Source organism: Rhipicephalus microplus, chromosome 5 (genome assembly GCF_043290135.1).
Source record: "Rhipicephalus microplus isolate Deutch F79 chromosome 5, USDA_Rmic, whole genome shotgun sequence".
NCBI lineage: Eukaryota > Metazoa > Arthropoda > Arachnida > Ixodida > Ixodidae > Rhipicephalus > Rhipicephalus microplus.
Genome location: NC_134704.1, coordinates 148418759 through 148490847, shown reverse-complemented (window position 1 = coordinate 148490847; position 72089 = coordinate 148418759). Strand labels below are relative to the sequence as shown.

Here is a 72089-nt window from a genome sequence, read left to right as displayed (position 1 = left end):
GTAGAGTCGCACTAGGTAAATTAGTACGGCTATCTATATAGTAAAGTCAATATATATAGTTAAGTAGATCTTCCTGAGCAGTCACAACCACGTTGTGACTGCTCACGGAGACCAAAGTTAGACAATGAACAGTCGGCCCAGCCAGAGGTTGCCTGTCTCTCTTTCTTCATTACAATGGAACAGTTGACGAGAACGACGTCTCACGTCCCGGTTTCCCCGTTCATGGCACTCGCCAACGTGAAGTCGTGGTAAGCTCTGTTCGAGAATGACGTCCAGGCCTCCTCGGCACCTGCTCACCTGCCGCCACTGTTCGGGGATGACGTCGATGTCTCCTCGGTGGCTCCACACAGTTTCACTCGTACCTGTTCACGAAAATGTACGCTGTTCACGCGTGTTTAGCCATGAATTCTGCCGCCATAAGCTCTGGGATGACCACGTACTCCGCGAACTACACCCATGGTTCCCCGGTCACCTCAATTAATACCGACGCGGAACTCCCACGAGTCCTCACGGCACTGTCTTGTTGTCTTGACCACCGTTCATCGTGGAACTCAGGGCTCTCGCCTGCCATTTCACCATCGTCTGCTGTTGACAGTGTCGGCATTAGCGGCTTTCAGGACGACCTCTTTGAGTGGATTTCTGCTGTAAACTACCTCACCATCTTCCATGCCTGACCGAAAAAGTCAGAAATGGCTGGTAGCCATTGACAGCCTTCCAGACACTACCAAGTCTTGGCATGGCTACGAAGGGGTCACACAACGATCCTAGACCCAGTGGTGTGCGAGACTGCATGACGAGCATTTTGTGCCCACTTTTCGATGATTGCGACGTCTTTCCTGCTGGCGAAGACTCTAACACTCATGAAAGCTATGAGGACCACAATTTCGATGGTGCACGTGACCGCAAGTATGCCCTCCATTGGCGATCGAGCTCACATGGGGCGGGGCACCCCCTTGATGGCCCATATATGTGCGTATGTGTGTGTGTGTGTGAAATTAAGAGGGTGCCCGTAAGAGGAAGCGATTTCTTTATGTCTAATGTTCCGGTCGTGGCATGACCTTCGTCAGCAAATTCTATTACAGATGTAAACTCATCCAGACTGCTCCACTCAACACACTTACCCGCATATCCTGGCCCTTTAGTACTACATGCCCAAAGTAGCAATGTTGGATCAACCCCTAATAAGAAGGTATCAGCACGCGCTGGACGGATTGGTTTAGAGATCACTTGAAGAGGCCTCCGTTTTGTAGCGGGCGTGAGATAGGCTCACAATGCCGAATATAGTGATGGTGGCTATTACATCTGCTTACAATGACAAATTAGCATAAAACTTACACATTATCTCATTCAGAGGTTATACTTTTGTCACTCTAGGTAACATAACGAAAGATACTCTTTGCTGAAAACGCCATGGTCACCAAGTATCCATGAAAGTGTCACATGAAAAGTCTTGCATTCAAGTGTCACATTAAAAAAAAGGAAGTCTCATTGTACTCCTAACTTGCACACAAACAAACCAAACAAGTAAAAACAGTATTTGTTTTTACCTAGTCGGGCAGTATAAACATTTGACATACGAGCACCAAAGCTGCAATTTTTCTCTCTACATAGGTTGAAAACAACAATACTGTGTAGTGAAGTGTTCACATTTCCGCGAATTCCACGCATGTATGTGTTATAGAGGGGGCGCTTCGTTAGTACAAAACAATTGGAAACTCCAGTTGTCCATACCTTACTCTGAATAAATGTGTGTGCTATCATCGAAATAAAGCCCCTTCGCCGTATGTTTCCACCTGTTGATCGAGCTAATTCCACACAATGAAGCGCATTTTCTGGAGTGCGGGATAGGCTCTTTTATGAGGCCTCCAGTGATCTGTTCTGAGTGTGGCATCACCTTCATAGCAACTGGAAGGTCACTATAAATACAAGTCATGAGACCAGCCGCCGTTCTGTTTTCAAGCAGGATGTGCGAAAACCGAGGAGGCGCTGTACCATGTATGAGACACCTTTCGCCATTGAGCACTCGAACATAGCGTCCCTTCTTTCTTCATTGGGACAGTCGTTCTAGCCTTCATATTGTTACGGGGATGAATTGAAGGAAGACGAAGGGCCGAAGCAGCTGACAGGCGCCTGTTCTTCAATCAGCCGTCGTGACTCTTGTTCATGGTCAAATTATATGGGTCAGCAAACATGGAAGGAAAATACTCTAAAACCTATCGCCTTGGACATCAACGCCCACCGACTATTGAAGCGCGACCAGGTGATGAGGGGACAGACGAACAAAACTAAAATCTCAATAGATTTTTGAAATGGTCGTAATTTCATATATGTGAAACTTAATGGTCGTAATTTCATATATGTGAAAGTTAACTTTAGGTTTACTGTACAGTTTATCTGACACTTGGCTGAATGGTCGATTGCCTCAATTTTTGTCCGAGTGCCATAAATAGAGAGTGGGGGCGTATCCAGGCAATCTGCTATCAGATCACATGTTTAGTTCGGTGCGTTGCCGGGTCAAAGAGGCGTATCGCTGAATTTTCCATGGTGGTTTCGTGCGTGCCTTCCGTATTTTTAATTTATTTGCTTATGTGCTGCTCCCTGACATGACATTTCAGAGCTAAACTAGGCCACAGAATGTGTAGAAAGCCGCTCCTGTGACTGCAGACTGCCTTCACTGGCGCACGGCCGATGTACCCTCATCTTTGGTGACGGTGAATGCGACACGCTAAGCAACAAGAAATTGTGCTCGACGGTTTCCAAAATGACATCTTTAAGGCTGCGGTCTCGATTTAGTGGTTTACCACAATCGGGCAATATGAGTTTTTGAACTATTATGCTATTGCCCTCATGAAAAGTTGTGTCACAATTTCATCTGCGAAGTTTTTGATGTATATTGCAAGTGCACCATTTGGCTAATAACATAACTTCGCTTTCTCAATCCGTCTTGTTGATCCTTATTTTCTTTCGTGTGCATAATTAACGAGTCATAAGGCGCAATAAAATGACATATTTATAACGGCACGTAAAAGGTCAGCAATCAGCAAAATGTTCCATTCCCGCTATGTAGGGTGAATACGGGGCAAGTGTGCGACGTCGCTACCGCTTCCAGTAGTGAAGTCATATTTTATCTATTATTTTTGGTTAGGTGTCAATTGTCCCCTTGATTCATAGATGGCGACGGTGGCAACGAGCCAGCAACTACTGAATACATGGGCTTCTGAAGAAGTTACGTTACCAGTTTACATATACTTGGTATTGCCTGTGTTTTCCACAGTGAATACATCTTCTACATAATCCACCAAGCTCGTAACATACCGGTGAGATGTGCTGGATAAAGCACCAGGCAACGGAGCTCCGCAGTAAACGTCACCTTTCTTTCCCAGCCATGATTAAGGTTGAGCCCTCCGCGTCAACGTCAGCGTCTCCGTCGAACACGATGTAACCACCATACGTTTTAGCACTACCTAAGGATCCTGGTACGTTCTGCGGGACCACTGGCGTAGACGTTGCATATTGGTTGGCCATGTTTGATCGCGTGAGTGGGCCGAACAGATGAGATCCCACGCTTTACTTGGTTTATGTGTTCTTTCACTTGATAGGCACAGCCAAGGCGTGGTACGAAAACAACGAAGAACTGACTAGCTGGGACCAATGCACAGAAAGGTACGAGGTGTATTTGGCGAACCCGCCGGCCATATGATCGCCGCAAAAAAGGAATTGGCCTGTCATGCCCAAACTCCATGGAATCATACCTCAAATACATGCGAGACGGGCTGGCCCTCTGCCGTAAGGCCGACAGTGACATGACGTAAAAGTGACAAGATCGGGCATGCGCTGAAAGGAATCGCCGAAGACGCATTCAACCTCCTGATGTGCAAGGGTTATTCCACCATGGTGGCGATCATCAAGAAGGATAAAAAAGTGGGCCAGTTGGTAATTCATTATTGTTCAGCAAACTGGGAGCACGGGAGGAACCCACACATTAAGCAGACAGGAGGCACACTGCATGAGCGCTCGTGCTGTGTGCCTCCTCTCTGCTTCATGTTTGTGTTCTTCCCGTGCTCCCAGTTCGCTGAACAATTATCACCAAAGGGCATTGTCAGTTTCAGCATGTGAGAAGTCCCCGCAACTTCCAGACATTGTAGCAACGTCGTCTTGCGAAGACCAGTCCGCTGCACCACTACGTCCATCTCAACCGGAAGACCTGACGCACCATGTTCGTCACGAACTGGAAGCAGTCGCGCCCTCAGCGATCTCTTCGCGCAGTACCGGTGCCACCCCTGTTACCGTTCCTGTAGTTCAAGACATTGTTTGCCATGAGCTTGAAAATATAAGAGTGCATTCGGTGTGCACTGTCACCACTCTCAGAGCCAGCGAACACCCTTTTGTGATGTCCTCCTCCAACCGACGGTTTTCTCCATGTTTTCGCAACCCGGCTGAGTGGAGAACTGTAGATGACCGCCCTAATTGTTTGAACTGCCACCGAATTGAACATATTCATCATTACTGCCTCCACACATGGCCCTCGACACCTAGCGCTACCACCAGTATGACTCGTTTCGACGGTACTGCCCGCACCTTTTCTCATGCACCTTAGTCGAACCCCCTTTAAAATTCTCAGAACATTGGTACAGCCACTTGTTTTCACCCCATGGGCACCAATCTCGTCCGCCGTAACCACGTCGCCCATCGTACTCTTCGCCGCAGCCATGACGCCTATCTTCCTCCGTGTCTTCCGGCCACACCATCTAGGAAAACAAAGAAATGCAGCACCCGAAGGTGGTGCTATTTTGACAACTACCACAGCAGGTCCTCTCTCCGTTGCGACCAGGCGAAGTGTAATAGACGTTGAAGCAGACGGCTTGCATGTGCAAGTACTTGTGGACACTGGTGGAAACTTATCTGTCATGAGTGCAAGACTACGCACGTGTTTAAAGAAAATTCTCACACCGGAGACAGCACAAATGTTCCGTGTGGCCGATGGCTGCACATCTATTGCTCTTGGTATGGGTGCTGCAAACTTAAGTATAGTCGACCACACTACTTGTGTCCTTTTCACCGTGATTGGCCAGCTTATGAGGTTACATTATTCTAAGGCTGGACTGCTTGTCCAATATGTCTGCTCTCATCGATTGTGCTACCGGCGTCATTCAGCTAGAGCTGCCTCAGACAGTCACTGCACTCCACACTGCCCCACCGCCACGCCTGTGCTCTCTTCAGGATGGGCGTCTATCACCTCAGGCAGCCGCCTACGTCATTTTGACCGCACAGCTACAGGTTCCCGATGATCAATATGCCCCCTTCTCACCGCCGACGTGTTTTTGACCAACAACGTTGCTGTTACCCATACGCTTGTGAGTGTCACTGACAACTGTACCTCACTCCCACTCTAAACTTCAGCTTGTGCCCTCAAGTGCTTCATCGTGGCATGCTCCTGGCCAAGATACCTAACGCTGACGAATTCGAGATTGCTACTCTCACCACCGACGCTGATTTACTTCAGTCTCCCGTAGCTAACAGCAACTGTTCTCTGCCGAATCACTAAGTGTCCCGAAGATGATTGCACCCGACCTCAACCTCGAGCAAGCCAACGACATCTTTCGGCTTTTCACGTCATATACCGACTTTTTTTTATTTTGATGACACACCTTTAGGGTAAATATCCGCCGTTCAGCCACGTATAAACACTTGTGCTGCCAGTCCTATTCAATGACGCCCCTATAATTTCTCGCACTCAGCGAAGTGTTATCCAAATGGAAGGTGACAATATGCTCGGCAAACGTGTCATCAATTCATTAAATAGTCTTTGGGCCTCCCCTGTCACTCACTCTTGTGAAGAAAATGACCGTAGCGGCCGCTTCTGCGTTGAATATCACCACCTCAACAAGATTACGCAAAACGCAAATATGAACAATATGAATAAATGCTTCTTCTTCTTCTTCTTCTTCTTAGTGATAATCTGGAACGACTTCCCGTTGTGCTAACCTTTCACGCGGACACGATGGCCGTCATCTTCTGAACCCGTAAAACCCGCGCACTTTGTCCAATATACACGATTGCGGCGCCATCGTTGCTATTTTCTTTCGTGCTGGATTTCTTTCCTAAATATTTTGTAAGTCTGGTACGCGTCTCCATTTCGCCTATCTTCTGTGATGAAACGTTCCCTGAACTGCATGAACCAATTGATTCCCCTGTTCTTTTTCAGCCTGCAGAGGAGCTCTGTAAAACTTTAGCGGAATTTCGGTGCGTCTTCAGAAAAAGTGTTTATTTATTTAGAGCATGTGGTATTGTACTATTAGCTAATGTAGAAGCAAAGTTCTATTGTACACGTAACTCATACACAAAGACGAGAAAAAAAATAAGTGTGTTTAGAAAAAGTGTTTCGCGATTTGCAGTACTTGGTACTCTACAATGAGACAATGGAAATCCGTCGCAGTGACTGAAGAGCAATCTGTTTCGAAAAATTTTATTTACACTATGTACAAAGAAGAAGTTTTAAACATTCGCGTAATCTATGTGTTCTGAAAAAGTGGTTAACAATTTTGAGTACTGGGTACTCTACTACGGAAGAGCATAAACAATCCCGTGGGCCTCACAATTGATGACGCAGCTCTACAAAAATCACAGCATATTTATAGAGTGAATGATGATGTGCAGAGCGAAGCGTCCATCAGTCCGTCCGAGCTTTCGTCTATTCCTTCGTACGTCCGTCCATCTAGTTAACAACTCTTGAATACAATCTCGCATCTTTTCATCATAAATTCATCATATAGAAGTACCTCCCTTCAGCAGAGATTCCAAGGACTAAATGAGAGGTGGCTACGTACTATTATGGCTACTACTACTACTACTACTTTTACTACATACATCCTATAAGTTAAAGAACTTCACCTGTAAAATTTCGGCAGGACACACTTTTCACCTTCGCCACACGACACGGTAGACACAGTAGGGTATTTTGTATACCCAGTTGATCACAGCAACCAGAGCACGTAATCACAATGTTTTTAGAATAAATTGTGAACTCTTTAGATCACTCTACGCACTCTACTATCGTAGAGCCATAAGCTGTCCTGGTTTTGCAAAACTCATCACAAGCGTGTGTTTATAAAAAGTGGTTGACGATCTAGAGCACTAGCTGAATTACTCTATATATGGGAGAGCGCTAACTCCCACTACCTGAAATGGGCGTGTTTAGAAAAATTTGTTATGATTTAGAGTACATGTACTCTATTATGGGAGATCAAAAAGCTGTCCCGAGGGCTTGTGAATTTGTGCATCCCACTACCTGAAATGCTGTTTAGAAAAAATTTATTTACAGCATGTACAGAACACAAAGGCTTCATACCATTTCAGTAACAGGGCACATACACTTTTGCACATCTATATTTCACGACTAACATCACTACGTTACAGTGAAGACATTTGCTCTAATATACATGACAATGTTGGCATATATGTACACAAGAACTCAATGCGATATCATGATACAATGGTATAACGATACAATAGATGCAATGAAACACGACATGTAACCAATGAAATCATATAAAACAACTCAACGGGCGCTGCTTAGCACCAAGTCGGTCGAAAAATGAGTTGTATCCTTTCATGTTCCACCTTGACGAAAGGGCACGACCAGTGCCGCAGAAACTCTTGCTCCCCGAGGAAGAAAAGCTCCTCAGAGAGGAACGCGGGATCTCTCGTCTCATTCTCCCTAGTATCGGCCACAAAGCACGCCGGCGGCAATTGGCAGCTACGGCCTCACATCGGTTTCTCCAAAGGCTGAACAGCCCCGCAACTATTAACAGAGCGGAGAAGCGGCTACGCGGAAATTGGCCGTTGGACACGAAAGTTCGCACACCCTGTCCCAGAAAACCAGCATTAACCGCACGCCAGAAAGGCGGGAAACCACACATTCAAACGTCGCATGTCGATTGGTCTCTACCATGACGCAGTTAGGGCAAGTGGAAGTGCGAACCACCTGCCATCGCTGCAACCAATCTCGCGTGGGGAGCAAGCCCCAGCCCAACCTGCAGACAAAGTCTCTGAGATGCCCTGGCAACACTGCGGCAGTTATTGGTTTCCAAGCGCGGTTCATTACAGATTGACGATGCTGGGGCACCAAGGGCCGTAGAAGGGCGGCCATTGTGTCCACCACTTTAGAATCGGCCACCTCTATCTCTGGGCACGTAGCTTCCAAACGTCGGTGAAATGCCAGAAGGGCTCGATACAAAGATGGTAATTCAGTTGATTGGGGATCTTGGTTTATTTGGCTATCCGGCAAGGAGACACGTAGTGATGGCCCCAGATGGTAGCGAGCCAGTGTCTGAGCGGGCATGCCATCATTGCTTAGTATTCGCAATAGAGTGCGGAGGCACAATGTAGAAGCCGGGACGAAAACGTCGAGGAATGCAAAACCGCCTTGATCTCGCGGTTGAGCTAACGCTGAACGCGATAACAATTCTGTGCTACCAGACCAAAAAAATGAACTGATGCAGCTTTGCACTTTCCTGCAGACGTGGAGCGGTGGTTTAACAGAATTGCAAAGGTACCAAAATTTTCCTAGGTACCATGACAACATACCACGCTCATAGCATACTCGTGGCCGTTTGGCTAGCTTCACATCTACTATATATGGTATCACGTTTTGTGAATAGATGACGAAGGTAAACGACACATCCAAACATGATAATCATGAAACGGAAGTCATGTACTGCATCATTTACCTCCACCTCGCAACGTTGGCCTGATTTTAAAGTGGTATATCAACATTTTTCCTTCGTGCTTCGCATATCATCGATTTCCACTGCACGTGGGATCTGCTAATTTTTTGTTGCCGTTCATGCAAACTGAATAATATCATAACGCACAGATTGCTACATCATAATTCTGCCGCAGCTAATTGTGGTAAGAAACGTTGCTCGCCGCTCCAGTCGCAGAGCGAAATTCGTGGGCCAATCGCGGTCTATGTGAAACGAAACCACGATCTGCGGTAGTTGAGAACAAAACCATGGTAGCGAATGGAACGATTTTTTTGCCCTGCAATCGCGGCCTGTGAAAGAGTCTTAAAACAAAAACTACAGAATATCCACGGGCTGAATGATGATGAGTGGGGCGAAGCATCCGTCCATCCATTCGTGTATCCGTTCGTTCGTCCAACGGTGGGTTGATGTGTGCGCCCATTCGTCTGTCTGTCTGTCTGCACGTTCGTCCGTCTAGTGAACACAACTAGTACTAACATCTTGCATCTTTTCATCATATTGCCACAGTTCGACATTGGCAGAAACTGCGTACAACAATTTGCGTTCGTAAACGCCGCCACAAAAGTGTCAAGAAAGCCGCACCGTGGAACTCCGATCTGCACGCGCTACGATGCTACGCCACGGGACCGGCACGAGACTCGAGGTGTGAAGAAGAAGAGACCAACAAAGTTGGAGACAGCGAGCAAGGGACATTTTGGCTGGACCATTTAGTTTTGAGTTTACGGGCATAGGTTCGCCATAAATAAATAGGTTTATAGTACCAGGTGCTATATATACTGGTAACATTCAGGTGGAGGCGCTGGGCATGATTCGAAGCCCACAGCCGTCTAGGGAGAGAACCCCAGATCCCTGAAGATTGGAGGCAACAAACTGAATGCTTGTCCACCAACGCTCGAGCCACCAACTACGTGGTGGTCCCCTGATTTTGGTCCCCTGATTGATCCATCAACAGCTGTCGAGGCCTCAAGCACAAGCGTCCCTGCGATGGCCACCCAGTCGATGCCATCTCCATCTCACCTCATCGTGGATTCACCACGTACACCAGAAGTCTTCCACGGTGACGCCTTTGAAGATGCCGAAGACTGGCTCGAAGGCTTTCGAGCGAGTTTCAGTATGGATTCAGTATAGCACTATGTCAGATCATGCCGAGAATACCAAAGGCGCAAAATACCTCCCTAAAGCCATCAGGTCTTTTCAAACCGATAGAGACACCGAAAGTCTCATTTGAGCAGGTCGGAATGGGTTTTCTTGGACCATTTCCCATGTCATCGTTCGTAATGCACTGGATAGTTGTAGCGACTGACTACATGACCCGGTATGCCGAGACGACATCTCTCACGAAAGAAATTTCAAATGAAGTGGCTCAGTTTTTTGTGACCCAGATAGGGCTCTGACATGCCGCACCTAAAGTTCCCATGGCGCACCTAAAGTTACAAAGGAACAGCGTTGACTGCCAGGCTTGTAGTCTGTCATGAAACTTCTGTCATGTACAGTCTGTCATGAAACGCTGTAGAGTTCTTCTGTGTTCGGTGTGCAGTCAAAGCACACCGACCACAGAACTCCAGCGTAACATCCTCAAACTAACGGTTTAATTAAAGGCTGAACAGGACGCTTGCTAACATGGTCGCGATGTATGTGGACGTCAAGCATTGGACTTAGGGCACCACATTACTATATGCTACATTTTCATACAATACCGCAGTACAAGAGACAACCCACTTCACGCCATTTCAACTTCTTTAGGGTCGGACAGTAATAACGATATTAGACGCGATGTTGCCTGTCAGCAGCTTGAATGAAGTGGACCCTGACATCATTGAATATGTAGAGAGGGCAGAAGAGGCGTGACAACTAGCATGACACCACATTGTTCAACAGCAGGACGTCGGCGCACACCATTACAATCAAAGACGAAGGGACGTTCAGTACTCGCCTAGAAACAAAGTGTGGGTCTGGACGCCTGTACGCACACGAGGCCTATCAGAAAAGCTTATGCGGCGATATTTTGGCACTTACAGGGTTTTGGCACTTACAGGGTTCTCCGTCAGCTGGGTCCATTAAACTATGAAATGGACCCTGAAGGTAAAATATGCACAGCACAACGCAGAAATCTCCCAGAAGTTACATGTATAGTACCAAAGAAACCGTACTATGAAAGGAACTGAACGACCGAACTTACTCACGTCCTCTAACACCAAGGCAAGTCCTATTGTTTAGAAACTCTCAGCCAGCTGTACGCATCGGGACGATGCGTCATAGGAGGGGGACTAATGCCGCAGTTCGACATTCGCAGAAGACACGTGCAACAATTTGCGTTCGTAAAAGCTGGCACACAAGTGGCAAGAAAGCTGTGCCATAGAACGCCGTCCTGCACGCGCCACGATGCTACGCCACAGGACCGGCACGAGACTCAAGGGGTGAAGAAGAAGAGACCAACGAAGCTGAATACAGCGAGCAGGGGACATTTTGGCTGGCCATTTAGTTATGAGTTAACGGGCACAGGTTAACCTTAAATTGTTTTCCTAGTACCAGGTACTATATATACAGATAACAATATATTGCTTATATACAATTACCGCCATGTAGCGGACATTCCAAGAACTAAATTGGAGGTGGCTACCTACCACATACATCGAGGATGCACGACCTACTGCTTGAAGGGTTCATGATATAGTCACCCAGCAAGTGACGGTTTTCAGCGAAAAACGAAGGCGTAGGGTTAAATATGCTTGCACTCGTGCAAAAACTGAGGTGTAAGAGTTCTTTTCAGTGCAAAATAAGCCGTTGAAATAATCGGCTGCAAACTCCACCCACCACCATTGACTGCCATTTTGTCATGACGTGTGCGATGTCACAAGCCGAAGGAGCAGTGTCGTCGTCTGCTACCAAACAGAAGCTTCCGCACGCGGTAAGTATTCCGAGAGTTGCTTGCCGGGTAGCCTGCACGTGTCAGTGGGTGTCAAGTGCTGCGGTGTGTTACCGGTACCATCACCATATGCGGAAACGACGTCGTGTGTGTTGCGCATTTTGACTTCGAAGTCATCACCACCAGCTGAAGTGACAAAGAAAGTGACGAAGACGGCGTGAACCAACACGCCAATGACCTCGCCATTGTGGCAGACGTTGAAGATGGCTTCCCACAACGGTATACCTTTATTTCAAGCCTGTGAGGTTGAAAAGCGAACTTGGGATACGGGAGTTCGTCGACGATTCATTTGCGAGTAGGTGTTGTTTAGTGCGTGGAATTGGCAAAGCGCACAGATTTTTGTTGGCCAATGAATGAATGAATAAAAATATTTATTGCAGAAAATGTAGATCAAAAAAGGACTGGGGGGGGGGGGTATTCTGGGACTCCGTTGGATCGCGCTGCAGTTCGCACCCGCTCCACGAGTCTCCGCTAGTTCTCCAGAGCTGAGCCCGACAAAGCCTCCTGCCACCCCTCCCACGTTGTCGGCGTAATTTGCGTGATGCTTCAATGAGACTAGGAAGCCCAAACCCGTGTGAAACAGGTCAGCGCGGCTGCCACAAAATGTACACAATACACTAAAATGTTCTTGGTCTATTTTTGCTATTATGACCTGGCTGCTGTACGACATGGTCTCGAGCCTGCGCAGACAGGTCTCCTCAGTTTTAGCAAGTTCCTTAGCGGGATGAGGCAAAGTTTGTCTTCGTAGGCGATATAGCTGCATTATATCTGTGTTTGTTAGAGCCAGTATTGGTAGTTGAATGCCGTGGTCTGATGGGTTGGTAGACAATGCCCGGGGAAGAAATGCTAGGGCCAAGTTGTGTGCTAGCTCATTTCCGGCTACTCCCTCGACGCCTGGCACCCAGATGAGATGCTTTTTCGTGGCTCGCGTTTATTTTTTTTTTTTATTTTTGTTGGCTTGAATACGCTCATGGATGACTTGCGGCGCTGAACATAATAACTAGGTGGTCGTAGTAACGCTACGTGTTGGGACCGTTGTTTTTTCATCGGTTGTTTTGTGCGGCACATCTAAACATAAGCCGAAGTGAACGGCATGCCAGTTCAGCGCCAGGTTTACTCGTGATATACCTTTTGGCCGAACCTTTGTTTGAACTTTGTTGATTACATTCGAACTCTGTCGATTGCATTCAGCTCTAGTAAAAAAAACGCAAGTGTCACACTCAACCATGGCACTGTCTGCGAGGAGATGCAATAAATATTTATCTGTAGTAGCAAACAGCATACGCGCATTGCACATTCACAGGACACGTTTTGATCAACGAAATCGCTTTCTGCAAGTACCAGCGCTACATGGGTGACGCAGTGGCATTGTTTCAACCCCTGGAAGGTATTTAGTTCCAATGGCAAGTTCAACAAAGCAGAAAAAGCTCGATTGCACACCCAGCTGACCATAGAACATAATCGTACTATGGAATGCAGACCATGCAGCAGCTGCTCAACAAGCGGTTCATGACGTCACGGCTAGTGAGTGCGCCAGTGTTGCCCAGCTCTCAAGCCGCTCACTCGTTGATAAAAATGTTCGACTAAATATGAACTGCGCGACCGAATTCACTAAAATTTCGCCAACTTGCCTGTGAACGCACAAGAATCAACCCACACAACACAGATTATGTTTGAAACTAGGGTGTCATGACCTTTTTAAGGAGCTTCAACATTCCAAGAACTAAACGAATGGCGAATACCTACTACATACATCGAGGAAACACAACCCACGGCTTAGGAACCTACGCCCCTAAAGGTCTATCCCCCACCGGTGGTTACAGACGGGTATGTGCCACCGGTGGTTACGAGAGAGAGAGAGAGAGATAAGTTTATTTACAGAAAGGCAGAGAGGCCGGCCTGAGCGATAGCTTGCTCTAGCCTGCTACTCTACACTGGGGAAAGGGAAAGGAGAAAAGAAAGATTAATGGATGACGATGGTAAGATAGAGAGGTGAGTATGTAGTGTTCTTTCTAGCTGAGACACATTTTATAGCCGCGCATATGGTCCAGTTGTTTCCAAAAAGGTTATAATTGCGCTTGTGACCGCAGTTGCACTCTTTATGCAATAACGGGACGCACGGTTGACGCTATAAGGAGCTTCACCCCTAAAAGAAAGACGTGGCATAGTAAGTCGAATGGCTTCATGCTTTCGTTGAACACAGTTATGAAGTAGCCAAATTGCCTTCAATATTTAGGGGAGAATTAGGGGAGAAGATCCTTAAGATTGAGGCTTGTCCGTTATCACGTCATAGCTATAGCCGCTATAGTACTCGAACACCCACTAGATGGCTCTGCGGTGCTCGCTTTACGCTCCATCATCATGCGTGGGGGTGGTGCAAGCATTCATCGTCTGAACCGTCTCCACTCCTGACGAAAGTTATGGCGCGAGGACAGAGCGACGACAAAGAGACAAAAAGGGCACGAAGGACAAGAGCGCTCGTGTCCTTCTTGTCTGTTTGTCGTCGTTCTGTTCTCGCGCTATAATTATCGTAATGTCATACCAACTAACCCAAGCGGCCACACTTCCACCCCTGAGGTGGTGTGGGCAAGGCATGGTGCAGCCAAGCATTGAAACTACAAGGTAGCACTTGAAGGGAGCATCAGCGCCACCACCTCATGGTGGTGGCGCTGATGCTCCCTTCAAGTGCTACCTTGTAGTTTCGGCCACAGCAGCAAGATTTGCGACCGCTTTTGGATCGATAACAATTAGACCACCATCTCCAGCATCAAAACGAGAAATCCTGCGCCAGCACTACACTGTAAACCAAATTACACCCATATAGGTGTAATATTGCTACCTGTAGGCTGCCACAAACCATAGTGCGAATGCGCGTGTGCGCCCGACGAGGAAGATGAGGCTCGCTGGCTGCTCGAGCTCGGAGCCAGACTGGCCAGTGCTGCAACCGCTCTTGCAAATATATTTTTCGAATATATTCGCAATACTTTGTCTCGTTACTCACGTAACATATTTGGTGGAGGTGGAACGATCCCCGTCCTCACCACGCAGCTCCGCAGTGGCCGCATCCTCCAGCTTTCCGCCATGGCTTCCAGTGACAACGCGTCCGCTTCATCATCTGCGGCTTCTCCGACAACCTTTGTCGCCGTCCAAACACCACGTGATCCCGGGACATTTTCTGCGCAACCTGGCCTCGACGTCGACAAATGGCTTCGCCTTTATGAACGGGTCAGTCAAACTCACCGTTGGGACCCTACCATGATGCTCGCTAATGTTCTCTTCTACTTGGACGGAACCCCGCGTGTCTGGTACGAGACAAATGAGTCCGAACTCACCAGCTGGGACACGTTCAAGGAGAAGCTACGTGACATCTTTGGGGACCCGACCGGTCGCCACGCAGCTGCACGACAGGAGCTGGCTACCCGTGTCCAGTCGCCAACTGAATCGTATGTGTCATACATCCAAGAAGTTCTCGCTCTTTGCCGAAAAGTGGACGAGGCGATGTCTGAGGCTGAAAAGGTTGGACACGTTTTGAAGGGGATCGCGGACGACGCCTTCAATTTGCTGGTGTACACTAACGTCTCGACCATCGACCGTGTAATTCAAGAATGCCGCCGTTTCGAAACAGCAAAAAGCCGTCGGGTGCGCCCTCCTTTTTCTCGGTTGCCAAACACGGCGGCTACGTCCACCTGCTCCGATTCTACCGTCACACCGCCCTTTGAGCAGAGTGTAACGCGTATCGTTCGACGGGAACTTGAAGCAGCAAGTCCAGCGCCGCTTCAGCCCACTTCTTTCGAACATACGATACCGACAACCCCCGCGATCTCCGTTATTCAGGCGGTCGTACGACAAGAATTCGCCAACCGCGGGTTCCCTGATGCTTGCCCCATCTCTTGCCCCTCCTCCAGACCAATTCCCACTAATGCACCTCGACGTGACCCATTTGTTGCTCCACGATCTCGCAACCCGGCGGAATGGCGAACTCCTGACGACAAACCGATCTGCTTCCGGTGCCACCGCGTTGGACATGTCTCCCGCTACTGCCGTGCCTCCTGGACGCCGCCACATAGGAGCCAGTTTTTCGCACCTTATAGCCCATATGAAGATCTTCGCCGGTATTCGTCCAGCCGTACCGCCCCTGCTTTCGACACGTCTAACAGCCGCCTTCCTGCTCGTTCTCCGTCCCCTCAACGCCGTCGTTCCCCGTCGCCCCAGCCACGCCGCCATCACTCGCCGCCTAACTTTTCATCGTATCCGACGGAAAACTAGACAGTGCAGCCCCTGGAGGTAGTGCTGCATCATCCCTGTCTGAACCAAACCCTCCATTGACGCTTCATACGAACAAAAATCTTGTCGATGTACACGTGGACGGTATTTCTCTGTCGGCACTAGTCGATACTGGCGCTCATGTGTCCATAATCAGCGTTCATCTTTGTCGCCGCTTAAGAAAAGTACTCACGCCCCCTGCTACCGAAGCTGTACGTGTGGCCGATGGCGGCACTGTTCCTGTCATTGGCATGTGTACGGCTCGCATACGCATCGCCGACCGTTACATCCCTGTTCTATTCACGGTGCTCCAGAACTGTCCTCATGACCTCATCTTAGGGATGGACTTCCTGTCGACCCATTCTGCTCTCATCGACTGTTCCGCTGGTACTCTTTGCTTAGACCTTCCTCTTCAGCCGGATATTCACCCTGAACCTCAACACGGCCTTTCTGCCACAGACTTCCTCCGCTTACCGCCTAAAGCCCTCACATTCACCGAATTTGCCACGACCTCACCCGTATTGGATGGGAATTACATCGTCACGCCGATTCCTGATGTCCTACTGGCACGTGACGTCACCGTCCCTCACTGCATCGTAACTGTAGCCTCCAACCGGACCCGTCTACCCGTCATAAATTTCGGCTTCACAAAGCAAGTCCTCCCTGAAGGCATCCTAATTGCCACGTTGCGGTCCTTAGCCGATGATCACGTCACCACTTTCGCAGCCGACGCATGCCCCAATTTTCCTTGTCGCCCACTCGATGCCACATGCCTCGACATGTCAATACGTCCCATGATCGACCCTGACCTTCCCCCAGCGCAATCAGCCGCTCTCGCACGCCTTCTAGCTTCCTACCGTGACATCTTCGACCTTGACGACCGCCCACTCGGCCAAACTTCTCTTGTAAAGCACCGCATCAACACCGGTGATGCTGCTCCCATTCACCGTCGACCGTATCGCGTGTCCGCGTCGGAGCGCCAGATTATTCAAGCTGAAGTGAATAAGATGTTAACTAAAGGCATTATTGAGCCCTCATCAAGCCCATGGGCGTCACCCGTCGTCCTGGTTAAAAAGAAGGACAACACATGGCGTTTTTGCATCGATTACCGGCATCTAAATCGAATCACCAAAAAGGACGTGTATCCTTTACCACGTATTGATGACGCCCTCGATTGTCTCCACGGCGCACGCTACTTTTCATCCATCGACCTTCGTTCTGGTTATTGGCAGATTGCCGTAGACGAGAAAGACCAAGAAAAGACCGCCTTCATCACTCCAGATGGCCTATACCAATTCAAGGTTATGCCCTTCGGTCTATGCAATGCCCCCGCCACGTTCGAACGTATGATGGACTCTCTGCTACACGGGTTCAAATGGTCAACATGCCTGTGTTACCTAGACGACGTCCTCGTATTTGCACCTACGTTTGAGACCCACCTTGAGCGTCTGTCGGCCATTCTCGACGTCTTCCGCAAAGCTGGCCTCCAGTTGAACTCCTCGAAGTGTCACTTCGGCCGCCGACAGATTACCGTGCTGGGCCACCTTGTCGATGCTTCTGGTGTGAGACCGGACCCTGAGAAAATTCGTGCCGTCACGAGTTTCCCAGTACCCCAATCCGCCAAAGATGTCCGGAGCTTTGTGGGACTTTGCTCCTACTTTAGGCGGTTCGTGAAAGATTTTGCGGCAATCGCCCAACCACTTACCGATCTTTTGAAGAAAGGCGTTCCATTTTCGTGGGGGTCCACTCAAGCTGCCGCCTTCTCTCACCTCATAACACTTTTGACGACGCCCCCTATCCTCGCCCACTTTGACCCATCTGCCCGAACTGAGGTCCGAACTGATGCCAGTGGTCACGGTATCGGAGCCGTTCTCGCCCAATGCCAACAGGGACACGACCGCGTTATCGCGTATGCTAGCCGCCTCCTTACACCTGCAGAGCGTAACTATTCGATCACGGAGCGAGAATGCCTTGCTCTTGTCTGGGCGGTCTCAAAATTCCGTCCATATTTATATGGCACTCACTTTTCCGTCGTCACCGACCACCACGCGCTCTGCTGGCTTTCATCCTTAAGAGATCCTACAGGTCGACTTGGTCGCTGGGCTCTGCGACTGCAAGAATACACCTTTTCTGTGATATACAAGTCTGGACGCCTGCACCAGGACGCCGATTGCCTTTCTCGCTATCCAGTTGACCCATCGGCCACCATACCTGACAACGACGCCTGCGTGTGCTCCGTTTCTCAACTGAACCACATAGCCGACGAGCAACGCCGTGATGCAGCCCTACGAGCTATCATTGAGCGCCTCGACTCCTCCCCATCGAACCGATCCTATCGCTCGTTCGTACTCCAGAATGGCACATTATACCGGCATAACTTCCATCCAGACGGCCCATCTCTGCTGCTTGCCATACCCAAACACCTCCGCTTGGCTGTACTCCACGAACTTCATGACGTTCCTACTGCCGGTCACCTGGGTGTGTCCCGCACATACGACCGGATTCGCCGTCGCTTCTATTGGCCAGGTCTGGCACGGTCCGTCAGAAGATACGTCGCGGCGTGTGAGGAATGTCAGCGCCGCAAAACACCATCGACGCTTCCGGCTGGGCGCCTTCAACCACTCGATATTTCTACGGAACCTTTCTTTCGCGTCGGCTTGGACTTACTCGGCCCTTTTCCTCTGTCTTCTGCTGGCAACAGGTGGATAGCTGTGGCCACAGACTACGCCACACGCTACGCAATCACACGCGCCCTTCCAACAAGTTGCGCCACTGACGTCGCCGATTTTCTTCTACACGACGTGATCTTGCAACATGGTGCTCCACGCCAGCTGCTCACGGACCGAGGCCGCACATTTCTATCGAAAGTCATAGCGGACATCCTACGCTCTTGTGCAACACGCCACAAGCTCACTACGTCGTACCATCCGCAAACAAATGGCCTCACAGAACGCCTGAACCGAACCCTAACTGACATGCTTGCAAAGTACGTTTCCTCAGATCACTCTGACTGGGACATCGCTTTACCATACGTGACATTTGCCTACAATTCTTCGCGCCACGACACGGCTGGTTACTCCCCTTTTTTCTTGCTGTTCGGCCGCGAACCCACATTACCCCTCGATACGACGATTCCGTTACCAGCAGCTCCAACTTCACAATATGCTCTGGACGCCATCAGCCGGGCCGCCCACGCACGCGAAACCGCTCGTGCTCGCCTTCTGACCTCCCAAGCAAACCAACGGCGTCGGTACGACCAACGACACCGCGATGTGCACTTTTCGCCCGGTTCGTTGGTTCTGCTGTGGTCTCCGACCAGGCACGTTGGCCTGTCTGACAAGCTGCTCTCTCGGTACACAGGGCCCTACAGAGTGCTTCGTGAGGTGACTCCCGTCACTTATGAAATCACTCCTGCTGCCCCGCCGTCTTCATCCACCCCTAGGGCCACCGACATCGTACACGTCGCACGCCTGAAGCAGTACCACTCGCCCAATGATCTTGACATCTAGATGCGCCGAGACGGCGCCTTTGCCGACGGGGGTTATGCTACCTGTAGGCTGCCACAAACCATAGTGCGAATGCGCGTGTGCGCCCGACGAGGAAGATGAGGCTCGCTGGCTGCTCGAGCTCGGAGCCAGACTGGCCAGTGCTGCAACCGCTCTTGCAAATATATTTTTCGAATATATTCGCAATACTTTGTCTCGTTACTCACGTAACAATATAGTGTCTATAACTCACACCCCAACACCCCGCGATATGGGTGTTGGGCACAGGACTACACCTATACAATAGGTGTATTTCCGAAATTTCACACATGGGTGTGTTAGGTGTAATAGCAAAATTACACCCAAATAACGAAAAAGGTGCAAGGGTATAACATTAGAATTACACCTAAATGACAAAAAAGGTGTAGGGGTGTAACATTACGATTACACCTAAATGACAAAAAAAGGTGTAGGGGCGTAACATTAGAATTACACCTAAATGACAAAAAAGGTGTGGGGGTGTAACATTAGAATCACACCCAAAGGACAAAAAAGGTGTGTGGGTGTAATACCAAGATTACACCCAAATGAAAAAAAGGTGCAGGGGTGTAACATTGGGACTACACCTAAATACCAAAAAAGGTGTGGGGGTGTAACATTAGCATTACACCTAAATTACAAAAAAGGTGCAGGGGCGTTATATTAAAATTACACCTAAACCACGAAAAGGGTGTGGGGTGTCATATTAAGATTACACCTAAAACGTTGAATAGGGTGAGGGGGTGTTTATGCACAATTATGCCCCGACACCCTTGCAAAAAGGTCCATACTTAGACCCCTTTCTAGTAGCCTTCCATGGAAACACTGAAAGGTTACTTTTTAGCTGGACTTTTCAAGTGCACACATCTTATCATAGTGGCTCCTGTGACAGTGGCAAAATCGTGGCCCTATAGTGCTGCTTTTATGGTGCATATGAAGCACGGCATATATGACCCTCACAATATAGTGTAATCAAAGTGGAATACAAATACATCTCTCAAATGTGTTGTCAAAAAATAAAGAGCACAATGTTCACACAGTTATCCGATGGTACAAACATGAAGTTAAGCTTTATTAAACAATGAACTTGTGAAAGCTTTATAGACAAGTTTTAGGTTTATTGAAAGACTTTTTTCAAGCATGAAGAGCAGCGCTGCATATGCTGCCAAACGAGACATTGCACAGAGGTCATGGAGCCCAAACAAACAAGGTGTGTGTGTCACAGTATGAACCAAAGGTGTTACTTGCACTCATAATGAGTGATTCATTTCAATGTGCTTCAATGCAACATACCCACACTGTATAGTAAAGCATAAAAAGAACACTACTGCAGTGCAGCATGCATTATTTTCCCAATATTTTGATTAATGGACATGTTGAACTATATTGCGATCTCCTATGTCTGGATCTCTTATTGTTTACAAAATTAAGCAAATTGGGTCATGCTGGGCACCACAAAATGCTTGTAATAAACCCTTGCCAACAACATATTTTACTGATTCATATACAGCATATTTCACTGAACTAATTGAACACATTTTAGCAGCTCATGACTGAGACATTGTTTTCTTCGAATATAACTTAGCACGAACAGTTCAAAGTAACACTTAATATCACAAAGAACTATCACATGAACTTTATAATATAAAGTGAACTGAATAACGACCATATCTACCCAACTACTGTTGTAAAATAGATAGTTGGTATGAAAGCAAACTTTATGAGCAATAGTCGCATTTAGGAATACAAAAAAAGCACAGGAATCTATCTAAACTATAAGGCTTGTAATTTAACAGCTGCGTTCGTAACTACATGTAGATAGGCGTTTTGCAACAAAGCAGAAGCACCGACTGTAAATACAAGCAAGATGATGCTGTGGAACTTGCCAACCCCCCTTGAGTTCACCTATACAAAATAAACTATGCCGTATTCAGTAAACAGGCATATTTAAATCAATGTGGGCTGTCACAGTGATGTATCTTTGCATTCATATTTAGATGATTCCTGACTATAAACAAGACAAAACATAAATAGTTTGTAATATGTAGAAATGTGGCAAGACTACAAAAATATTCTTAATGTCAAGAACATAGCACTATCAGCAAAAATAAAATTGCAAACGATAAGACCAGAGCAAAACATTACACAAATGAAAGAAATACTCAGTACCTCGCGTAGTTGTGTTTACCGTATTTACTCGATTGTAATGCAACTATGACTAAGCAAAAAGTGACTTCTCTCTAAGATCACGAAGAAAAAATAGTTATTTCGGTATTTGTTCTCAGACTAGAGGGTCAAATTTAAAGGGACACTAAAGGCAACTATTAAGTCACCGCAGATTGTTGAAATAGAAGTCCAGAAACCTTGTAGTGTTACTTTTGTGCCAAGGAAAGGTTTATTTTGAAATAAAATCACGCTTTCGTTGGCTACATCGGGTTAGTGCACTTCAAATCACCCGCCTTACAAAAACGAACCGACTCGCGTCACTGATGCCGTGCACAACATTGCCCGGCTTTACTGCGCGATCGCCGACGTTAGTAGACAGAACGAAAGCAGCGAGAGTTACGGCAGCACCAACAGCCATTGATCAATTTCCTACCATTGGCTCCGAGATTGCAGAGGTGTTTTGGTTCAACTGCATCTTGCTAGATGGCATGATCTGTCTAGTGTAACAACGCAAAAATTGAATTTTTGAACCAGTCGAGCCATTTCCATATTAACGTCTGGTGGTTCTTTTTTTTATGAACCAAATAAGCAGCATTTTATTGCCTCCCTTGATACATGGAAGGTTCTTTATTTAGTGCAGCTAGATCGATTACTAGTGATTAATTTTAGGTGGTTCGTCCGACGTTATAGGTATCATTTTGAGAATGTCCTGCTGCTGCACATGTATTCTTTGCATTTACTTTAATTTCTCAGTAAATAGGGCACTGCTGTTGATAATATTGTCATTTTAGATGCCATAAACTGAGATTCCACTCTGACCTGAATTGTTATTTGACTTTAGCGTTCCCTAAGTAGCAAAAATGTTGAAAAAATGCATGTTACATTTGAGTAAATATGGTAACAAAAAGACATTATTAAAAACAAAATGTACAATGAGCAGTTTCCAAGTGGGGAAAAATTGTGGAAAGCCCACTTTGAAAACACAAAAAATGACTAGAAAACATTAAATTATTTAAAAAAAAACAAAATAAAAGAAAAAAAAACATGTCATTAAACAAGAAATGTACAGTCATTGCATACATTTAAGTCAAAAATGCTGCCTTGTGTCTGGCAATAAAACGGCGCGTCACACAACTGGGTTTGGTAACTTCCACATTCAAAAAAAGGTGCTCAAAAACACACAGAAGGTTTGCTGCGCCTTTTGGGTAAGTTGCATCGAAAATCCAAAATGCAGCCATGACAGCAGCCATTCCTTGTTTGGCATCCAGCACTCTAAAAAGCCGTGTCTGCTCCACATGAAGGAACAAATGATCCGCCTCCTCAGCGTTAACCCCAATGAACACAATGCATGGGGTGAGTGGCACTTCAGCATCCTGCGTACAAGACATAAGCCATCAATATAAATTGTCAAAATGATGATGTTCTGACTACCAAAATGAATATCATATTACTAAGCAAGCTACTGTAGGAATCTGTTGATTATTTGGACATAGGCTTTATCTTAGCCTTCACCAGAATGTGACCACCATGGGTGCTAAGCCATGGTGGTCACCTATTCAAACAAAGCAGCAACATAAATTGATACTGACCAGCTTTCTAGCAGTGAGCAAATAGTCAAAGCAAGCTTTTCAAAATAAATTACTACAATTAATCGGCTACTATCTTGCAGGATGCGGCCCCCTCTATATTGTATATCTAGGGAACATATCAAACAAACACACCGTGTCATATTTACCAGCAGCAATGATCACTGCATGAAAAATACTACTAACACTTAAAGCATGTTGGAAAAAAGACCTCCTGTTGATGAAAATATGGCAAAGGCACAAAGCTTTCATGGGTAAAGCATATCACAAGGCAGCCTTATATTAGTATAGTGAAGTGCTCTTTAAGGTATTTTTGCTCAACAATAAAGTCTATACATAATTTACAATGAAAGAATTAGTTATAGCATTGGCAGTATTTCACATCTACATGGTCAAAGTTCATACACGAGCAAAATCTTAAGACAAAAGGTACAAAGTATCATTAAAGGCACACATGCGAAGTTCCCAATCACAGAAATCGCACAACTACACTGCCCTGGCTGTCCTTTCTTTATGTTAGGTTCGAGTTATGCTGGTTGGCAGCAGATTTTATGAAAGCTTGGAAGTTTCCTTTTCCACGGAGAAAACAACTAAGCTAGAGAGAGTGAAACAAAAGAAACTAAATGATCTTAAAGATAATATTCCCAAGTATATGTTAAATACCTAGCTATCACTTATATAGAGCAGTGAAGTGTTGTACATGACTATCAAGGAAAGCAACATCAAGGAATTATATGGCTGCTACAAAAATACTTAATCAATGTGAAACACTCCTCTTTTATGTTTTCTTTTTATTTTCTAGTGTTTTAAATCAGCACTTGTTATCCGGTGCATGTTACACAACAGCTATAATGAAAATACTGGAACATGTTTGAAATAAGTGACCCATCAGTAGCCTGAACAGAATCTAAAAATAGCAATTACCAAGGGCACGAAAAGCTGTGTCACTGCATCAGGCTGTTTCAGAACCTTTCCCAGAAGACCACACACCCGTACAGCTTGGATATCTGTAATACATGTACATAAAACACATCTCTTAATCAGCAGGTCAATGGTACACAGTGCATAATAGGCTCCAAGCAACAAGCATTTGTCAGCTGCAATTTCACTTTTAATATAATAATGAATACAAATGGATGAGCAGAACAGTAAACCATGTAATACGTACAGCTTTATTTAAAACCACAAAATTTCTTTTCTTCATTCACATTCAATACACCGCCCACTTTTCCAATGTTTCAGTGCGACTCAACGACTTTATGTAACAATAGTACATGCTTGAGCAGTTCCATTTATCTCCATTCTTGTTCATGCAGTGCAGCCTTTTCTTTCCCCAGGTATCTTCTGTACTCTTTCGTGTTGCAACCTTTTCTGTTCTTCAAAAGCAGTTCTTCATTCTTCAGTTTTAAGGGTGCTCTGTTTCTTTAAAGACTTTCTATTCTTGTGCTCCAACGGTCCACTCTCAGGAAGTATTGGTGTTTGACTGTATTTCAGCCGAATGTGCACTGTTCTGATGAAGTTGGGTGGGACTCCTTAGTTTCATTAGCACTAATGAACTATTTATCAATGTTGTTAAAGGCACTTCGAGGCAACAGGAAACTTGTAGAGAAATGGCTGTGCCTCATTTTTTTATATATGACCCCCTGGCTCTCTTGAAGCTCTGCTGGCTCCAGGCTGTCTTCAAGCAGCGGTGTTTTTGCCACTTCACTCGAAAGGCACTGATGTTGGAGAGAAGCCCTATTTGTTTTGTGCACCAGTATTTTTTTCTTGTTTTTTTGCACTTCATTTTCTTAATGCGTGTTTTACTGCACAGTGGTTCTCACCATCAGAGTTTCTTTTTGTCTTGACAGATTTTCATGAATACATTTCTTTGCAGTAGTAAAACATTTTTCCTTAGACCCTCTAGTGCAAAAAACTAAACGTAATCTTGTTTTCCCAACTGTCCACTGACAAGCACGACCTGCAAAGACAAAAAAACACAAATGAGTATAGACATATTTCTAGCTTAGTAAATATCACAGAATACACATAGTATATTACAGTTACCACTGCATAGTACTTCTAAAACATCAGCAGTATAAGTGATCAAAATGTCAACTTATCAAGCTCATCATTTTTCCGACCGTGAGATAGCCCTGAAGAGACACAATGGCAAACAATAATTGTCAAAGAATAGATAATAATCAATGAGCGCATGTAGTAAATTTTTCATCAAAGTCTTTTGTTAGCCCCTATAAAACAAACTGAGAAACGGAAACAGCATAGTCAGCTGCAGCATGAGGTCTTATTTTTTAGAGACGAGGGGCGAGTACCGTCCTTAACAGAAATTTTAATGACACCTACCCTACACCACAAAGGCATGAAAACCCACATAAGGTAAATGAAATGAGTACCTCACTAGTACACCTCTAATATACATTTCTTCATAACTTGGCAAACACAGAAACAAATCAGATGGACTAGTGCATAATGAAAATGCTGCAAGGATGCTGCTAAGAACAAGTAAACAAGCAAAAGTATGTATAAAGATTTCCAGCAGCACATTTTGAACTAGCTTGCGACAAATTATAGTCAATGATATAGCAAATTAGCACTCTTATTCTGTGGAACAAAACTCCCCAAAAGAGAAAAAACACGTCCTTTGCTGCCTAGCATAGGCATGCTAGGCAGCAAAGGACTCGCACTTCTCAGAGATTATGACCAGAGCCTTAATTCCCAAAAGAAGTAGACTTCATGTACATAATTAAAAATTGATGGAGGCAGTAACTCATTTGAAGAGAAACTATTGCCATATAAGACCGCGGAGCCCACCAGGACCGCGGAGCCCATCAGCCCACCACTGATAATGCGGCCGTAATGTCCATGGGGAGCAAAGTTTTCACACCTTGGTTACTCCATCCCGATTTCCTCACACTAAATTGTAACATCTCAACATAGATTGTGCTGACGATTTTTTTCTCCATCATTCTCTTCATTTTTCAAAATGTTGGTAAAGAACATATCTGCCAAAAAACAGGGCCAGCGCCACGTGGGGGGGGGGAGGGGTGTACCGGAAGGCTGGAACCCTTCCCCAAATTTTCGCTTGCTATGCCACCCCCACCCCCCCAACCCCAACAGCGCGGACATATGGCGAATTCCATTGAGATAACAGGAGGAGAGAACGGGGCAGTGAAGAGTGGGGGGCGGAGCACTGAGAGCAGGGAAACTCAATCTGCCACTGGAATGCGTTGCGCTCCCGAGGGCAGATGAAGGGGGTGATTAGTGGGGAGAGTGATCTAAACTTTCCAAGCCCTGGAATAATCTCTGTGGGGTAGCAGCAAAATACGCGCGAAATCGGTCAGACATACGCTCCTCATTATCCTAATACCTAGTATCTTTGTGCAACGGCGCATTCGGCAGACGTCCAGCTGTCATCGTAGCCATCCGTACAAAACAGCGGTGTCAAACTACACGTGGTTGCTGCCATTGCCGCCGCACTCGCCGGCAGAAGAAAAATTCGGAGACTGTGACGTTCAAGGGCCACATGACTCGTCGTGCTGCGCCTACTCTGCTTTTGAGCCAAAAGCACTACAAACTGCTCCTGGCTGCTCTCGGCGCAGCAAAAGCACTCCCTCTCTCTACCAATCAATGACAGTGCTACTGCACCTGTTCGACCACTGGAACACGTCAGCTCTGAAGAGAGCACTTTCAGCCTTCTTTTGAGGTCCCGAATAACGCCTCCAGTGGAGATCGCCACAATTGAAACTGGGGGCCTCCGAAGTTGTCGGTAGAAAGTCTCGGGGGCCAGGAATTTTTCGCAATAATTTGCAAACGGCGCCACCCAGTGACCACCAAAAATTATTGGCGCGCGTGACGTGACAACACCGCCGCTGCGCATGCACATGAATGCATAATGAGATTAACTCACTTGTCCTGGGTATACCCCCCTCCTGTGAAAACATACTGGTGCCGGCCCTGCCAACAAACGGGTCTTGAGAAGCATAGGCTCACAAAACAAACAGGACAGCCCGGTTTAAAAAAATGACAAAATTTCGAAAGCGTGATAACTGTGGGATAAATTAGCATTGATACACACGCATCACATACGAAATACTAACGGATAATATAGCTTGGCGCCTGTTTAAACTCAAATTTGAAATGCGCATCGCGCCACCCGACGCGAGACGCGCCTTCGGTAATTGTGCAAAAACCAACCGCCACCTGCGTGCGAGTTCTTGTTTGTTGCCACGACCCTTGTGAGCCATCTCTCCTAACCCAGCTTTTTCAATGGAATGCAGAATTCAATGCAGACTTGAACAACTGTGCAACGAATTCTTACGTGGGATGGAGCAAGTATATTTATTTACAATGTTTTATAGCCAATCTCAGCAGCTCCTAGGAAACCTCCGGACAAAAGAGTAGTCTCATGTTCAAAAGCGCACGTGTAGCCATCTATATGAGCACACAAAGAACGATGCTTACATACAAACCACGCTGCATAAAAACCACTCATGAAAACTAATCAGCGCTTTCTGAAACCAAAACTACGACTGGGCGCTATCAAACCACCTACAAATAATAAACCGTCGCGCGCTCGAGTAAACCAGATTTCCAGCATGATAAGTGGGTCATTAGCTGCTTATCGCAATAGAAAAAAAACAAAATACAAAATTCTGTGTCAGTGCTGCTTTCAGTGCTATTGCATACCAATATTATCTCTACATATTGACAATAGGGCAACAGAAAGCCGGTATAGGAATATGTGTGGCTGCTAGCACCACGCAACAATGTAGAATAGATACGCGGAAACTTTCACCCACCGGGTGACACGTCATACATAGAAAGGGCAAAAAACCGGCGAATTGGGCGAATTGGTGATGTTCCATGGTAAAAATATAAAACAGCACTCAGGTAGCACAGACACACACGGCGCTGAACTTGCTGCTGCTTTGCAAGTTTAAGGCCATGTATCTCCTCTTTTCTCTGTCTGTGTCTAAGCGCTGTTTTATATTTTACCAGGCATCTGCGACAAACACATTCCGCAACCTCCCTCGCTCCCAGGTTACCCCGCGGGCAACAATAGAATGGTAAATGTATGTCAGCCAAGCACGTCGTCATCCTACGGGGGGGGGGGGGGGAGAGGAGTTGCTTCGACACTCGCCTGCCGACGCTCGCGAAAGGAGCTGTCTACAAGGGTTTTTTTCCCGGAATGCGTAAGGCAATAGCAGAGGGACGTCCAGAAGATGGAAGTGCAAGTAGCGCTCTTGCAGAGCACTGAAAACCACGGCAATAACGACTTTGACGGCGCTTCTCTTCCAGAAAGAGAAGAGAATCCGGGAAGGAGGATCTCGCTCGAGTCTTAGCATATTGAGCACACACCTAAAAACGTGAAACGCTCGCTAGGAATACGACCTCTGAAGCGTGAGGGAAAGGGAAAGCCAGAGCTGTGTTGAGAGGACAAAGACCATCACAGTGATGCTCACCTTCTCAGGATTCTCCAGATGCCTTTTTCCTTTCTTTCAACTACACATTCATTCTCAGGAAGAGACCGAATCGGTCCTGAAACTTCAGGCACTCTTTAAACTGTGGCCAGAGTCATCCCAACTTTGTCTCCTACTATCAAAAAAAGTTTATTTCGAAATGTTTACATTTAAACGACGTATACTGGTTGCGCCCACCACGAAAAGTTCGAGAAACACTCACGTAACCAGAGCAGCGGAAATATGCCTACGCCCGGCAGTTGACAGGTCACTTTAAAAGCATAATTCAAAACACCCATATAATATCTTGCGCCATTCTATGAACGCATAACACACAAACACGCTCGCGCGCGTGATAAGCTGGTTATTTTTGTACTAAGTGGGTGACTTGCATTATGCCGACAAAAATTGTTTTGCTTTTATCTGAAGATTAGCAGTTGCGGAACAGCGGACCTCTCCACCTCTGCTGAAATATTTTTTGCCATTACGCATGCATGTACACACCAAATTCATAGAAGCAAATGCCAATACCCTTGAATCAGCGCATTTCAAATTTTAATTACTGCTATTATTTCAAAGTGAAATAAAAGAATTGTTAATGTAACGCGTCGTGGTTAAAAGTGTACGCAAATGCGACCAAGCTTTCGCGCACCAGCATGAGATGCATTGCCGATCTGACGGACGCCTTTCTCGCGGAGAGGCCACGCACATACAGTGGTTGGTTAGTTAGTGATTCGTAAGGAAAAGGAAGAAGGCACCTAATTTCTGTCTGCCTACAGATGACACGGCGCAGTGCCTAACACATACAGTGGGGAACGAACACAGCTGCGCCGTGCTCTCTACCGGGCTGCAGAAATTGGAAGCCTTCTTCTAACCAATACCACCCCCACCACCATTGTCCCCAAACCCCCTCACAGGCGAGGATGCGGCGGGTCTGCCGGAAGCAGGCGGGCTGGAAACCGGTCCGAAGTGAGACCTTGGAGGCAGGTTAAGTGCCTTCTTTTCTAATCCCTACCACGGCCGCTGGATGCAAAAAGCGCACCAGCGTGCGTGTGACTACCATACCGTCGCCAGTAGTGTGTGGGCTCGCGGACGTGGGCGGACGTATATCGATCCCTTATGTCCCCGAGCCCACAAACTACAGTCATCGGCCACGAGAGCAAAGGCATGTACGAGACGGTTCAGTCACTGTTTTCAGCAACATCGTAGCAAGCTACCTATCAACCTACCCGCGAGATCATGAATACGGCATGAACGACGGAACGCGCGGGACCTGTGCACCACTACCTTGAGCCGCACCTTATCCTGTACTCGATCGACTTGTACACAACAGGTAAGGCCACGTGTCAACTTTTCTGACGTCTAATCTTGTTTTTGCCAACTCCTATAATTACGATTAAGTACTTCCCATCTGTCTTTTGTGTGTTTCGTTATTACTTTAGGCTTGCATTTGTTATTTGTTTGTGTATTTCCATTCGTTGTCAATCGAAGGTGCACACGCTGGGGGCTCTGAGGCACGGTTCGTGGAATGTTTTCTTTTCATTGGCCTCTGTGATTGAGCTTAGCATGCACGTGTACCGTATTTAGACGTGGAGTGCATGGGATCTTGTCCCACCCCTCCCAGTCTCCACGTGGTAATAGTGAAAACCGCACGGACCATTCGGGCCACTCAGATGTAACATGTTGGCCGAACAACTTGGTACTGCCAAATGCGACAACTACATTTTTCAAACCAACGGCCTCTCTACCAAACTCTAGCGAAACAAACTTGTTTTTTCCACTGAACACTGCTTTTTTTTTCTTTTTCCTTGAACCTCCTGTTTAAAGAGATACTCAACAGACATTGAAATAACTGATAAAACCCAAAATATACTCCGAAGATGCAAATGTTCGTATCAACAGAGTTCATTTCCCGTATATTGGAAGAGATGGCTGTATTTTTGATAGGTTGTCAGCGCGCCATGACGCCCTAATCACCGAGGAGCATGCAGGATGCACCTTGAATGTTAACATTTGACATAAGTCTGTCTGGTTGGGTATGAAACTGGGAGATGATATAGGCTCCAACCAAAAGTTAAGAGACCCGACGTTTCCGAACCGACTTGGTTCCTTCTTCAGGGGTGACTGCGTAGGCTACGTGCCGTTGTCAGATAGCAGCAGCGTCTTCAAAGTACTCGAGTGGTGGCTAATGACCCCTGTCTCTGTCTCTCTCTCTCATTTTGCCGTGGAGCACAGTCCGTGTTTGTACACTGGGGGAAGGGTTCCGAGAGACCGGTTGATGTTGTGGGCTGTTCCCTGAATGTGCCACGACTCGAGCAACAACCTTCTCCTCCAGTTCGGCTCGCTTTCGAGGATGGCCGTCACTTCGAAATTTATCTTGTGGTCCAATGTCTCCTCATGTTCGGCGACTGCGCTGCGCTCTTTGTAGAACTTCCGCACATCGTTGGCGTGTTGCTTCAGTCGTTCCGGTAGGTTTTTCGTCTCACGGATATACGACGCAGGGCACTCGGCGCACGGAATTTTGTAAACGACACCGGGGTGCCTGTCCATTGTTGGCCGGTCTTTCGGGCGGGGGAGGAGGCGGCCCAGCGTACACGAAGGCACGTGCGCGATGCGAACCCCCTCCCTTCCTTCTAACCACTATACCCACCCTTTTGAAGATTCGCGCCAGCGTCTCGCTGGTTCCGTGAACGTATGAAACCGGTACGCGTTTCGGGGGGCTGCCAATTAAAGTTGAATGGGGTTTCCTAATCCTCTGTTGCTCTGCGCGGCGGGTGGCGGCTCGAAAGAAGTTTTTTGGACATCCGTTTTTTTCTGAGGTCAGCAATTACGCGGTCCTCTTCTTTCTTTCGCCCTGTGTCATTAGAGCATAAGTTCCTGGCTCTCTCGAGTAGCGTGGTCACAACCGAGGCCTTGTGGCAGGCAGGGTGGGAAGAATCGAATTGAAGGTAGCGGCCAGTGTGCGTTGGCTTCCTATGAACGGAAAACTCCAGGCCGTCACGCTTTCTTGCCACCTGGACGTCAAGAAAGGGCAGGCAGTGGCCGCTCTCACACTCGGTCGTGAATTGTATGGCTGGGTGCACGGAATTCAGGTGTTGTCTGAAGTTTTCAACTTCCGATGTCTTAATGACGCAAAAACAATCGTCCATATAACGCAGAAAAAGCTTGGGTCGCGGCGAGAAGGAGCTGAGTGCTTTTTCTTCTATGTATTCCATGGTCAGGTTTGCCATCGTGACGGAGATGGAAACTCCCATCGCGGTTTCGCTGTTCTGCCTGAAAATGGTTCCTTTGTAGAAGTATGTGCTGGAGAGGCAGAACTCCAGTAGACGACAGAGCTCGTCAACCGCCGAGGGAGTCCTTTCACTCAGGCTTGCGTCCTACTCAAGCGCAGAACGGGCAGCGGGGACAGCTAAGGGAACTGGCACGTTGGTAAACGACACGACGTCAAATGAGACCATGCTCTCGTCATCACCAATGCTCACATCTGACGCTAGCTGCACGAAGTGGCTGGCGTCACGGACATGAGTTGGTGTCTTCCGGGTTAGTGGGGCGAAGATTTGGTGTAGGAATTTTGAAAGGGCTCGGCATGGGGAGGAAGTGAAGTCTACAATCGGTCGCAGGGGGAAGTCAGGCTTGTGAATTTTCGGTAGTCCATAAAAACTCGGTGCGGATCCGTTACGGCAGATTAGTCGCAGGTAAAGTGCTCCGAGATCCAGGTATAGCTTGAAAATTTCCGCGAGTAGCTTGTTTAGCTGTGTCTGGGCTTGATTCGTTGGGTCCTTTACTAGCTGCGTGTATGCGTCCCCTTCTAAAAGAGCTGAAACCTTCCGACCGTAGTCCCCGCTGTCCAACACCACCACTGCCAAACAGGATGCACCTGTTTCTGTCCTCTTCTTTCCCTCACCTCTCCTCTCACCCATCTTCCCCTTTCAGCTGTCGCTTTAGGTCAGCCGGGAGCATTGTTCGCCACCGGTTTTGGAAACAGGGGGAGCTGAGCGAGTCCAGAGACGCGGGCCGCGGGCGACGGCTGGCATTGTTGACTTGCCCGTTTCGGGCGTATGCCACATTAGAGGATTTTAGTCTGTCCGGCGCACCGCTATACGGAAAAAAAGTTTGCGGATACCGGTTTACCGGGTCTGAACTGCGCATGCGCGTGCCTTACGGGCGTTTACCGGACACGCTCAAACGCCCAAACGCCCGAGATGCTTCCAAGGTTGCCATTACCGGCTTCCCTTTCCTTTGAGCCGAGTCAAGTCGAGCCTGACAGAAACGTAAAAGAACAAGATGGCTACTTCGAGGCCTGCTACCAGGATGGCGCCGCGTACACGCTACTCGCATGCAGATGATAAAATAATACTCGAAGAAGTTCTTGCGTTGAACCCGTACGAAAATGCTTCTCGGTGGCACACGATCGCCGAGAGAGTGGCAATGCTGCTGCGGCGAACACTTAATTCGCGAAGTGTTAAAGAGCGCGTCGACCTTCTCCTGGCCCACTTCATACGGAATGACGCGAAAAACAGAAAAAAGTAAGTAGACCGTATATTTCACGTTATCTTCAAGCCACCACGTTGTGGGCAAACTTTGTAAACGTGATTGTTTGCTTGACTAGATCGGGAACAGAAGAAGAATACGCTGCAATCGACGTACTTCTGCAGCACGTGGCTGACCTCGCCGCCGAATATTCGTATCGGCCACCACGGTCGGCTGTTCGGAAGCACCGTGCGAAAAACGCTCCAGCTTCCGAATCAGAGACCGCGTCAGAGTCTGCGTCGGGGTCCACTGCGAAGCGGGTCAGACCTGCCGCGCAGGCCAGTTGGGACGACCGCCACATCGCCGCGCTGGAGTGCTATGCTGCTGAATCAGCAGCGGAGACAAGCAATCAATCTGGTAAAAACCTCGCTACAATACCCCCACCCCCCACCTTTTTTTTCTTTTTCTTGTTTCATAAGGCGTGGAGAAGGAAGCTCTGAAACATTGGCACTCATCTGCATTGTTCAATCAAATTAACTTGCACAATTCGAGGCCAAATATACTCTGTATTGGTTGACCCATATGATACATTTATGTTATCATTATTATTCACACTTAAATCTGTCAATGTGTGACTTTCTTAAAGTTTTCATTTCCAGTTGATATGCACGAGATAATTGCTATTTTCACCTGATAAAGTTTTTGGAGTGAATTCCACGATGACACTGTTATTGCGGTCGCTACGAATGCTCCTCAATTATCTGATAATCCGTCTTCTTAACTACCTCAAAGGGAACAACAACCTATTGTTATGGCACCTATTATTTAGCACAATGAAAAGCTTAATAGTCAGAGTGTCTAATCACAGAATAGTAACAAGTAAAATGCTGTGAAACATTTGTAATAATTTGTTTCTATCACCAGTGAATTTACGGTTGGAGATGCACGTGACAACACATGCCTCAAACAGTGAGCGCAATAGTGGTTCGTGTCCGAGCAAGGCAGTACACTGTGCATGTGCACACTGTATGCGCTTACGCAGCAGCTTAACAAGGTGTACTGGCTGCTCAAAAGGCAGCACCACTTCTCACCGTGCAACTCCTTTTACCTAGTAAATAAAACACAGAATAGAGCAGGCTTTGTTATACGTGCTGTAATTTTGACGATGGCATGCATGACAGCATGGGAATATGCAACTGCATACAGCAGCAATAGACTCGGGAATCTAGCTGCGAGGGGCTTCTTCTGGGCTGTTGGACATACCTGTTTTTGGTTGCTTTTAAAAAAATATTCAAAATATAAATCCTACTTACAATGCGAAAAGGCTGCTGTAATCTGTCACTATTTTCATGTTTGTTTTTTATTTCTGCTTGGATGTAGTCACATTCCTACTGGTTGTCGGTCCCATCAAGTAACTGCATTCACAAATTTACAAATGATGTGCTGCAACAATGCTTTCTAGCGTTTAGGGTCACTCGTGTTGTTCAGCCTGATTGAAAGCAAATATGCACCTATTTTAGGGTGAAATGTTAGGGAACTTGTGTAACTAACATCACTAAAGAGGCACTGGTTTTTGATTTCATGTGTTTTAATATTTTCCATCTGTACAAGGTGACGCAGTGACCCCAGCGGCTTCACTGCTGCATAGCATGTATGCAAGGGAGAATGAAGGTACCGCAAATGATGTGGATGATCCAGACACCCGCTGCCATTTTGACTGGCCCTTATCAGCTGAGGCACAATGTATGTAAAAATATTCGAGTTTCAACATAATTCACTATAACAAAGAATTGGTGGAAACTTATATACATTTTTGCCAGCATACTCTTGAAAACCTGTAAAAGCCGTTGTTAGATAAAACTGCCTTCACTTATTTTGCACAGCAGTGTTCCTGAGCATGTGGACAGCGTGATAATCTGCCACATCTTCTGCATTGTTCTTATCATCTATATAGCTTACCGCATAACACTGTTTTGTATTCGCTGTTGTTGATTGAGCATATGCAGCCATACCATCTCATAACACTGAATGGATATTTTTTAATGAATAAATGTCCTCGCTCTCTGTTGTGATAACTTCCCCAGACACCAGTGGCAACCGCTAGAATGGTGAATATTTTTTCCTACGTTGTTTAATTAATACTTCAGCAATCCGACTGGTGCAGGTGTTTTGTTGCTTCGTGTCACCCTGCTTAATGCAATGAGCCACTAAAGGTTTACTTGAAATTATGTCATTACTTTGAAGAATCACATGTGTGCCCATAATGGGGTCAATTTTTCTAGCTCCCAACATGAGCGCAGCTGGCATGGCTGATGAGCGGACCCACACGCCAGCAACAACTGTTGATGGGCCCTCAACAGAAGTTCGTGGCAGCCATACAGGTATATTATTATTGTTGTTTCCTTGTTATGTTTTTAATAGCAATTATTAGTGGGTTTTCATGTGCCACGTAAAATTTACCGATTTTTTTTTGGTTGTGAGCACAGCTGATAGCATGATGAATACTTCGGCAAGTATACTGGTGTAAATGTGTTGCTTTTCGTAATGTTGCCTAGTGTAACAGGCCAATTAAAGGCTTACTTAAAATTATGTCATCACTTTGAAGAGTCCCGTATGTGACAATGATGGGGTCAATTTTTTCAGAGCCTGAGCTAACACCTGGCACGGCCAATGAGGCAAGCCACACGCCAGCAACAAGTGCGGATGGGCCTTCCCAAGCCACTCATAACCGCACACCATTGCGAGGTACATCATTTTGTTAACTTTATATCCCTGTTTGTTATGTTTTCAATAGCTACAATTTGTGGGATTTCGCTTGCAAAACCCACAACATGAGTATGAGGTGTGTTGTAATGTATGTACTCGGCATTAATATTTACGACTTTCAGTTCTTTTATGTCAACCTCAGTTAAGTGCACGAATGCCATTGCATTTCGCACACACTGAAATGAAGCCACAGCGGCCGAGAATTCAACCTACAACCATGGATTAGGCAGTTCAACAACTAAGCTTGTTTTATGTTTTGTTTGTTCTCTTATAAAGAAAACAGACAGTATTTGCAATGAGCATGCCACTGCTGCCAGTATGATTATCAGCATTTAATGATTCATAATACAATTCATGAAACATGACTGCCTGTTGACATGTGGATACTTTTTGTCAGCTTGTGCAGAAATTATATTCGATGTGCCATAATGTGAGGCCATACAGAGACACAAATATTCGATGCCATTTGGACATATTTTACAGGAATCTTTTAGACACTTCCATTATTATCAGATGTCCAGTGATGGAAGTGCATTTTTACTTTTTGGAGCATACTTTAGAGCAGCCATAGTTGTTTTCGGAGCAGAAAAAAATGGTAGTTCAGAGCAGCTATCGGTGTATTAGAAGATATTAAATTTGCCATACATTAGTACGAGTTCGGAGCATTGTCGAATAAGCTCGAAAGTATTATTTCTGATTAAACGTATTTAACAGACAACAGTCATTATAAAATAAATGTATCATACAATAGCAGATTGTCCAAAATATGCTGTGCAATAAGCTGCAATATAAAATACTACCATGTGTGGCAGATATGATATCAAACTGGAAAAGCTGAGCACCGCATTTTAGAAGTAACCACAGTCCCATATAACTGTTGCCAAATAAGCAGTAGATAATTGGCATCAGATAAAAGCAGTCCTGCTCATTTTCGAATTTCACCATAGTAGCCTGCATGTCTAGCTGAGAAAAAAAAACACCTAGGAGCTATATGCTTCATATGCCAATTCTTGTCGCACTTGTGAGATCAGAGCCAATAATGCTGCACACTAGTAACACACTGGGATGGTAGTAGGCAGATTCTTTTTAGTTTCTTTAAGACTTGTGTGTCGGTCAAACAGTAAAAGTTCAGCATTCTCATACTCAGTGCCATCTCAGAGCAGGTTTCAAGCAATTTGTAACAAAGAATACACTTCGGAGCAGCATTTCTCTTTTGGAGCAGTTTGGAGCAATTGAAGCAGCACTTCCAACACTACGTGTCATCAAGCAAGCTGTGGTTTATGCAATGAGCAATACTGGACTCCCCAAACATAGGCTGATTTTGTGGTTACAATTAAAATTCACGTGACAAATCAATTTCAGTTAGTGTCTGAAGTGCACATTTTCAGCGGCAGTAGACATAAAGCAATAAACGTGACAATCTTGTGCATTTTCAGAGCTTTCAACAAATGTGCCACAGCCACTGCCTAGAGGCAGTGCACGAGCACAACTGGCTTCATCAGCAGAACAGACCCCTCGACGACGCACACCACTAAGAGGTACATAACAAAGTTTTTGCTCTATCCAAATGAACCTAGAGCTTAAAGGGCTCATTTGCCATGATTGCACCCAGTAAAGAATTCATTTCATCACAGCAAAGTAATATGTGCCATTGTGCAATCACAGCACCAACTTTGACTTTACTACAGTGTGGTTTTGAGCTCAAGTACAAATATGGATGCAACAGTCAATCTTTGAAGTCCAGAGTAATATTTCATATCTTATGGGCATATTATTCAGCAGCATAAAGCAGCCTTAGCTTATTAAGTAGATCATGTATAACTTATTCACTATAGAAGTCGCAAGGCTGTCCAGAGAGTTAATGTTTGGTGCACTTTCTGTCGCATAGCTTGTTGCTGAGACATAAAGCCTTGCCACTTTCTAAGGGATTGTAGAGCTGGTTAAAGTTACGGAATTTCAATCTGCCACTGCCAGCATAGCAGAACACAAAAATGTATTGAACTGATTTCAGAAATATAATGAGAATTTCAGTAATAAAGCTCGTTCAGCTGAAATGTTTGCTATTCAGGTATGTTCAAACGAAACATTTTTGCACAAAACAGATAGAAAAACAAATGGGGTTTCCTAAAAGCATAAGTAATTCTTAGATGTTTGCGAAAATTTTGTTTCTAAATCCGAGCGTTTACTGTATATGGTACTGAGACCCCAGCAAGAGTGCTCGTTTTCTTCAGCTGATGGTAGATTGTCGATGCTTGTCAGGGGGCAACTTGGTTTGCAACAACTGTAACGAAAAAACAGTGCAAGAAAACAGGGACACACTGAGCACACAGATGAGCGCTGACTCACACCCGATCTTTATTTTTTATTTGCTGCAGTGCATAAATTTATATACCATACACATGAAAATAAAAAGCTGTTCAACTCTTGCTTTCGTCCGCTCATAGTGAACACTTATTCACACAAACAATACAAATCTAGAAATTCCATTTTTTTCTTTAATGACACCATGCTAACACAAGCACCTTCCTTTTTTTTTTTTATGTGTGTAGCTTCGATGATTAATGTAGTCACTTTGTCTGACGCGCAGCTAAGCACTGTCGTATCTTCCAAGTGAGGAATGCTTCACAATCTCGGCAATGCAACCAGGGTGTATGCAGAATTTTATTTCAGTATGTGTCTGTTGGGGGGCGGGGGTGAGTCTCCACCTAAATCTGAAGGGCTGACCAGGCAGGCAAAGTTTTTGCCAAATGAGGGTTGTATCAATTGATTTCAGGAGCCAATCTTTCTGTTTGCTTGAAAATTACAGTGGCAAAAATTTTATTCAGTATCCCTTTAGATACTTCAGTATGTCAAGTCCAATGTTTCTTGTTTACATATTTTTGCAGCAGGGAGAAGCCAAAATGAGGCAACACTGGCGTTTTTGGAGGCCAGGTATAATCAAGACTTGGAAATGCGCCTCCTCAGCTACCAGATTGACAAAAGAAAGCTGGACCTCAAAATTCGCCAGCACGACGACAAGATGAAGCTGCTACACCAGCAGCATGCCGACAACGTCAGATTAAGAGAAGCTGAAATGGAAATGGTGGCAGTGCTTGAAGAGAGGCGGGCTAACGCAGCTTACCAAGCATCTCAACTTCAGTTGATCAAAGAACTCATTCAGGGAAAAAAAGAATAAACTATAATATCAATAGTTTGATATCTAAAAACGAGTCAGTATGCATTTTTTTAAAGTTGCTATGTATTGAAGAAGTCCCTCCAACGACACTTCCAAAACCTGCAACCAATAGAAGTCACTGTCAGGGACAGAAAGTGGTTACGACTACCTTATGTTAATATGATATGTGTAGTTTAACGTCCGAAAACCACCACATGATTATGAGAGACGCTGTAGTGCAAGGCTCTAAAAATTTCGATCACCTGCGGTTCTTTAAAGTGCACCCATATCTCGACACGGGCCTACAGCATTTTCGTCTTCATCGAAAGTGCAGCCCCCGCAGCCAGGATTCGATCCGCGACCTGCGGGGCAGCAGCTGAGTACCTTAGCCACTAGACCACCACGGCAGGGTACGACTACCTTATGTATATTGTGTGTCATGTCTCCTATCTTTCTCTGAGCTCCAGAAATATTATAATACATTGTGCACTATAATTCATGAATTGTTGGTGCTGCTGTGTGTAATGGTATGCGTTCAAGCTATTTCATGTTGTCACAGGAATCGTCATTAGTAAAGTTGCAACGTGCACCTCTGAAACTCTCTCTTTGGTAGCCATACAAACTAAAACAAACACAATAGCTCTAGGTCTGTTCGATTTACCTGCACCACTTGAAATCGGTTCTCGACTGTGCATGCGAAGTTCAGAAATTGTGCAGTGCGAGTTCAGCAGTGCTGGCACAGCGCAACACCGGAAACGAATGACGAGGTGCCGACGAGTTGCAGGCTTTATTTCTGTTTGCTAAATTCACATCGTTCAGCTAACACTGAACGATGGCGAACTGCACATGAGGACGTGCCTACACGATGACTTCTAAAACATAACATTCTATTAATGAAAATAAAATGTTATAGTTTTTGAACTGACACATAGAAAAAAAAGCCTCTGTAAGCTGGCTGTGCAATCCAATTTTATTGTGATAGTTAAAAAAATGCACATATCTTGAAATGGTTGTACACGTTGGGCAGTATTTCATATATAAAAGGTTCGAAAAAAAAAAAAAGAACGAGACTAAGTGTGAACCTGGAAAAGAGTGGAATTCAAAAGAACTGTTTTACTGACATCATCCCACACACACCCTCTATCCATGCGGCCAGTTTGGGCTTAACACCGATCACACCAGTTGTGAATGCAGTGGCATAAGTGAACACATACAACTGTGCTCTGAAAAAAAAAAGTGTAACGTAAAAACTTTACTGAGGCTCAACATCAAGTTTCTTGTGAAACTTAAAAAATCTTCTATGAAAACATGTCGAATAGTAAGTGAGGATTATAGAGATGAAACGTCTCATGCATGTGTTTGAATGGCGTAAGTGGCTTTCAGGGGAAAGTAAGTGTGGAAGATGATGAACATTCTGTGGGCCTAAGGTCAGCGATTACAGATCCAAACATTTCCAATGTTTCCGGGTGATCTGTGGTGACCGGAGATGAAGTGTTCATGCAGTAGTTGCTACGGGAAAAGCTGTTCAATGCATTTTAAAGGAGCAGTGCCACCCAATGTCAAACTTGAGATGCGGCGTTCATTCGATTCTATTCCTATTTTGAGCGCAAAGAGCGTCCAAAGGCTCAATGGCGCAATCAAGGCCACGAGACATCGACAGTATTTTGTAGTGTTCAGCAAGCTCGTAGGCCATGCCTCAGGCACTGATCGACTTCGAGCGAGCAGCGATGACATCATGCCTGGCAACGGCTTCACGTGCTTTGTTTTGCTCTGTCCACAGCGCGTTCGTGTGAGTTCTGCGTTTTTGTGATGCTGCTTCGGGTGATTTATCATGGAGCTGTGAGCGTCGACTTGGTAATTTCAAGCTACGATCTTTGCGAGGTAATAATCACGCAGCGTTCGTATGTCTTACCAGCGAGAGTAGCCCAAACATGCGTTGCCAGCTGCCTCATCACTGCTCAGTCCAGCGTTGTATGCAGAATTACAGCTCAGGACAGAACTGAGAATGATTTGCTATGCCACGATTCCATATTCCTCAATTTTTCTATCGTTGCTAGTGAATGTTGATGATGGAGGTGAGAACAATGGGGGTGGAAAAGGCATGCCCATACATGTGCATGCTGAGCAGAAAAAACGTCAACGGAAACTGGCGCCCACTCACGTCCACCCATCCACTGATGCCGTCTTATTATTGCCTTTTTTAGCCACTAGGTTTTGGGTTCTGGCACTGCAGTGCTGCCGTCACACGGTACAGCTCTATGCCAATGAGAACTGTCCATGATCTATGATTAAACAAAGCATTTTGGTACCTATATATATGTTAATGGCAAGAGCACAATCAGAAATAAGTGCAATAGCCAGAAGAGCATCACACCCACTTTATTCGCTTAATTTTGCTTGATGTCTTTATTTTTATTTGTGAAAATTAAATATTGCTGAAAGAGAACCTATCATTGGCTCAGTTGAAGAGATTCAGTCAAAATAAAGAATCTCCTGAGGGGCCTCCCAAAAACCTCATCGCAAAACTAACACCAGCCATAATAGGACTGTACGGAGAAGTGTGTGAATGCTGAAGGGGACTACTTTGAAGGTCATAATGTTAAAGAAGACTGTTTTTGCAAGTACAAGAAATTATTGTGCGCTCTCATGTTATTCTTTTTTTCAGACTTTGTAGCCTCTTTATCTTTAAATCATGACATGAGCATCAAAGCTACTACAGTCGAACCCCGCTACAACGAAACTGACAGGACATGGAAAAAATTTCGTTGTAGTAAAATAAAAAAAAATATAGCTGATCTGAACTAGTAAAACAAAGAAATGTTTATTTTCAATATTTAAAAAAAAATGCCCGCTGCTTCCTATTTTTTCCCAGCAGCGACACGACGTGTTTTTCACCCATGTATAGCGAGGCCATGGTCAAAAGCACACTGAAACAACACCTGAAATCCCCTTAGTGAACGAACCAAGCAGTTGCATTAACTCATTAACACCAGCAGCTGTCCGTCATCAAAAGTATCCGACAACGCTGAGATAGAGGCAGGGTATCGTGGAGCGGCGCCTTTTGCAGCTTCAGCTTCGGATTGTCTGCAGCTCAAAAGCAAACCAGTTGCAAAAGCAGGGCTACAGTGTACTATCAGGGCAGTCTCATTACCACTGCTATCGAGCAATGGCGGCGCCCATGCTTGCTGAACAGCCCCGGTCGTTGTGGTGCCAACATGTGTTTTAGACTTCGTTGACGCATTTTCAGGTTCTGAATATGCATCGAAATGTTAAACATTGGGTTTACTGATTAGCAATAAGTATCTGAGCCTCGAATTGCATCGTAAAATTTCATTGAAGCGGTACGATCAAAGAAAAAGTGGTTGTAGTGGCGACAATATTTATGCCTTGACTCCTATGGACTGCTGACGAGGAATAGTGAATTTTTCGTTGAAGCGGCGTTCGTTCTAGCGGAGCTTGACTGTACAAGATATTGTCATGATAATAGAATGAAAGTCAATTAAGTCCCGGTTATCAACAAGCCAGTTAAAATAGAGCCGAACGTCTTGGTTCTCTTCTACTAGCTGCAAAAAACAAAACTCGGCTACGCACAAATAGCAAACTGCCTTGCACAACACACAAGGATCCATTGTATGCTCATGTCAGTATGCTATGCTGGCATCTCAAATGGCACAAGGTATTCTCTGAGGGTGGGCGGAGTAACATCAAAATATGTAGACACTTGGCTGCCATACATGCAAGTACGGCAGTTTATGAACAATGTTGCAACTTTGTACATCCGACCCACCCTCTGCCGAGTCATCTTCTGGCTTTTATAAAAATCAACGAAGGCAAAGTCTGCAACGACTCTGCCGAAGCCCCACTCAACGGCCTGCCGCACTGAGCTCATGCGCTTATTGAAGTTAACCTCATGGGGACGCAAAGAAGCACCTCCAAAAGGCTTGTAGAGCAGTGGCCGAAGTGGGTAGGCGGGGTCTCCATATATTGCATATGTGCGGCCTTGAGTAACTGTCTCCAAGTTGCGGTAGAGGGCAGTCTCCTTCAGGATACCTGCAGAAAAAAAAAAAACTGCTTAACAATACTGAACATTATATGGGATAATCAGTCATGGTATCCTGCTACAGAAACAGTAGACTTGAGCTTGCAGAGAAGAATGAGTGGTTCAACAGTGTTATTAAACTAGTCCCACCAAACTTAGTGTAGTAAAGAGAACTTGCTGAACTGCCAGTTTCAGATTTACTCCCCTAGCTGTGGAGCTATCTTTGGACTGTACCAGCTGCTTGACCGCACACCTGTGCTCCATCATGGTGGTGTGTCCAGTTAACGCTTACATACACAGGACAGTGAAGAGCATGGCAAGGTGAAAAAGAAAAAAACTGTGACCATGAGACAAAGAGGGAAGCAGCATATACCCTGCTGTGTTCTCAAGATATGACTGAATATGTGAAATTGAAAAGGGTAGAGGGCTGTTGACCTCTAAGTGATTTTTCATGGCAGTTTGACGTTACTGGAAGACAGCAACTAGTCACTTGCTAGTAGCGGATCCGTATTTTTTAAAAAAATAAATGTATATAAGGAGAGGTTGATGCCAATGCGTGGCGCCGGCTACTCCTCTTGCACAAAAGTCGACATCGCACATTTAGTAGCAAACACAAGGCTATACAGATAGCCTTGTGCTAAGGCTATACATATAGCCATAGCACAACTTACACGATGAGTGCACATTTTTCAACACTGAGTGTCCACACCACACAGAAATGTGTCTACACTACATAGAAATGTGTCCGCACCACATTGAGTTTGTAAAAACACAAGTAGTCAGGCCAATTTAAGTGTTCACACAAAAAGTGAAAGTTCAATAAAATGTAACTGTTTTCAGCAAGGTTTTTCCAAAAATATCATAGTAAAACACAAAAATACTGTTTGGAGTATATCGCGGTTAACAGTGAAGTACATTTATTTTTTGTTTAGTACTTTTGAGCTATTTCTGATTCCTCCAGAAAGTAAATGACTGCACGCGCTGCAGTGGCTTGTAGCTTTCCTTTTGGCCATCATTTGCTTGTAAAGCACATTAGCAACAATAAGACAGAAATCTTCCCGTGACCTTGACAATGATTTGAGCAATTTAGGTGGCACTCAGAACGTAGAGTTCAGTAACTGCGTTGACTAGTTGACATGATGTTCATTGCAGTGAGGCATGCTAATGCTCTGTGATAGAAACTTTCAAATCAAAGAAACTATTTTGGATGTGTTCGCTTACTCCAGTGTGTGGAGAGCGTTAAATACACTGCATACTAATGAAAGCAAAAATGTCTCAAAACATGTTAGTACACTTTTATGCCGCATACCAAGAAATCAAAAAATGTCCCTTGCAGGACATCCAAAATTGTGTCACTGCTCCTTTAAGACACCTTGTCAAATGTCAAGGGCAAGAAGTGGTTGGAGCAGAATAAGCCAATAAAAGATGAAAAATTTTGACAGCTTTAAGCCTAGTGAGGAAGTTACATTTCTAGTTGAACGTTTGTCTTTGCAAGGTTGGTAATAACTAGGGGCGTGCATAGTGAAATGTAGAATTGAACAAATACACATTGAATAGTGATGATACCTAATTCATGCCTAAACCTAATTCATGCCTAATTGAATAGAGTACTATTCAAATAGCAGTTGAACAGAAAGGCACCCATTTCGAAGACAACTGTAGAGTGCCACAACACATAATTCCAAGCAAATATCCACACGTTAATGAATTAACATCGTCATAATATTTGACCACTAAAATATACCATTATGTGAACTGAGTGTTTACATACAGCAGTATACAGCCTTTGAAGTATTTTTTTCATTTGTATGATGAACATAGAAGTTACATAAATATTAAAGGAGGTACTTTGCCACCAGCTCTTGTATAACATTCCTTATGATGAATCTTATGGTAATGAATTGAGGTTACACTTTCTTCAGCAACGCTGGAGTTCAAAGCAAAAATTTGTTATTGCGGTGATGACTGAAGTCTTTGTAGTCCCGTAAAAGTGTGAAATTAGTGTATCTTCCCAATTCAATCTTTTAAATAAGAGTTTTGGTCTTTTGCTCTTCTAAAGCTTTGTTGCTTTGACATTTTGCCATTGGTTATGTGCAATTATTGTAGTTTGAATAAACTCCAAATATTCATTCAATTAAAACACCAAATCAAACAAAACACTGTTTAGTTCTTCATTTAGAATTTTTAAATAGTCAAACACCCTTAAATAAAAAATAAGGGCAGACACAAATGGACAAACGGGTACATATGTGCCGTCTGAAGTAAAGGTGTCTGTTGGAGCTGGTACATCATAATTTCATGATGAATTGACTTGCCAAAACAGAAGTGTTAAGCATCAAGTGGGTATAATTATACGGAGTAGCATGCTTTTGAAATTAGCCTACATGAATTTTCTATCATAGAGGTGCATGCTACCTTGCCAGGACATGCCAATGTGTTTGAAGCGAAATGTTTCATTAACAACGTAGTATTCCGTAGGGCATTTCAGTTAGTCTGGTACCTTTGCAGGAGAAACTGGAGGAAAGTTCACATACCAGCGTCATGACGACGGCCTGGAAATGGGCCATCCAACTGACAGGTTATGCCATTTGCACACATCAATGCCTGAAACTTCAAAGCGTGATAGCGTTTGTGCCCAGAAAAATAGTCTTCTTGTCTAGCTGATGGTCGACAAATTCGTCTAGCTGTTCCGTCAATAAATCCCCAGCAATTCTTCAATGGAGCACCTTTCCTGTGCACAGCCTGAAAAATGAAATGGCAGCTGCAGAAAGCAACACATAGCACGAAGTTCCAAGACCAAAATATAGCACGACGTTCCAAGATCAAAATAAGTATAAGCTAAACTTTTCGCAGTAAACGAAGCTGCTTAAGGTGTAGTAGCTCTACCTGACAGGACGTGTGTTTGGCACTAACTCGATGTTTAGCATCACTGCAACAGGAATTCAGATCTCTCTCCCACAGAAGAAACATTCAATGACACACACATGAATTTCGCTTATCACATTTTCAATGATAAGTGGTTCATGTGAATCTGTCATAATTATTCATTGGTAGTAAATACTAACACCTTTTATGCTGGTAGTTGGCATCAGGTACTGCGTCTGTTGAAGTAATGGAGTAAACTGCATGCAAAAGTAGGTTGCTGACACAGAACAGCCAGTTATATAGAGCAATGGTGCTAACCTTGGAAGGCAGGCTGCTCATCGACACAACACTGATATTTTTTTAGTTTGAATGGAATTCGTTTTTCTGTGAACACTGATTAAACAAAGCTGCAAATAAAATTTGCAATTGTCTCGTTGGGCAGAAAAGTCTGAGAATTATGTCAAATGGCATTGGTACAGCAAGAAAGAAAACTGATCTATAAGGCATTGTTACAGTACAGTTGTTGTGACACTGACTACATCATGAGGTTTTTCTTGGGGCAGTAATGATAATGAGGAGGCAAAATAATGAAGGAGTAGGTGTCTGGTTCACAGAAATAACTGCTTTACAGTGTTGGGAATAAAGGGGATGTCTCCTGTGCTTTTTTTTTTTTGAAGCACGCTAGAAAATATTAATAAAATCGACAACACATTCACGTATTAAATTGATGCGGCAAATTATTACTTAGAAGATGATGTTGCTACGTCATTGGTGGGGTTGAGGGGCGATTTAATGTGCCTGGTGTGCTATGAATATAGAAAGCCAGAGCCTTATTTTCCCTTCATAATGACGAATTGGATTTGATTGATTTAATGTCCCAAAACCACGATATGATTATGAGAGACGCTGTAGTGGAGGGCTCCGGAAATTTCGACCACCTGGGGTTCTTTAACGTGCACCCAAATCTGAGCACACGGGCCTACAACATTTCCGCCTCCATCGGAAATGCAGCCGCCGCAGCCGGGATTCGATCCCGTGACCTGCGTGCGGGTCAGCAGCTTAGTACCTTAGCCACTAGACCACCACGGCGGGGCACGAATTACATTTAATGACCTCTACCGAAACACATAGATGTAGTGCAGCGAAGCATAAACATAGCGCTAAAGGCAGTCATGCAGTGCAACAGCACGCCTTCTTACCTGAGAGAACAGCTCCAGTGATTGCAGATTGAGCCACTTGTGCACTGTAAGGTCCGCAAGGAGGTGCCCGAAGTAGTAATCTATGTGGGCTAACACTTTAGACACCACACTTGATATTACCGAGCTGTGGCGCCTAAAGAAGAGCTCCAGCTCACAGAGACGATTGGGGTAGGCTAGACGCCGCAACGTCATGAACAGCGCCTCGCGACCAGACACTCGAACCCGTTGAGCGCTCATGACCTCTTCGGGAATCAGCAAGGCTTCCATCAAATCTTCCAGGTCTCCTTTTTGGAACCTGAACGAGCGGTAGAATGTAGTAAAGTCCATTCCGTCCAAATCAAGAAGTCCGTTTATCTGGAGGTCACGGCGCGGTGCAGTTCGGAGCAAATACATATTTTCGATTTCGTTCCATCGCAAAGTTCGCAGGAGCAGTCGGTCGTGAAATACGCTGTACGGCATCGTTGATGCAGACACGACAACAGCAAATCACCGACACTTCAACGGGATCAATGAATCGCTGCGACCGATGCCACAAAGGAGCCGTTGTCAGATGGAGCACACGAAAAGTAGGCATGAGTCGCATGACGCTTGTGTCAGCAACTCATGATGCCGATTCTGATGCCGATCACCGTGATGCTGATGTTTTCTTCATAGTTAGGTTTAAATCATAGCGCAATTGAAGAAAACAAACATAAAGTCCCGTTTTGTAACGAAAAAGTTTATTGGCATTGTCCAATGTTTTTTTTATTTTCAAACTTAGTCAGTAATTGCGAAGACTTTCTACTTTGTGCATACGCACATGCGGCGGCCACAGCCGCGAAGGCGTCGCGGGCGTTTTTTGGGCGTATTTCGGGTGGCACGGGCTAAAAGTGCAAAAGGCTCGTTTCAACGCTATCCGGCTTTACGCCCTCCGGCAACCCGGTATACGCAAAAACGTACCGGAGTGCCGGACAGACTAAAATCCTCTATTCACTCCATGAATATGCTGCCCTTTCTTTCTTCGATTGCGCGGCTCTCAGTGTTATCGCACACGCACGCGTGGACAAGTAGCGGCCTCCCATGGCTATCTCAGTAACTTGATTTTTTGGTCACTGACGCACAGACAATTTTTCGCTCACAACCAACGGGGCCAACGCCGGGGGCGGGTATTCTGCGACACGAGCTCTTTAACGCTAGACATCCGGTGGTCAGTTGAAGGAGCGGAACAGCTGCCGAGAGACGGGAAACGCCAAGGATGGCAGTGGGTTTGATGAGGTAATTAAACGAAGAAGCCCTTGGCAATACAATGAAATCTGCTCACACGACATAAGGTAGATTGGAGGTCACCCGGAGAAGTCGTCATGATGCAGGTGACATTGAATAGGCTGGGTGTGATCATTTTCATTAGGTGTACCTTAGTGACCACGGGTCATCTAATGAAACAAATTGTTGTCTGTTATGTACGCTCGTATTTATAATATGCGTTGTTTTTAAAGACAGTTCGAATTTATGAAGTATTTTGTATGTGAAACATTGACGAAGATCTTTCGAAATCAACAAAAATCGAAATCAACAACAACGCAGTAGTTTGTGAAAAATGGATTGAATTATTTATTTTTTTTTTGTAGTTTCTGCCTGGAATTGAGGTTGTTCCTACTAATTTCAGAACCCAATTTTCCGATTTCATTGAAAACACCGTCGGCGAAAATTTTGTTCCCCATCCCTTGAGCAGATACTATCACTGAAGCATGGCTGACGAATCTCATTGACCGACGCTCGTTTCCGGTAGCCTTATGTTAACTCTTTTCCAGCGACTCTAGAGGCCACCTTGCTAAATGCATTGGCCACCTTAGCCCTTAAAGGGACACTGAACGAAACCTTTGCCGCCAAGATTTCCAGCCACATTAAAAGGCTGCATGCTGAAATGGATAGGCGCAGCCTTCGTTTCTGGCATACTATAGGAAGATGATAAATCTTAGGAGGAGGAGAGATAAAAAAAAGGAAAAGACGCAACTTCTTCATTATTTGAATGCGTTTTTCTCAAACTGCCACGCCTAGCGGCCGCGCGCACCGGAAGCTAAAGATGACGTTACACTCCAGAATTCGGCATGCCAACAATGCCGCCAGTCGCCCATGTCTTTCTCGACCCGTTAAAGAACCCCAGGTTGTCTAAATTTCCGGAGCCCTCCACTATGGCGTCTCTCATAATCACATGGCGGTTTTGGGACGTTAAACCCTCATATCAATCAACCCGCTCAGCTTCCAATAGTTTACAGAACCATAACGACCATTACTGACACCGAACAATGCACCCAGCTGGGGTAAGACATCAGCGCGTCTTGGGAAGGACGAGTGCGTGATACTACGAGAGGTGCAGAAAGGGAATTAAATGGGAACACATGCACCTTCCATGCGCCTCGGCCAATGTGAGGTCTATTCGCCTCCCCGTGCGCTGTCTGGTTTGTATTGCTGCCGTTGTCGTGCAGGGGACATTTCGACAAGAGCAGCAGCAATGAGCAGCGGAAACGAATACGAGAATGCAGGTGTCGCACAAGCCTTAGAGTCTGCTGCCTTGCAAGTTGTGGTAGTTTTGATTAGTGAAGGTTGGCACCGCTTTACGTTGCATGGTATATGCAACAGCCGGAAAACGTTCAATGGCGCACAGAATTCATGCGAGTCTTTGAAATCCTTGAAAACCCTTGAATTGAAAAAGTTCTTTTTAAAGGCCTTGAAAGGGCTGAAATTTTCGCAAATCCTTGAAAATCCTTGATTTACCTTTTTTAAATAAACATTGCCACACATTTCACAGTGCATTATTTGTGATGCTGTAAATGTAGCACGTGGCATATGTAATGTGCCAATCGCAAAAGAATTGAGAACATCAGCAGCCTTTGCACGGAAACAACACCAGGCATCCTGGAAACTCGGGAAATGGCAGCAGCAAACGGATGAGAAACACAATAAGAAATATTGCATTGAGGAGGAGGTCGATCTGCTAACAAAAAAGGAAAAGAAACTAGAAGCCACTTTTGAGTATAACAGCTACAGCAGACTCATATGTAGAAAAGACAGAGACAGTTAGCTACTTCACGTGCATTATCTAGTAAAACAGCATTAGCAAGACAGCCAAGACCAAGCAGCAAGAGATAGTGGATATTGATAAAAAAAATCACAAAAAGCAACAAGGCATTGCATAAGAACGGTTCCTTAGTTTTCATATCTGAATAAAGGTTTGCAACTTGTGTCATACTGAAAGTGCTTACATATGGAACTTAAAAAAAAAACAACCAAGAATGAAAGTGTCTAAAGAGAAAATGTCATGCAGTCATGTTTTCGACGCCCGCTACAGTGATTTCAGTGAATTCTGGTCAGTTCAAGCATTTATCCTCACCCGAACACATAGTAATTGAGTTTCTAACAGACAGTGTGGTCCTTGAAAACTTGCACACATAGCCTTAAAAGTCCTTGAGTTTTTGTCATGTAAACACGCATGAACCCTGGGTGCACTTGTTCGACGCCATTAAAATAGACACGAATGCAATCGGCTTTGTAGTCTGCTGAAGTGCCAGATATATTGCGCAGCACGTGCTCTGCACTACGTCAAGAATAGATGAAGGGAATGCGTGAACTAGCCTTGCACGACTGCTGCACTTTTTTGAAACGAATACCATGGTGTCGATGCTGAACGAATACATACTCAAATAGGCTGAGTTAGTAATGTATACCAACACAGCTTTGACAGCTAATGCAGACAACATAGCCGACCTAGAATATAGAAGTAAAGAAGAACTAAAAACACTTGCATGCTGCTTACAGCGAACAGATTAAGACCTAATACACAGAGAAGCAAATACACTATTTTTCACTTCCCTTACCAAAATGATTTCAACTTACAATGAACAACTACCAGCTTGAGCACGTAAAAGAATTTAATTATCTAGGAGTAGCATTCAATAGGCAATTACACTAGAAAAAACAAACTGTATGTACTAAGCTAGCATCTGGCTGCAGTATGCTACTGGCTTCTGTATCAATAGCAGTACACATTCTTTATTTTTCGATTTGTTCATTGTCACCTATCATACTGCCTAAACTTCTAGGATGGACCTTTAAAACTTACCCGATTCTATTTGCATATTACAAAAGCGAGCGCTTAGACTGGTAGACAATGCAGCCTATAATGAACCCAGAGCTCCTTAGGTTCACAAGTTGGAAATTCTACCTTTTGATTACATATGGCAACATAAAACTGCTGTAACCATCAGTAATCTTATTGCACTCAGAGTACCTTTCTATGCATCGATCTTTTCTTCCTGCTCTCGCATCCCTAGATGCATGACATCGTACAATTTCAATCTTCCACCTACTAATAACATCTATGATTAACGCTTACTGCAGTTCATAAGAGCCAAAGTGTGGAATAGCATTCGACTTCAGATTAAAGATAGTCAGGCTATTTCAAATGCACTTAAATATTTGTTCGATGTAGAACAATAGTAACTAATTATGCATAAAAACTTCCACATAGCTTGATATTTTGTCTGTATTTGTTTTGTTTTTTCATGTGATGATGAATGGAATTTAATAATGTTAAAATAATACAATTTTTTTTTACGTGCTATCATGCATTCACGTCACCTTAAATCCTCATAAAATCTTTCGCATATTCTTCTTTGTTTTCTTAAAAAGCAGTCTATTTGATGTTGTAATTTTCATACAAATTGTTCTTATGCTTGTATAACTTCTCCCATTATACCCCCTGCTAACTTATGGCTATGGGTCTAATCAGTGTTGTATATTTACATGAACTGTATACAAAACAACCTCAATGAATCTTGAAATGACTAATAACGTCAGGACTCACGATCGCATACCGCCACAGCGCGCTGACAATCGATCAAAAGTACAGCCAACTGTTCAAAAATACGTAAAATGAAACTTGTTTCTATGAACAGTCGCGTCTTCTGAATAGGATTTCACTGTTTTTGTCAGTTTTCCCATTTTTGTTCAGAACCTCTTTGAAAGATTGTAGATATCTTAAGATTCAATAAGTTTATTTTGTGCTTTTGCCTATGATTATTACATATGAAAATTGTTCGAACCCACAATGTTACCTAATCAAATGGAGACGTTTAGTGCACCTTTACATCAATTTCCCTTGCTCGTGCATATTCTTTCGAGTTTCTTTTTATTGCAAACTTGTGTTTGTGTGTTGACATATTGTCACAGTGATACTCGAGTCTAAAGGCATATGACGGTAGGAAGATTTTAGAATGTAACAGATCAAGAATATGTCACAATACATGAGTGGTAATCAATTGCCAAGAGGGTTCATTGACAAGCATATTAAAAGAGCCTAGATAAGGTTATAGACATTATTCCTTGTGAATGCAACTACAGGATGCCAAAGCAAAGTGCACATAGCACATGAGACAATAAAAACACGCTTCTTTGGAAAGTTCATAAGAAACTACAGACAGCACAGAAAGTTGCTAATTATACTAATTATTGGCAAGTATACACTTGATTATACTTAAATTCTGCAAACAATGGTGTTTAAACATCAATGTTAACATTACTGCAAAACTTTTGTAATTGCTGAACTAAAGCAGCACTTGCCTTGAAGTAATGCTAGCCACGCCATTTTCAACAACATAATTTGAAAATGAACGCAGAGTTCACTCCTCATACAAATGTATTTTGCATTTACATTTCTCAATTGAGCACAAAATGACAGCAAAATGAAAACTTACCATGTGTTCCTGACACCGATGAAATCAATGCACCAACTATGGCACTTGCCGCTGGGCTGGTTTGATTTGCAGGGTCGATTACTTTGACTTCGAAGAGCGGTAAGGGATGCGATAGACCAGAACAGAAACAATGTGTACGTGATGCTCAGATCAACCTTATTCCCTGTGCAAAGTTATCCTGTGATAGCACATGCACTCCAATCATAGGTTTGATGCGAGCAAGCATAACTTGGTGTGGTGCACTCTGTTTGAGGGTCTTGCTGAGGGTTCATGCTCTGCCATTGAAATTCAGTCTTCGTCCTTGCAGGTATATTAGCAAACATATAGCCATTTCATTGTCGAAAAGCTCTTATACCAAATTCATAGCTGAAAAGACTTACCAAGCATGCCAGTGCAACTTGAAGCTTAATTGTGCAGAAAATAAACAAGCACTACAGAACAAGTGTACAGATCAGGGAATATGAAAGCACCTTCACTGACTTCATAGAGAGAAAACTACTGAATATAACTAACTATGCCATAAACAACTTGCAAAGCATGCCTGTTAACCCTTTGCAGACAGTGCAACATGGCTGCAGTGGTCTGTAGACATGTACTGCTTAACAATTTATTGTGTGGTTGATTGGAGCGTACTTTTCTTAGTACATTACTTTTTAAGCCAGTTGCAAAAATACAGCAAATTACCATTGTGCCGATCCTCCTTTTTTGCTCACTGTGCTTAAGGGGCATGGACACTTTTTTTCAGAGCCGTGTTTACTCTGCCATACAAACCTACTGTATACAGAGATGGCTCTGAGGAAGTGTGACGCTCAGCAAATGCTGATAAGATATTTTATATTGATAATAAAATAAATTTTCATGCGGTGCACTCCTCCACATCGACACTATCTCAACGTCAGGCTACACTACTAATACTGGCGACTTCACGCAGCTGTCAGGCTAGTGATGATGTCACGCACGAAAACATACGGAAAAAAAAATGGCAGCTTGAACATAACCTTCACAATCATCTGCTCATGCTGTGCAGTCACTGTCACCCAAAGTACCTGTGAAACGAGCTTTTGATGTCTGGAATGGTGTACGTACTCGCAAGTAGAAGATATATACTTATCAAAGGGCAAAGGAATCATTTGATTTTGAATTTGTCGTCATGGCATCAATATTCTGCCGTGTAAACTCTTGCACCAGTGAAATGGGGGACAATAGGAACAAGTTCTACCGATTCCCATCTGATGCTGCACTGAGACAAGCGTTGTTCAACTTCATGTGCTACGGCCAAGGCCCAGACTAAACACTAACCAAGCGAAGTTCACTCTGTTTGTTGCACCTCACTGCAGACATCTGCATGCGCAACATCCAGTTGCTTACCGACTTTGAATTGTCGACGAAAAACCTGCACCTTAGAAGCGATGCCATCCCAACGTTGTGCACCCCTGCCACGACAGGTGCCACACGTGCAGCACGCAGCAGACGATCGAAGAAGTGAAGCGCGGACAAGGAATGTCACTAAAACTTGTACGTGCACGTACTACTGCCTGGTGGTGCTGCTCATATCATGTCATGACGTCAGGTTACAGTATGAATAGAAAGTAGGTGTAAAAGCATGCTGTAATTAATGCTTCAGGGCACACTCACATTTACCAGTACATTTCCTATGCTCTCGGAGGCTTGGCCTCTCACTTGACAAAAAATAATAAGTGGAAAATTCCCTTCAGAGTGCTTTCAGTGACAGTGCATTTTCCAAATCACACGTTCTTCATTAACAGTGCGTAATCTGACAAATAACAATGAGGTTTTACAACTGCACAATACCTTTTGAAAAAGCTTTTGCGGTGTTGGGGTACCTTCACTGGAATAATGGGCGAAAAAGGAGGAGCATTACTGTGTGTACTACTTTTTCCATAACTTGTCAGAGTCTAATGCACCATCTCTTAAAGAATTGGTGAACTTTTTACTTCAGATATGAATCTTTTAGTTTCAAATTACAATTAATGTAAGGTGGTAAAAGGTTTTGAACTGCAAAGGCTTAAAAGGACAAAGCAGAAAAAAACAAAGCAGTCCTGTCATAACTATCACAGGGATGAACTGCGATCAAGAAGATATGAATTTATGTTGTATACTTGTAAATTAACAGAATATCATTTGTGCATCATGCATTTGTTGACTTTACACAACTGTGACTTTTGTACATGCCATGTGTTAATTAGTGTAAAGATGGAAGCTAAATAAGGCAAGATCTATTCTGTTTAACTGCTTGCCTTTGCTGTCTTGTGCTACTGTATTCATGGTTGATTAGAAAGCTAGAGAAAGTATAGGGGGTGTATTGAGTATAGGCAATTGCTGTCATGACTACTTGCAGTGCTGACTGACACTCCCCCAATTTAAATGCACACATGTACGCCATAAAGTGAACTGCAGGATGACCACCACGGCACAGCTTCAAACACGTTATTCGTGTCCAAATCACAAATTTGATCCATTCCAGTGAAAAGTTGCCTCGTAATCCACTTTATTTTTTCCCTTTTACGTTACACTCTGACCACTAATAACCTCCTCTATGCTTTTCTAGACTCGTCTGCTAGTTGTCATTAATATCTAAAGAAAGAAAAATGTGCACTTATAATTCCCCTTCTTTTGTTCATAATGAATCATCGCAAGCTAACCTGTCACTAGTGCTTTTGTGACTGTGCCAAGGCAATAGTAGTCAATGTTTGTGTTATGTCAGTCTGCTGATAAAACTAAATAAATTAACGTTTCAAAAATGAAACTTACGTTTTCGACGCCTGGCACTTATACATGATAATTCCACTTGAAGGACTTCCTTCAAATCTTTCCTTCTGGCCACCATTGTACCATTAAGAATGAGGCACAGCATTCTCTCAAAAGCTTCGTCGATGGCTTTTAGCCCGTCTTTTTTGACCAAAAGGTTGAAGTCATGAAGAAACTTAAAAATAGACAAACAAATTCATGAGCACAAAGAACAGAACTTAATTTCTAAGAACCATATAAATACAAAGAAAACTTAATAGAGAAAATGGAAGATGTTAACTATGAATCCTGCTGGGATGGAAAAATTATCAGAAAATTCAGAAAGCGAACAAACGTATGTCCTAAAGGGTGAACTTTACTAGTTTTCGAAGCTGAATGCATCATAACGAAATCAAGCGTATACAGTTCTTTGAACACTTCTATCATTTAAAAAAAAAAAAAGACCTGACACTTTTTTTTCAAATCATCTTTTGACTGCCTCAAGCCAACCCTTTGCTTTGTCTATATTTTCTGTGCACATTGATTGTATGCCCAAGCAAAGAAAACTGGAAATGAATGACAGATCACAGCGATAAGGTCCAGAAGGGATATGACAGTAATGAGCTACTGTTCAGTCCAGTGTGATGCTATCACTACAAGTGATGTTGTATTTGAACAGTCATGTAATAAACACTGTTTCATTATCGCTAGCAAATACTTCATCAGCAGTTACACACTTTGTGATGATGCTGATTGCATTCAGCCATGGTAAGACCTGCAGAACCTGAATTCATGTGAGCAATTAAAGTGAATAACACTATTTACCATGTTGATTCGAAGTCCACAAATCTCCCTTTCGTAAAACGCAAGCATAAACTGTAAAAAGCAGTCATGCAGTGTACTATAAACAATGGCGCACGGCAGTACTTGAATGCTCCGAGTACCACTCACCAGCCCTTCACCAGTCATAGGCCATTTTAGAAGTCAGTGGCATAAGCCACTAACATGCATAAGGCATGTGCGAAAAACTGCACCAAGAAGTGTGCACTCTAGGCTGATATCAGAAGCCAGATGAGTAACAGAAAATGTGACAAAGAACATAGCAAGACTGGAGGACTGCAAGCCGGGCCAGTTGGTGACAGTACATGAGCATATTTTGACACAGCGCACGACTACACGAACACGACAGAAGGGGGGACAAACTGCAGCACTGTGGTTTGTCCCCCCTTCTTGTGTGTGGTCGCTGATGCTATAAATGACTTACCCATTCAATGTCAAGCAAGTAGGGGTATTTTTCAAGCGCATCAACTGCCTTCATTTGGCACAAGCTTTTCATTCTTTGTAGGTGCGTAAGGCCCAGACGGCAGCGTACTTGTTCAGCATTTTCTGGCTTGGTCCACTCTGACAAAAGCCATGCTTCATGCTGCGCAAGGCTTGTCTCATCTTCACCTGTGGTTTTCAGGCTTTGCATCTGCATTTTCAATTGAAATGGTCACTACTCTAAATAGGCAAACTTGAAGTTAAGAAGTACCGACCAAAATGCCATTCACTCTGTTTTCTGCAGGCACAACGCCCTCCAAAGCTCTTCTTTTGGACCCTCCTCCATACTTTTCTCTGGCATTCATGACTCGGTCGACTTGCAGCTTGCGCCTCTCGTTTTTAAATTTATTTCTTAGATGCAAGACCCAGGAATCCTGTGCATAAAATTTTCACAATAAGAAATTCATCTATTTCTCGCTGTAGCTCCTCCTTTTTTTCATTTTTTTTAAATTCTGGATTGACTTTACTGAACCTTGTTAAGTCTATGTATATTCATGCGCTGCTTTGAAATGCGCAGACAATTTTATGGGAAAATATGTTTTCATATAACAGAGAATTTCGTGCTTCCCTTCTGCGAAGAGAGAAAGCAAAACAACTTCAATCGATACTGCAGAGTAAATGAAGCTCTTAAACAGCGACTAGGAGTCCTTCGGCACTAGTGGCATCTTCAGCTTTTCTGATCGCTTGTAGCTGGTCCTGAATTTTTTTGCAAGTCTAAGAGACTTTCAATGTAACTCAGCAAATCTAAATCTGAAATTGAACTTGAATGTGCTAAAATAAGAATGGATGTTTAAACATGACTAAATTAAAGTTATTGAATGTTGAACATTCGTGACTGAACTTCCCGCATAAAATTGACATATTCATGGATGTTTATCATAACTTTACTTCAAGGGGATGTGATAACACCGGCGTTCAGTTGACTTTATAGTTATTAGTCCAGTTTATTGTAATAGGCTTATTTACTTTGTAACTTTCAAGTTTAGAAAAAACTTCTTGCTCCCAAAAAGCACATCAAATGTTTGATATTGCAACATGGAATCAATAAGGACCCTGCAATTGAAAGCTCGGCAGGCTACCATATATTAATAACTATATTATTATCGCAGCAATTCCAAGCTCCAGTCTTAGCTTATTTAGCCCAAGTCCACACTTTGTACGAGGATGACTGCAATGCAGGTGACAAGGCATGACTGAATGGGTGTGCCTAGCAGACGAAATGTTTGCAAAGCAACTGAGCCTGACATCACGCTTTTATGTGGAGAATTCGTCAGCTGTAACACAATCTGGAGGTGACCGCAGGTAGCGCTCCCATCACTGAAAATGGCTGGATTGTAGACTTTTAATTTGAAATCGTACTAGATACCAGTGATATAAACCAATAAAAACGATAGTTATTCGTCCCTCAGTTGTGCTTTAGGTCGCAAATCACTACTAGGGGGTCAATAGCTACTCGTTGATGCAAAAAAACTTGAAATGAGTAGATTTGATGTCAGTCCTCCTGTAAATGTGAATGCTTTACAAAAGTAAGTACTACTTATTTACTATGTGGACTGGTGCCAATAGTTGCTGAGGTATTATTACAACCTTATTGGCTTTAAGGCTACGTGCATCTTAGGAGCTTGCAGCGATTATTGTGCAAATGCAGGTTTCTAGGTAAAGAATGTGCTGTAGCACATGACAAAATAAGAGAAACAATGGTGCAACTATACTTACATGGCCACTGCCGCATGTGTCTTCCAGTTGAGGGTAGAGTCCGACTAGTTTGAGCCCAACATCGTGGTAGAAGCGCCGCGATGGGTAGCTGCAAAATGTTTTCAGGTTTGAAAAAAACAGATGTGGGCGATGACTAACTCAAGCTCATAGGCAGTCTCATTGTTGTCTTACATTGTGTGTTTTATCATTTCTTGAAACAAGGAGTCAACAATCCTCGCTGTGGCAAAGGAACTGATGCTGCTGTTGAGGTTCAAACTAGAATTTAAAAAACTCAAGTCTGGTAGTGTAAACTTGCTGCCGCTGTCGTCATCATCACAGCTGAAACGATCATGATATAGTCTTTTAGCAAGTGAGAAATCATGTAATACTACAGGCAGTAGTGGTGAAAAGGTCACATTTTACTGGCAATACAATGGTCATTTTCGTTTTTTAATGAGTTTAATACATGCAAATGGTCTGCATATTTCTTCCCAAAACATTTCTTGTGCTTTTAATATTAAAAATAGGGCTTTTATTATAATCATAGCTACCTTTGCCTGCTTTGTATTTATGTGGATGAACTCACAAACTATGCACTTGTGATGACGAGTGTGATTTGGTTCACATAATGAGAGTGCTCCTGAGAAAATCCTGCTATTAATCTGCTCAAGTTTCCACTGCAGGGAAATGAGTCAGAAAGCTCGGCCTCTGCTTGCAAGCACTAAAATGACATTTATGCTACATGACAATGCTACGCCTCTTCAGCATCTCTGTGTTTGGCCTTGTGGTCAAACACATCTCTGGACCACTGGCAACAATGCTTTCTCACTACCATTGATGCAACCATGTCCTGATGATTGTCAGGTGGGAAGACAAACCAATCAATTGAGTGTCAGGAAAAAAAGAGGGAAGTTTTCAAGGGCCTCCTGAATCAAAAAATGAATGTAACCCCGCTATTATGGCACCATTTTTAAAAGTGCTCATGGCTTCGTGTTAAATGCAGATTCATGCACAGCTATAAGACCTCCACTAAATCATGCTCTCTTAGACTCTGAAAGGATCCTAACAATCAAGCTTGTGCTGTATTCATGCTAAACCAGTGTCATGCTGTGCTGTACAGAAAAATACAATGATGAATGCTTGATGCTACAACACTTTTACAAACATTGTCTTTTTTAGTAAGATTTTTTACCTAGCTATAATGGTGAAACTTTGCTCAGCAGCTTCTTCGGAATTGCTGTGGCCATTGCCTGGGACAGTACGCTGCAAAATAAGGAAGAAGTTTGCCAAGTAATACATATAACAGAAACTTAGTCTGTGATTATAGCTATTTATAATTGCTGTGTTAAGTGCACAGCTTACATTTTCACTTTTCTACAACGAGCTGCAGCAGTTAACAAGAAAGTTGCGTCCCTTCGTGTAGGTACTGTACTGTATTTATAACAGTATGTCAAAATTCTTGGCACAGAACAAGCAATTACCTTATTATGCAAACTGTGACTGCCTGACTGATCAGTGAGTTTTATTGCAGAAGTACCAGACATTGCCAAAGCATGCCATGACTGTCCCTTGTGCATAGTACACAATCTAAACATGACAAATAAAATGCAATGTCACATGTCTGTAGAAACGCATTAAATCGGTTGCAGAACGAGTGCATTTTGTAGTGTTGCAATTACAATTTGCCGTTCCCCCAGTGGAGAAGGGGAACTTGAGTAGGCGAGTACGAGCCCTCCACTCCACTTGCTTCCCACACATTTGTGAAGTTTACACTACATGTGAATGTGTCATTTTGTAACGTCACCCTGATGGGAGACAGATAACCATTGCCGATTTTTTAGTTTCCGTAACAGCCGTGTAAACATGAAGGGGTTGATTCCCCCTATGAAATTCTACTGATGCCAATATAGATGGTACAAAAAAAGCAGAGAACAGGCAAGGCTTACTGAAGTGCTCTGAACAATGTAAACAAATACTGTTGCCTGTGCTAGCCATGTGTGGTTCGAGCTCACGCGTGCGAAGAAAATGAGTATCTGCACAAAGCATTGAACATAACTAGAGCTCATTTTCGCTTCACAATAGCAGGAATCAATTGAGTAGCTGGACGATACACGTTCTGTCCTGACTGCGCCGGCACTGAAGCAGATGTAACTGTACAGTGGGTTCAGATTTAATCTTTTCACCAACAATACGAATTTATGAAGCTTTATACAGTGTAGTGCCGACTTAAACATTTCAAATTGCTAGTGAAGCCGCTAATAACAGTGGCAAGCCAATGTCCCGAAGTTGCAGCTATTTACGAGGGCTACGGAGGCCAGTGCTTCGAGAAGCATTCGCAACAAAGCATTGTTGTAAATGGAGCACACCCACCGGATGTAGTTTTCAAAATTTAGCCTTGTAAATGATGATAAATGAATGACATCCTTGGTCCTATAAATGGACATCAATTTTTTCCTGTGTCTGTACATATGTGACTACTTGAAATATAATGTAACTCAAACACAACAGATCATAACACTAGACAAAAAAGTCTGGACCCTGAGAGTTTTGTTTTAGCTGTATAGTGACAATTTTGATGTAAATGTGAAAAGGGTAAGGTGAATAAATGATTCACTAAATGCACTTTATTTCTAATCGGTTTAGTAGTTTTTTATGAAAAAACAATTTTTAATCTTCATTTCATCCACTTCACTATTTTTCAGAATTTCTGTCTGTTTTTTTTATTAATTTATTGAGAACAAGTACAAAATTGCCAAAGGAGACATGGCCAAAGGCAAACATTGCCTGACTGGGTTGTACCACCCATACAGCAGCAGCAAAAAACGACATTTACAAATATAAAAGGGTACATAAAAATCAAATACTAAAACTGAGATCAATATTACACAGTCATATAACACTGAAAAAGAAAAGAAAACATAGGTACAATTTTAACAAAAAAGTATGCACGGACAACTCTCGAGCAGAAAAAAAATGCATTATACTAAAAAAAAAAAACTAGGAACAATTTGTAGGGCTCACAATCCACACGTGGGAAGAAAAAATAAAAAAATAAAAACAATACATAACAGTGATAGAGAATCAAGTTATTCTTTTATTTGCTTTAGTCCTTTGAAAATAATTATTATTTTATTCTTTTTTGATAGGCTTGCTTCCTAATTCCAGATCTGAGGAGACCTATGGTAAAGGTATAGCCATTGAGGAAATTTATGTCTCAATTAGCCGAATACAGTTATACAATTAATGTCCCCTACGTCAGACATAGCTTCATCATCTGTTTGTTTTATTCAAGGTTGTATCAAACAAAGAAACACGTAGCACTTGTCTTGCAGAAATGTAGTAGACCACATGTGTCAAACAAGCATGCATAGATGTTCAGGTAAAATAGAGGAAAGGGTGGGCTGACTACAGAAGAGAGGGTTAATATGAGAAGACTATCACTGAAGCAGATTAAAGTAAAAGCTAACCAATTTCTATTGCAAAATAAAGCTCAAAGGATTTGAGCATGATACAAGGTGCTTTGACACATGTCCTTGGCTTCTTCCAGAATTGTCAACGTCTGCAACATTAATTTTTTTCTAGAGTGGACAGGAACAGTTCTCTTTAAAAAAATAGTTTGCACGAACATTTTTTTAGAAGTCTACCTTAAATGTTGCAGTTCCTGCAGCTAAATCTGCATGGGTGTGGGCCGCTCATGTGCACACGTGTTGGCAGAGGATCAGAAAAATTGTAGCTAGCTAGACAACGTTTAGGTAGTGCTCTCGGCCTCTCCAAGGCTGACAGGCTTGTGTAAAAAAAAAAAAAAAGTCAGGCCTGCACACAACGTGCAGGCCGCAATAAGCGAAAGGTGGAATAGCAGTCTTTATAGACCATTTTTTAAGCATTATTAGGATAACTACTGCAAGTAGACTTAGCAACCACTACATTATATTCTTCGTTTTTATTAGGTATGAAAACACCCGCTACACCATTATTCGTTCTTCTGCCAAGAAGTGACCTACCCACTACATTACACAATTCACATTGTGCAATGCCTAGTTCTTATTTTCCCCTTATGAAACACTATTGTGCATGTTAACGTGATTACTTCTGCGAAATGAAGCTTGCGTATGTTCTGTTTCCAAAGGAATTTCAAGCAGTGGCGTGGCTCAGTAGTATAATACTGGGCTGCAACACAGAGTACCATGGTTTGAATCCTAATATAACCAAAATATTGTTGATTTACAGTCTTCTAATTTCAAATGATAGCTGTTACAGACACTAGTGGCGGCAGACAACTACGGTGCGTGCCAAGAACGGCTTTTGTTGTGATCTCATAAAGTTGTAAAATATCGACAGAATATAACTGACCCCAAAGAACATTTTGGTAATCAAGCACAGGTGGAAAATTTTTTGAATGCACAAGAGGTGTAGTGCATTCAAGGTCCACTAATCCTGTGTCAATTTGTACTTGCAGGGTTTATGTGGGTCCTTGAAATCAATTAAAAACCTTGATTCGGAAATTTGTTTTCCAGGCCTTACATGTATTGAAATTTTTCAAATCCTTTTTTTTTTATTTCTAATGAGCATTGTCCCGTATTTCATAGCATATTATTTGTGATGCCATGAATGTAGTAGGTGGCATATGCAATAGGCCCATCACAAAAGAAACCAACACTATGCATTTTCAGGAACTCTGAGAAGGCAGGAGCAGGAGGATAATAAACAGAAAAAAGATATGTTTCATTGAGGGGGAGTTCGAAACAGTAGCAAAAAAGAAAAAGAAACTAGACACCGCTCAGAAGGAATGAACAGCTATAGACTTGCATGCAGAAAAGGCAGTGACAGCTAGCGACTTGTCATGCACCAAGTCAAACACCATTCGGAAGACTGCCAAGACTAAGCAGCAGGAAACAATGGACATTCGTATGAAAATTCAGGAAAAGTGATTACTGCAATACTGAAAATGATTATTCATGCAAGGAAATATGATCGAACTTAATAAACAATTATTTCGGGCCAGTTGGTATGAATCCGTCTTTGTAGGAAGCGCACGACTTCTAAACTTCTGTCTAGTGTTCCTGTGTATAAGTTGAGGCTTTCCCACCCAGATATGATTGAACGTTCTCCAGAAAGAAAATGTTATTGCAGCCACATTTCCAATGTTTGCTCGAGCGACCATTCCCTTTTTCAATAAATTCCAGTTACTTGAAGCCTCTATCCTACCGTGAAACATGTCTATTACATTTCTGACCGACGTTGTGGTCCTTGAAAATTCACAATCATTTTCTTGAAAACCCTTCAATATTTGTTATGTTAATGAGTATGAACCCTGTACTTGGGTCCGGACGGACCACACGACTGATAGAGCAGCATTACACCTGTTAGCAGCTGGTAAAGGCTAGTCATTTGGCCACACATTGCAAAAAATGTTCCTAAAGCTAATTTTTGAAAACGTGTGTGTTGTTGGCAGCTCCAAATATAAAAAAAAAACACTGTTGGGAAATATTAAAACAAAAATTGTGTAATGTCTTATGTATCTAATCACATCTTCTCTCATGCTGAGCCCTGAGTAAAGCATTTGCTAACATTTACCTCATCCTGCTTCAGCGATGATGTCCTCCTTTCATGTTGACCCTGAAAGCCCTTCTCTATATCCTTTATCTGAGCATCTATGCATGCTTGTTTGCATGTAGTTGGTAGTTTGCACTCAGTGTCCTTTCTTCTCTTTTGTAATTTTTGCAGTTTATATATAGTGCTAATTTAACTATGAAGTAATAGAGGCACGCTACAGGCAAATTTTTCATTAAAGTATTTCAGAATGACAATATGCGACACTTTACCTCGCGTGTTGTAAACAGTTGGCCTGCTTTTAAAGTCCGGATGATGGCCAAATCAGGAATGCTGTCCTCATCAACCAGGTCAAGATATTCATTGAACTCCTTGTCGAGGACCTGTGCAAAGCAGAAGACATCGTCTGCTGAAAGAATGTCAGAGTAATCTTTTCACACAGCTGAGTGCAGAAAGAGAGCAAGCGCGGGCATCATTTTGCTTCTTATTGGTCATTGCTACACGGCCCAACTGATCCGGATAAAGTTTAGCGCAAGTGTCAGCCAAATCATGTACTGAAAGCCTGATTTCTATCGGGTCTGATCACAATTATTACCGGTATCACACAGGGGTCGTTGATCGCGATCAATCCCAACCGAAGATCAAATTTATCAGTAGTGATTGTCTCCCTTCTGCAGCTTGCGTAAAGGAACCAATCGCGATCGTCACGATCCAGACCAAGCCTTATCGCAATCAAGTGACCGTGTAGCAGCAACTCATTCAACTGAACCAGTATCGCTTATCGCTCCAGATTGTGATGAATGAAAAGTGCCCATGTGACATCAGTGGCAGGCGCCACCACGTTTCGGGGCAAATGATCGTTAGATCGCAAGTGTGCGGTATTGCGTAAGATGCCCACCAAGACATGATCGCGTGAACTCGCATGCGTCAATTGAGTATCAGCATCATGCTGCGTGTACTCATGTTGCATTGAACTCAACGTGCATTAACGAAAAAAAGAGCAACAGAGGGAGGGGGGATGATACGATATCTTACCTGAAATCTGTCATTGTCGCAGTCTATCTCAACGGACAACAGTTGGCACTTGCTCACGGCGTCTTTTAGGCCACGCAGATTCGCCTGTTCGAGTCTGAGCTTTCTTCGGGGGCCGCCGTTGCTTACCGTCAGTAGACATGTCACTGTTGTGACCGCAGATTCATGTAATGTTGCCATAGAGCTCCTCAAAACAACGCGCAAGAGTTATGGCAACCACCAACTCGTGTTGCACCCACCAACGATCCGGCGCCGCAATGAACGCGCTTCCCGCCAATTTGATCATTCGTGTTTCCGGCTCCGGTTGTTTCTTAGCCTTCGAAATAACAAACGTTGGCATTTTGTGATAATAAACGCGTCAATCTTAAAAAGTAAGCTGGGAAATTGCACAAAAGTTTTGTTCATATTTGTATTCTTGGCTCAAGATTGTTTTTATGTGGCCAGCACCTAAACGCTTAGCCTTCGAGATTAAAGTTATTGTAGCTCAGAAGAACGTAAACAGAAAAGATCAAAGTCCTCTAGCGTTAATTCAATGGTTTTACAAGGTAGCGTCAGACAAGCGGGATAAATATAAATACAGTGAAGCGCACGCGTATAAGTCATTCGTGGTAAAGCAGCGGTGTGTGTGTAACTGTTGCGGCTGGTGGGTATTGAAGCAGCACTGATTGATTGATATGTGGGGTTTAACGTCCCAAAACCACCATGTGATTATGAGAGATGCCGTAGTGGAGGGCTCCGGAAATTTCGAACACCTTTTCGCCTCCATTGAAAATGCAGCCACCGCAGTTGGCATTCGATACCGCGACCTGCGGGTCAGCAGCCGGGTTCTTTAGCCAGTAGACCACTACGCGGGGTGGGGGGTGGGGAGGGGGGTATTAAATCAGAATAAAACAGCGCTTCACACACAGGATGAAGTCAGAGCTACAGGCTCCGTGTTGAACATAGTCATCCAACGCCGTGCCTGCAGAGGGGGGTGGGGGTCACGCAGCGTCCCGCATAAATAAGTCAATGTATACGGAGTAGACCTGGACCTCCCTTCACCTCCTCACCTTTTATACGGCTTGGGAGCCCCCTCCCCTTTTCCTGCGGCTGTGCCCGCATCTACGGCGCAGAATATCAACAAAAGTTTAGTTTATTGCAAATCAAAAGCAACGTGTAAGCAGTGGCAATATGCACAGATAACAAGACAAATGTCAGCATACATTTCAAGCAAGTCGCGATAAACAACAAGCAACAGCGATAAATATACCTCGTGCACCTTCTCAGCGAGCTGTCTCCGAAGGCACGCCGCCTCAAGAACACCGTATTGTTGAATATGGAAAGTTTCGCTATTCTCATGTGCCTGCTGCTGAGTAACTAAACGCTTTTCAATAATTAGATGGAACCTGTATTATTCCCCATTGTCAGCCAAGTTATCTGGCACGGATTCACTGAGCTAGCGAGCCAGTTCCCTCGGCCGATTATTTATACATCCTCATGTATGGTCAATTTAGCAACGCAGGGTGATAAATGGCATCTTCTATGCTGCAGTTTATTTGCGATGAAAGTTTAGCAAGGGCTGCATCTGTCATCTTCACCTTGTTCTGTCTCAATTTTTTGTCACTACCGGGAATCATTTTGAGACAATTTTCCATGAATTTTTGCTGTGGGGACAGGTTGTAGTCGAGAAAACACGTTATAATGTGACAGGAATGTAAATGCAATATCTTAGCTTTGCCACAGCTAGCGTGCCTGAATTCTCGTTTGTTTCGGCTGCAAGCTAACCATACAAATGAAACTAGTTTTGGATTCAAATGTAGGTCAAGTTCAACTTGATATTTCAAAATTACCTAAAATATGTCTACCTAGAACCAGTATAATACCATTACTTTTGGCCAGATTTTTAGGTGATAAAAGCATGGTTCGTCCTTGCAGGCCAGGCAATAAATGCATGCAGATGTACATTGCCTCGGTTCAAACTGCTGCAATGGGTGTTGATGCAGCAGTAATGCCAATCGTAGAGATTTATACCTAAATCTAGGGATTTGGAACCTCTTCTAAGAATTTGCATCTTTTTTTTTAGATCTAGAGATTCTTGTAATGCTCTGTAAATGTCATATTAGCAGCCTCACAAAGGCAATACTTTGTAACCACGCTCTTTAAACTAAAAAGACTGTAAAAATGATAATTTTGGCTATTTTGATGTTCTTTCTACTTAAGAAAGTCTTGCTGTTCTGCTGGCCCAAGTGAAGGGGCAGCAGTTCTGTGATGTCATACCATATGCTCAATACTGGAGAAATTAAAGTCAGTTTCATAAGAGTTAAGCATGCACCTTCATGACATGGGTGCCTTGAGTGACTGGTGTGCTGTGAAACAAAGATAAATTTACTCAATGCATGCCTTCACTGAGCAATGTCTCCATGGAAAATAACCAGGAGGCTTAGAGAGGACTAGAGCAAAAGTAGTATTGAAAATTGGGTAAGGTGGGTCTCTCTCTCAGCCCCTTATCACATAAAGTGGCATATTAATATTGCAAAACGGTGTGAACAGAGACAAGAGTTGTTTGGGTATTTTCAGTCTTTCTGACGTTTACATGACAGTGCAAAAGTGACTAAAATATTTGGCCAAACGAGAAGCTGATTGAAAATATAGAGGAAAGGCATAGCTATCATCCTGTAAAAGAGGGCCCTCATACATGTAGCGGAAATAATGCAGCAGTAATTACAAACTTGGAAAAGTAAGTTTGCAACGCCACCTTAGCAGTTGCAGGTGCATGAAAGGTGCTACAAACTTGCAGTTGACCTGAATGAACACACAGAAGGATTGCAACCTTTGTCCTATTTTCACTTCCTTACAAAATCTTTTCCTGCTAAGACACTAAGAATGCTGATAATATGTTGAATTCATCAGACCTGCCTTAAGGAATATACGTGCCATACAAAATAAGTGAAGTTAGCATAACATTTGAGGTTGGCTTTCACCACTAGGGCAGTGAGGGCAGAACAGCTATTCACTTGATGACATTCATTGCCAGCCAGTCACTTTGTAGGAAGTATGAGACATTAACAGCTTGTAAAACTGTTCTTTTGGTGTTGCAGCTTACTATTTTATAGCAGGGGCAAGAGGCAAACAGCCCTATAAGAGCTGTTTGTTTGTTTATTTATTTCAAGTCTGACTCACTTGGAATAGATCAATCAATCTATGTATTTTCTTTTGATAAGAGGAGTACAGGGCTAAAAGCTTGAGAGCTTGACGAGCTCACGGACTATCAAATCACCTATTCTCTAGCCTTCAGTCTCTATTGTCTTTGTGCACATTTCTAGAACCTCTGCAAGCTCCTTTTATTCTCACAACTGCTACTTTGCATAGCTCTCTTTTGGTGCCTTATAATGTAATAATAAAAAAATTACAGCCCTGGAATATGCATGCTTTATATAAGTAATACTGAACTTTTCTTTACAATATTTTCAGATGCCGGGAATACGATGCTTCCAGTGCCACAAGTGCAACAAGAGAGAAGTAACACTCAGATCACTATTCAGGCATTTTCATGCGCACCATGGGCATGAACGCAACTGGTTGTGCGGTATCCAAGGATGCATGAGGACTTGTATCACATATGGAGCTTATAGAAAGCATGCTTCGAGGCAACACGCTGAGGTTTTTGAAAATGCCAACTTTCTGGAAGACAGTGCATATAATGTATTTAATCATGATGTGACATTTATTACAACTGAGGTGGACACTGAGGCTTTGTTAGATGACCCTGATGTGCCAGGAACTTCTCGTGCTTCTGACACAGAGCATCGGCAGACAAGTTTGGCCAGCTCATCTTGTCATCAGCGAGACTTTTTCAATCAATTTGCAATGATGCAACTGAAGTGGAAAGAAGGAAGAAGGCTACCAGATTCAACTTTGCAAGACATATCTACAGATGTTGTCTTGTACATGCAGGACTTTTTTGAACACCTTTTATTAGAATCTTCTGAAGCAAAAAAAAAAGCAGCATCATTTCTAAACCATCAACTTGAACAGCTTCTCAACAAAAAGCAACGAGAAAACTATTGGAAGTTGTGCCTCCCTTTTGTAAAACCAGAGGAAATTTTCATTGGAAGAGATTCCCGAGGGAAGAAGGAGACATACAGTTATATCCCTATTTTAAAGGCACTTGAAGCATTAATAACAAAGCATTCTATTGATTGGCACCAGTCGGAAGCAGCGACCTCAAGACACTATCTTAAGAATGTTTTTGATGGGAGTGCATTTAACAATCATGCATACTTTCAAGGTGACACTAAAAAGATCTGCATACAGTTGTATACCGATGAGTTTGAAGTATGTGATCCACTTGGCAGCAGACGAGGTAAACAAAAGATGGTGGCTGTTTACTATACTGTTTTGAACATGGCAGCTGAAAAAAAGTCGAAGCTTTCATCCATACACCTTGCGATTCTCGTCAAGGAAAAGCTTGCAATAAAGCATGGCTTAAAAAAAATATTTGAACCGCTTGTGAATGACATAGCAAAGTTGGAAACAGTGGGTATTACTGTTAATGAAGAGGTTCATAAAGGAAGTGTGTTTTGTGTAACAGGGGACAACCTTTCACAACATAGGCTTGGTGGCTTTAAGTGTAGTTTCAGTCATGGCAGGATTTGTCGACACTGCATGGCACTACGCCATGAAATATCTGGCAAGCATAGACCATCTGATTTTGTAGAGAGAACCCCCGCTGTGCATAACCACCACCTATCACTAGTTGCACAGGGTCTTAGCTGCCTGCCACTGTATGGAGTGCGTGGTGAACCTGCGGTTTCATTTTTTGGCTTTGAGCCCACCCAGCACCTTCCACCTGATTTAATGCATGATTTGCATGAAGGCGTTATTCCATTTTTGTTAAAACATGTTATTTCTTTTTTTCTGAAACATCACATCATTAAATTAGAATTGCTGAACACTGCAATCATGACTTATCCCTATGGCCAAAATGACAAGAGAAATAAACCTGAAACATTGTCTGCAAGCATGTTCCAAAAGAAGGGCACGCTCAAAGGAAATGCTTCACAAATATACTGCTTGTTTCGCTATCTACCTTTTTATGTAGGTGAACATGTACCAACGGGTCACAATGTTTGGGCATTGTACCTTTCGTTCAGAAAAATTGTTGACTTAATCATGAGCAAGCAAGTGACAATAGAACAAATTGCTTATCTTGAACGGCTCATCTCATGCTTTTGTGTTGACTTCAGAATTCTGTTTCCAAACACTCCAGCTCCATGCAAACTGCATTACATCATACATTATCCAAAGTACATGGTGATGTATGGACCACTTGTTCATCTTTGGTCAATGCGATATGAGGCCAAACATCAATACTTTAAAGACTTGGCAGTAAAATTAAGAAATTTTAAAAATATTACGTTAACTCTGTCAAACCGCCATCAAACATCTGAGATGTATCTTCACTCTTTTGAAGATAGTAGTGTGAAAATGGTCACTACAGGGTGCAAGCCAGTGTTGCTGGAGCAGTTGCCTATTGAAGTGCAGAATTACATCACTGCAAATGCTATGGACACTAGCAATGTGTTCTCTCTGGTATCAGCTGAGATTCAAGGAACTCAGTATGCTGTTGATAGCGTTCAAGTCACGAGCATGTCTGATGATGGGCCATGTTTTGCCACAGTAAGAGATATCTTTTCTGTTAGACGGCAGGTCATTATGTATGCACAAAAACTTCAGACCATCAAGTTTGATGAGCACTACCATGCCTATGTTGTCAGACGGTGTCCTGAAGTCATTGTGATAACAGATATTTCAGGTCTTTATTCTAATGAACTGAGTATTCATACATTAGGAAACAAAACTTTTATTTCAGCTCGGCATGCATTTGCAGAAAATAATTGAACCCCTTGTGAATGACATGGCTAAGTTGAATACAGTGAATGTTACTGTAAATGGAGAGGTTCGTAATGGAAGCGTATTTTGTGGAACAGTAGATAAATTTTCAAAAAGTAGACTTGGTGACCTTACGTGCCGTTTTATCAGTTCAATTTGTACTGGGCTTCAGAAATGTTTTGACTGGCTTCTTAGTAAGTCAGTACTCATGTTTTTTTTTTTTTTGGTACCATTCATATTGATAGGAACTTCCACATCCCTTCGAAATCTTTTTTAAGAGACACTAACAAGCAAAACGCTTTTTCACGTACTAGTAAAGTATGATTTCACAGTCCCGAAAACACCACTTTTGGTAACGCGACATGACACGTGGTAAGCGAGAAAATGCGCGAAAAGAAACTGCGGGTGGAGACGCCACCTGGAGATTCCCGCACCAAACACTGTGATGTCGTCAATATTTGAAGGCATGTACTGGGTCCTGTGTAATTCCTAATCCATAAAGTTAGAGTACATTGTAATATGTGAATGCCTAAATATACAAAGCCTCAGAAAATTTCATCGCGCTAATGTCACGAAAATAGGAAAAATACATTATGGAATTTCTTACGCAAAGGCTGGAGATTATGGTGCAAAATTCAAGAATCAAAACGTCAATCTTGATCTTCTCTACTAATAATGAACCTATGATGGTCAAACGTGCAGCATTGAAGTTCTCAGAGAGCAGTTTAGCAATCTAAGGCAACTAGCAGAGTGACTTGTTGGGTGAGTTGGTTCATTCTTACTGAGCTTATGGTGCAAAAAAAAACAAGTGCAAACTGTCAAGTGAATTTATTTGTAAAAGCGCACACATATATATACAGGTATATGTACATATATATACTCCCTGCAGTGTAACGAGAGATTTGAACAAGGTGTCCCCATAAAAGACGCCTTATGGTCTAACAATCCATTGTTTACAC

General features: G+C 43.7%; 4 protein-coding genes and 1 long non-coding RNA gene across 5 annotated transcripts; 2 read left to right on the top strand and 3 right to left on the bottom strand.

Annotated features, from left to right (window-relative positions):
- Positions 1-22303: 22303 nt before the first annotated feature.
- LOC142817588 (uncharacterized) lies at positions 22304-26586 on the bottom strand. Its single transcript, XM_075894639.1, has 4 exons — positions 26578-26586; positions 25182-25190; positions 24155-24400; positions 22304-23017 (listed from the first exon to the last, which is right to left on the bottom strand). The coding sequence occupies exons 1-4, from the start codon at positions 26584-26586 to the stop codon at positions 22727-22729; spliced, it is 555 nt and encodes a 184-aa protein (XP_075750754.1). The 3' UTR covers positions 22304-22726.
- Positions 26587-29183: 2597 nt separating this feature from the next.
- LOC142817966 (uncharacterized) lies at positions 29184-70307 on the top strand. The gene is made up of 2 exons (XR_012895445.1): positions 29184-30022; positions 68710-70307. It is a non-coding gene; the product is annotated as an uncharacterized LOC142817966 (long non-coding RNA).
- On the top strand, positions 32285-39131 carry LOC119179997 (uncharacterized). Its single transcript, XM_075896029.1, has 7 exons — positions 32285-33215; positions 33299-33576; positions 34771-34902; positions 35442-35540; positions 35803-35904; positions 37362-37463; positions 38811-39131. The coding sequence occupies exons 1-7, from the start codon at positions 32974-32976 to the stop codon at positions 39098-39100; spliced, it is 1245 nt and encodes a 414-aa protein (XP_075752144.1). The 5' UTR covers positions 32285-32973; the 3' UTR covers positions 39101-39131.
- LOC142817965 (uncharacterized) lies at positions 40059-47706 on the bottom strand. Its single transcript, XM_075896031.1, has 3 exons — positions 47183-47706; positions 45653-45860; positions 40059-43129 (listed from the first exon to the last, which is right to left on the bottom strand). Exons 1-3 carry the CDS (start codon positions 47639-47641, stop codon positions 42729-42731), a joined length of 1068 nt encoding a protein of 355 aa, XP_075752146.1. The 5' UTR covers positions 47642-47706; the 3' UTR covers positions 40059-42728.
- On the bottom strand, positions 55644-65503 carry LOC142817964 (uncharacterized). The gene is made up of 8 exons (XM_075896030.1): positions 65263-65503; positions 64500-64610; positions 59870-59940; positions 58870-59016; positions 58699-58786; positions 57198-57356; positions 56927-57133; positions 55644-55858 (listed from the first exon to the last, which is right to left on the bottom strand). The coding sequence occupies exons 1-8, from the start codon at positions 65437-65439 to the stop codon at positions 55670-55672; spliced, it is 1149 nt and encodes a 382-aa protein (XP_075752145.1). The 5' UTR covers positions 65440-65503; the 3' UTR covers positions 55644-55669.
- Positions 70308-72089: the final 1782 nt, after the last annotated feature.

What these genes read in the sequence shown, in the direction of transcription:
- LOC142817588 (XM_075894639.1), bottom strand. An exon ending in CACAGCTTTTCGTGCCCTTG is followed by an intron (nt 23,018 to 24,154) that starts GTAATTGCTATT and finishes TCTTGTACGCAG; the next exon opens with GATGCTGAAGTGCCACTCAC.
- LOC119179997 (XM_075896029.1), top strand. Translation starts at nt 32,974, where the DNA reads ATGGCTACTTCGAGGCCTGCTACCAGGATGGCGCCGCGTACACGCTAC. An exon ending in GACGCGAAAAACAGAAAAAA is followed by an intron (nt 33,216 to 33,298) that starts GTAAGTAGACCG and finishes TTGCTTGACTAG; the next exon opens with ATCGGGAACAGAAGAAGAAT. An exon ending in TAACCGCACACCATTGCGAG is followed by an intron (nt 35,905 to 37,361) that starts GTACATCATTTT and finishes GTGCATTTTCAG; the next exon opens with AGCTTTCAACAAATGTGCCA.
- LOC142817965 (XM_075896031.1), bottom strand. Translation starts at nt 47,641, where the DNA reads ATGCCGTACAGCGTATTTCACGACCGACTGCTCCTGCGAACTTTGCGA. An exon ending in CACTGGAGCTGTTCTCTCAG is followed by an intron (nt 45,861 to 47,182) that starts GTAAGAAGGCGT and finishes TTCATTTTTCAG; the next exon opens with GCTGTGCACAGGAAAGGTGC. An exon ending in AGGCCGTCGTCATGACGCTG is followed by an intron (nt 43,130 to 45,652) that starts GTATGTGAACTT and finishes TTTTTTCTGCAG; the next exon opens with GTATCCTGAAGGAGACTGCC.
- LOC142817964 (XM_075896030.1), bottom strand. Translation starts at nt 65,439, where the DNA reads ATGGCAACATTACATGAATCTGCGGTCACAACAGTGACATGTCTACTG. An exon ending in AACTGTTTACAACACGCGAG is followed by an intron (nt 59,941 to 64,499) that starts GTAAAGTGTCGC and finishes CTTATTTTGCAG; the next exon opens with CGTACTGTCCCAGGCAATGG. An exon ending in AGTTTCACCATTATAGCTAG is followed by an intron (nt 59,017 to 59,869) that starts GTAAAAAATCTT and finishes TGATCGTTTCAG; the next exon opens with CTGTGATGATGACGACAGCG.